The sequence below is a fragment of the Lepisma saccharinum genome, chromosome 16 (genome assembly GCF_977018435.1).
Source record: "Lepisma saccharinum chromosome 16, izLepSacc3.1, whole genome shotgun sequence".
NCBI lineage: Eukaryota > Metazoa > Arthropoda > Insecta > Zygentoma > Lepismatidae > Lepisma > Lepisma saccharinum.
Window position 1 is genome coordinate 14,855,519 of NC_139244.1, and position 56,541 is coordinate 14,912,059.

At 37.7% G+C, this 56,541-nt stretch overlaps 2 protein-coding genes across 2 annotated transcripts; one reads left to right on the top strand and one right to left on the bottom strand.

Moving 5' to 3' along the window:
* Window positions 1-6,335: 6,335 nt before the first annotated feature.
* LOC146000164 (uncharacterized) lies at window positions 6,336-6,722 on the top strand. Its single transcript, XM_083137504.1, has one exon. It carries the CDS (start codon window positions 6,336-6,338, stop codon window positions 6,720-6,722), a length of 387 nt encoding a protein of 128 aa, XP_082993630.1.
* Window positions 6,723-17,718: 10,996 nt separating this feature from the next.
* LOC146000273 (adipocyte plasma membrane-associated protein Hemomucin-like) lies at window positions 17,719-53,727 on the bottom strand. The gene is made up of 9 exons (XM_083137747.1): window positions 53,672-53,727; window positions 48,187-48,317; window positions 43,083-43,288; window positions 39,999-40,115; window positions 38,493-38,661; window positions 32,802-32,936; window positions 29,821-30,094; window positions 26,427-26,699; window positions 17,719-23,007 (listed from the first exon to the last, which is right to left on the bottom strand). The coding sequence occupies exons 2-8, from the start codon at window positions 48,294-48,296 to the stop codon at window positions 26,442-26,444; spliced, it is 1,269 nt and encodes a 422-aa protein (XP_082993873.1). The 5' UTR covers window positions 48,297-48,317; window positions 53,672-53,727; the 3' UTR covers window positions 17,719-23,007; window positions 26,427-26,441.
* Between the last annotated feature and the right edge of the window lie 2,814 nt (window positions 53,728-56,541).

The window sequence follows — 56,541 nt, forward strand, 5'->3', positions numbered from 1 at the left end:
ATGTAAAATAAAAATACCACGAATATAGCAGAATAAATATGTCCAATACTACCTATGTAATTTCATTCCTTCATCAATATGCTACACATATTGAAAGTTTTTCTTTCTCTCAAATACATGAGGTTATAGATTAAATCACAGTCTACGAGGAGAGTAAACTTCTTTTATGGGTGGTACCGAGACAAGGCCGATAGACGGTCGGTCTTGTTTGAGAAAGCTAGGTTGATCAGTTTCGGGGCGCAAACGTAAGATTTTTTCTATCAAACTATTATAAATTAACAAACTATTTATATTGTCATTCAGGGACATCTCGACACTTGGGAGATCACGACACTTTTAAGAAAAAACCGTCTCAAGCATGTGCTGCCACCCAGTTAACGGCCGAAAAGCACAACTAAGAACAAAGAGAATAAAGCCCCTATCACACGGAACTGGATTTCTAGTTGGAATGCTCTAGTTGACGCTGGACTGGCTACCCATTTGCTAGTTTTCGCCTCACACGGTACTTGTTATACCGTACTTGTCGATAGTCTTTCGTTCCCATAATGGCGGCCGCGCGAGATGTAAACAACGTATCACTTCACACTTTTAAAATACGATAACTATCCAACCGAGAGGAATATCGCATCGCATTAAATGGTTTTAGGTAGAGAAGAACGGCGCTGATAAAATACATACTTTACAACGTTTACTATACATGTATGGAAGAATATTTTAGCTTTTTCAATTGTAAACATGCCTTTCGTGTTGTATGCACTCGGAAGCCACAGACAAAAAAAGGCTACTTTACAAACTCACAGAATATCTTCACATGGCCAAACTTTGCTCTGATTGGCTGTTCCACAGAATCTAGTCGAAGAAGTTAGTGGCAATTAGAACATGTCCTATTCCTCAAAACCAGTCAAGCAGTCAGCCAGGCGGCCATGATTACTACCCAGAAAGTCAGTTCATCGCCAACTAGGGCATTCCAACTAGAAATCCAGTTCCGTGTGATAGGGGCTTAAGATTAGGGGATACTTTTTGACAAGAAGTGCTTCAAGGTCTGTGTGTACAATTGTTTGTCGACGGTTGGAATACCTGATTTTTTTGTGGAAGAAATACCATCCGAAACTCTTTCTGGTGAGTATAATAATAATAATAATAATAATAATAAATTCTTTATTTCCGTAGACCCATATCCATGGGTGTGGAAAACGTCATACAATACTAAATATTACAAATGGAGTAAGATTACAATAAAAAGAACAAAATGCAAACACAAAAATACAAATAAATCATATGGGTTAAACATAAACAGTTATAAGTGTTACATACTAAACTTGTAAAACAGATAATCCAAATATAGAAGACATACAATATCAAAAGAATTTAAATGCTTCAATTTACTAATCCAGTTTAACTATTGAAATTCATTGAGATTATATAGAGGTATATCTGTTAAATACTGTTTAATTGATTTCAGTTTCTTGTGAGTTTCTGTAATTTCTTTGATGTTTGTGGGAAGTTTGTTATGGTATTTTATTCCTGCAACATGAGGTGATTTGTCTGAGAGAACAAGTCTGTGTGCTTGCATGTGGAAGTTCTCTTTTTGACGTGTGTTGTGCTGATGGACGGTCGAATTCTTATCTAATTTACGGTGTTTTAGTACATATTCAATTACTTTGTAAATATATAAGGAATATATGGTCATAATTTTATTTTCTCTAAATAATTCTCTACATGAGTTTCTAATTGGTATTTTGAACATATACCTTATTGCTCTTTTCTGTAGAGTAAGCAATCTTTGAGTGTATGTAAGTCATAGTGTCTAAAGACCGTACTATAAGAATAGCATTGAAAACTGATGTATATTTTACCGATGTGTGTTATTTCATTAGATTTACAAAGTGAACGGTGGAAGGGCTAAACACTGGTGAATATCGCTGTTTGCTCCAAAGAAGCAATCTTATTCTCTTTGCAAAGAAGCGTGCACGTTCATAAGGGGCAGTGCTGCCATCTAGTTGGAAAAAATGTAACTCTGGGAGATTCCGACACCATGCTATGAGGAGATCTCGACATGTCGAAATGTCCCGAATCTTACAATTTTCGACAATGTCTCGTCTACAAAAGTTTTTGTTTCTCTTTCAGGTGTCGGAAATGCCTCGAACATACCAATATAGAGGAATTCATGGCAAGTGGAAGCCATTGGATATGGCGGCTGTGATAAAGGAAGCAGGGGCGCCGACTTGTCAAAATTATTGGAGGGGCTCTGATCACTGAAATAAATGAATGAATGACTCACTCCCTCCCTTTTTTAAAAATAAAAATTACGTCTTCGTATAGCAGTTTTTAAGCAGCTATTATATTTCTCATGCAAATGAAATGTAACATGAAAAACGTTTAGAAAATGTTTCAAAGTCTCTTTGTTTTTGTGTCTGCTCATTTGTTTTTTAGATAACAATTAACATTTTTTATTGAAAAGTATGTATTTGCATTAAGAGGCCAACCTAACAGTGTTATGCCGGCCTCGGTAGCCGGCCGTGTTGGGTGGTCGACTCAACTCGCTTTGATCCGGAGGTCTCGGGCTCGAGTCCCAGTGAGGGTATGGGTGTGTTTTAATGTCTCCAACAGACCTGTAATGAAAGGACATGTGACGGGTGCAAATAACCTTAGTGTTGACGTACCCATAAAAATATCGAATATTTACAATATTTAACAGTTTTATTTAATTACTTACATAAATGCTAACACAAATCGCAGGAAAATAGTTTTACTTTTTTGTTCTTGCTACAATATTTTACTTTTTAAATGTAATCTTACAATAATAACAAAACGCATAGCATGTACACTAAGATATAAAGTGACATACACAAGAAAGACATATGTACATGATTTCAAAATAAAGCAAAAGTTGCTCTACGCACTGGGTTATTCTTTATGAACTCATTAACGAGCGGTCTCAGGTCCAAATTATCAAGCACAGTTTGATGTATGTGGAGTACCGCTAAGCTGCTTAGTCTCTTCTGCCCCATTGTAGATCTTAAATATGTCTTCAGTCGGCGAAGAGCACTGAATGACCTTTCGGCTGTGGCTGTCGTCACTGGTACAGTGCGGAGGAGCATCATGCATTTGGCAACTTCAGGCAGAAGCTCCTGGAGGGTGCTGTCTTCCAAAAGAAATTTCCTTATGTCACGCATGGTAGTTAGAACAACTTTCTTCTGTTTGGCGATATCACAAAGCATGGACAGGTGTAAGGAGAGCCTATCGGCATCCAAATCTTGGCGAAAGAATTCTCGCGTTTGCTCAAAGTTTGTTGTGCAACTGTTCACAGCTGAGATGCATTCTTTCTCTAGGGCTGTTACTTTTTGTAGTCCTGTAGATTCATATCTTTGATTAACACATGATTTTACTGTGTCACACACGTCAGTGTATATTGATTTATAATACTCTTTTGGAGTGGAGAACTTGTGAGGTTTGGCAGCATCAGGATTTTCAAGTCTCTTAGGAACGTGACGTTGCCGGGGCAATTCTGGATCATCAACGAGGCTGGGTTTGCCCTCTGTGCATTTCTGCCAGAACTGCTCAAAACACATTCGCTTTTCTTGAAAGATGTCAGTCAAGTATTTTAGTTTTGATTCCACTTCTGTAGCACCAATCCGTGGAGACTGAATCTTACAGTTTATCTCTTCTATTGGACCCATCACATGGCAGTAGAGGGAGAGGAAGAAAAATGTCTTGAAGTGAAGCATTGTCTCCAGGTATCCAGCACATTTTGATGCTGCGTCAGTAGAATCTTCTTCAGAAAATTTCTCAAAAAAATTGAGAAGGTTTTCATAGTTCTTTAAGATCTGTTGGATACTGGAGGCTCTCAACGTCCACCGATGAGGGCAAAGTGGTCGCAGTCCAGTATGGCCAGTCTTCTCGTTCACATCAATAATATTCCTAAATATTTGCATTCTTTTAGGGGATTCCCTAACAGTCTTTAACAAGTCGTTGGCTAAATTCATTATGTCTCTGATACAGGAAATGTGACGCAAGCTGTCCTCAACTGCCAAGTTCAAGCAATGAGCTGCACAATGTACATAAATAGCCTGTGGCTGCAGATCTGTAACTAACTTTTGCAGCCCTTTAAATCTTCCCCTCATACAAGAGGCACCATCGTAACACTGTCCCCTCAGATTCTGTATGGGCAAGTCCAGACGCACCAGAATGTCTTTTACAACGTCAAAAAGAGTTTTGGCCTCAGTGTTCGGAATCTCGTAAAAGCCCATGAATTCCTCAAAAATATCAAAATTTTCATTCACAGTTCGAATGCAGAATGTTAATTGTTCACGGATGGATATGTCACAAGTTTCGTCAACCATAATAGCAAAATATTCCCGACTTTTAATATCTGCTACCACGGAGCGCAAAACATATCTCCCTAATATATCAATGATCTCGTTCTGAATGTCATGTGAGAGCCATCTGTAGCCCGAACGTCCCATCCACTCCCCTAGTTCATGCACATCGTCTTTTCGTAAGTGCAGCAGCTGCTGAAAATTTGAACTTAGGTCTTCATGTCCGCGGATTGCTAATCCCTGGCGAAAAAGGAATCTCAACGTTGTGAAAATAGCCATAAGGGCCGAGCGTGCATTCTTCATGTCACTGTTCAACTGCTCGTTTAACTGTACTGCTACACTTGGTTTGGAGAAAGTTGCCAGCTTCATTAAACCTTCCTTATGGGCTTTGGTATTTTCATGCGCCCGAAATTTTTCAAGGGCCTTTTTCCAGTTACAAAACCCAACAGAAATAAAAACATCCTCCTTCTTAGTGCTAAATCGTAGTAGTCCATTGGCGTCTGCTTCTTTGCATGTCTTGCAAAATACCTTGTCAATGGAGGCATCCCATTGCATCCAGGCGAATGACGCCATCCATGATTTTTGAAACGTCCTACCCTTACTAGTAAACGTCTTCTTACCTGATTCTGAGCCGCTCGCAGTGGAGGTCGAAGCTGACAACGCCTTCTTATCCTCAGGCAATACCAAGCGTGGCTTTTTCACAATATATTTATCCATCACGAAAGTTTTCAGTTAACACATAAGCAAGAAACACGTAAGAAGACCAACGCATGAAAATGCTCTGTGCGTTCTAAACTAGAGAACGATCAGTCAGTTGTGCCAGTACGTTCTCGTAGATATCATCCAATGCACAAAAGTCGGTCCTCAGTCGGCATGGGATGAATGGTGGAAGCGATTTAATTATTGAAACACTAGCTTTGCAACCGGCGGCATACTTTTTAGATTGAAACAATGAACCCCACCCCGCCTACTAAGTGTTGCGGTTCTCTGTCGATAAGCACAACAAATAGCGGCAAATTGTTTTTCATTCAAATGTGTTCGCCGTGCTTTAGCAATAATGCCTTTGATCATAGCCGTTTCCGCTTTCTCAATACAGACTTTTCATAAGCTTTGATTGCGTACTTTACTACAAGCCAGTGTTAAATAAATTCAAAGACTAGAATTATTTTCCCCTTATTCTTTGGACTAGAGGAAGAGATTTCGAGGATAACTAAATATCGTACATATCAATATTGCCTGAAAGTCGTGTTTATGACCTCAAATTGTTCAGAATTCACTAAACAACATACTGGTATAATTGTCATATCACCTCGTTATTTTGAAACTCTTTATAGTAAAAATGTTAACAATACTCATAATTATATACTTAGTATATAGTAATAAGTTATGTGTTTTGCTGTCTCCGGTCATAGCCCCCCCAAAGTTGATGGTTTAGCAGTCTCAGCCCTCCAAAGTTAATGGTCTAGAACATTTCTAATGTGTATTTAAAGTTAAGTTCATGTGGCACAAGTCAGAGTAAACTTTAGAAGAGAAGCAAAATAATACATTAGATCTTCTTAATTTTTCGACAATTTAAGGAAGATGTACGACAACCTTGAACTATGGGAAGATCCGGGAAGAATATTCAACGCATATGAAACTGGGCTACAGTTGATATTCAAGCCAGGAAAAACTATTTCTCTCAAGGGGAAAAAAGACGTTCATCACGCCACGACGGGGGAAAAGGGTTCTACCGTCACTGCAATGGCTTGTAGCAGGGCAACGGGAAGTGCAATTCCACCTTTTGTGATCATGAAGGGCGTCCGACATAAACCTTCCTAAGTACAAGGGTTGCCGGATGGGTAATGTGTCCAGTTGTCTGAGTCTGGGTACATGACTAGTGAAGTCTTTCGTCACTTTCTTGACCATTTAAATAAATACAAGCCTCAAGGGAAAATTCTGCTTATTATAGATGGGCATGCCTCTCATTGCAAGGACCCAGATGTCCTTGAGAAAGCTACAATATTGGGGATCGAAATGCTCTGTCTTCCTCCTCATAGCACCCACAAGTGCCAACCATTAGACGTGTCTCACTTCAGAAGTCTCAAACACTTCTACAATGAGGCATGTAGAAATTTCGTTCGTCATCATCCTGGGAAGGGGATCACAAAGGACGATTTTGAAGAGATTTTTAAGCAAGCTTGGGATAAATCAGCAACATCAGGTAATCTTGCAAGTGGATTCCGAAAATGTGGGATTCATCCATATAATCCTGACATACGGAAGACGATGTCTTCGAGTATCAACTGGTCCCTAGTGAAAATGGTGCAGTTCCAATCATACAGGAGGAAGAAATTGCTCGTGGTCAAGCTGAACCATCTTCTTCAGGTAGTTCGTTTGCAGAGCTGTCTCCAGTACCAGTGACAGAGAAGGTTTCTGGACGGAACAGAAGGAAGACCCAGGAATCTGTCATTGTAACATCCGCCGAATACATTCAGAAACTTCGTGCAAAACCAGCCACTCCTCCATCCAAAAGGCGTCAAGGAAGGGCTGCACCCAGTACATGTAAGGATCTCAAGAACAATGAAAATTATTGTGGTGGTCGTGGTGGGTACTACTTGGACGACACTGAAGGAGAGAAATGGGTGGTCTGTGTCGTGTTTCCCACGAGACGCGACACATCTTCTGAAACTAGCGACAAGACTAGACACGCCATCTTTAGTCTTTGCCTTCCGAGACGAGACGAGACAACAAGAGAAGAGACATGTTTTTCAGGCGAGACAAGACACTCATTATAGCAATAGCAATGTGTTTGAGTGAATAACTCTTGATATTTACATCTGTTTTGAAAATGTTTTCTTTACTGTCGAGATCTCCCATAGCTTAGGGAGAAATGGACATTTTGCATACTTTTATTTTTATTGTATTTGTAACTTTTATTACATTCATGTCTCTTCCAAACTTTTCAAATAAGTCAATGGCATATTCATATACATGTATACAAAATGTAGTCATTAAATGTGCAAAAATGAGTCGGTTATTCCAAGATTTCTCATAAGTTGTTGAGATGTCCCTGAATGACCCTACACCATATAGGCCTATACTGTATACATACATTATATACAGGGAGGTTATTTCAGTCGTTCACCGCCAGCGATACGGCCGTTCGGCGGACTCTTCATGCAACAGGTCCCGGCAAATTGCGTTCAGGAAGTCCGTAACAGAAACCGCTTGTTTTGTAATGTTTCCACTTTTCACAATTACAGTTACAATTACAATTGAAATAAGCACGTACCTTGTCGCAAGGATGCTGGAAAAGGTGTCCTCCCAAATACAAATATTTCTGGCACATTATTTCTGACATCTAATCTTAGATTAGTCATCGCTACTTTATCCTCAGTTGTCGCGACAGAGCCGGCAGCTTATCGGGGGTTGGGTGAGTTGTCTGTCAGCCGCGAGAGGGCGCTTCATACTGCACGTGTCGGCAGTGATGCCAACCGTAGGGACATGTCCCTAAGCATAGGGACTTTTCACTAAATTTCGCCCGCGTAGGAACGTAGGGACAGATTTTGCCAAATGAGGGAAAACGTAGGTACTTTTTTCAATCTTGGTAAATGACATTTTATGAATTAGTTTATCTGGATACTTTAGCGAAGAGGAGAAAAAAAGAACTAACTAACAAATCTCCATCAGAATTTTGAAACATGTTATCGGTTACCAAAAACTTTCAAGGCAAGTTCCTTTTTGAAAACATTTCCACTCTCGCGAAAATAGTGCTAACATTGCCACATTCTAAAGCGGAAACGGAAAGAATATTTTCAATGTTAAGTGATACAAAAACAAAAAAAGGGAAATAAAATGGGACCAGAATTGTTAAAGACTGCAGGAAATACAGCATCACCAACCAACATCTATCTCTGCACAGCAGCAGCATGTATGACTTCAAATAACATAATCAACAGTAAACGACTCAACGTTATTCATTAGGGGTGTGCGGGATCCTTTACTTTAAAAAGTCGTTAATTCTCGACGTTTTCTGCCTTGTAAGTTTCTGGAACTTATCGAAAATTGTAAGTTTTTATTCTAGAAATGCAAAAACAATCACTTAAAGTGAAAATGACTTGTAAAATTCGAGATTTCCAGTGCTTCGGGAAATTTCGAACATTTCCCGTCCCGAAAATTTTCCGACTTGGTCGGGAAATTGCAAATTTTTCAGTACCGAATGTCGGGATTTAAAAAAATTACCGTCCCGATCCAGTCCCGACCCAAAAAATTCTGTCCCGCACACCCCTATTATTCATTAAGGCAAGAATTTCCAATACCGGACCCTTCTGTAATTTCTATGCTACGTCTTATACTCACGAAATAATTATTCGTGATGATTTATCTCAAGTTAACATGTTGGGGTGAGGGGGAAAAAATGTTAATTAACGTGTAAAAGTTGTAAAATAAGCATTTCAATTCTCGCAATGATTCTCCGTATACAAGTATGGTAGCCATATTTGTTGATATGAACAAATTACAATTAGTTACGCTGTCTACAGCGTTGCCACACTGTTGATTTCATACTTGGAGAGCATGGATTGTGTAAGAATAGCTGAAGAGAACAGTAAAAAAGTTGTTAATGTTATACAGATTGTTAGGTGGAGTGTGCAGGAGGGCTAATTAATAAACTTATTCATTTCAGTATATTGCCCAAAGAACATGCTTACATGTGACAGCGACAATCACGATGTAGAAGAACTGATTTGATTACAGGTAAATTTGGCAACATTACATCAATCATAAAATTGCAGGATACGAAAATGGCGTCTTCGATGATGTTAAAGTGCTACGAAAAAAATATTTTTTATCGGTTCGTAATCACAATTACCGCAAAACCATTCAGGAATAGCCCCACTGAGCATTCTCGGTAAGGTTAGGTTAAGTTAGGTTAGGCAAGGCAAACATAGTTAAAATTTGGGCTCGAAAAACGGGTAGCCCAACAAACCATTGACGGATAGCCCCACGAACCATTCAGGTACAAAAAAGGTAAAGTGTTCCCCTGTGCATAGCACCACGCCATGAAGGCGTATAGGGGGTGTGAGGGTAACGCCCCACACTTTCTTGATCCGGTCGTGAGTGGGGGTGATGTGATCAGCATCACGCCCCTGACCGCCTTTACCCCCCAGGGTTTCCCCCAGGTACCCATGTTATTCGACGCTGGGTAGGCGCCGGGGCCGCTTCCAGGTACGGTTAGGTTAAGTTAGGATAGGCAAATGTAAATTCGCTCCTTCATTAATTGTGGAAGCACCGAGCAGAAAGATTTGGTAAGTAAATGTGTATATTTTATCTTCTGTTTTGCATGCTCATGAGGTGATAATTTTTTTAGTCGCTTTACTTGGCGTAGGGACATTTGGTCAGTTGTAGGGACATTTTGAGTACGTCTGTAGGGACATTTTGACTACGTCTGTAGGGACATTGCCGAAAAATGGTTAGCAACACTGTCGGCTACCAGACGTCGTGAGTGTAACGTACCCTCATGCTCACTTCTGTTTGCGTTTATCAGTACGCGTCTTTTTTATACTGTGTTATTGAGTTGGTGTGCTAGTGCTTTATTGTGTGTTAATTGTTATTCATTCATTAGTTATGTCGTTAAACAAATATAGTCTTGAACAGAGAGTTTTTATGTACGATAATTACGTGAAAACGAATTCTTGCAGAAAAGTGGTCAGGGAATTACGATAGACAGGATCTCTTGAACCTAAGAAACGTGTTGTATTGCTGTTAAAGGAGGTGATTTTCAACATCTCTTATAACACAGGAGGTTAGTGATCATCATTATTATTACTTTTAAATATCATTTTACGCTTTCGGTTTGCTTTATGCGCCGGGATGCTGTCTTCCCTTTCTGTCAACTGAAGATAAAGTAGCGACGTCTAATCTAAGATTAGATGTCAGAAATAAGGTGCCAGAAATATTTGTATTTAAGAGGACACCTTTTCCAGCATCCTTGCGACAAGGTACGTGCTTATTTCAATTGTAATTGTAACTGTAATTGTGAAAAGTGGAAACATTAGAAAACAAGCGGTTTCTGTTACGGACTTCCTGAACGCAATTTGCCGGGACCTGTTGCATGAAGAGTCCGCCGAACGGCCGAATCGCTGGCGGTGAACGACTGAAATAACCTCCCTGTATATATATATATATATATATATATATATATATATATATATATATATATATATAGAGAGAGAGAGAGAGAGAGAGAGAGAGAGAGAGAGAGTCTTGGAAAGGAGCAAGGACCTCCTCGGTGGCGCATGGTAGCATCGTGGCCTTGTAATCAAGGGGTTCCGGATTCGATACCCGGTGGATGCTCATAGTGGTTCGGATCCCACTTTACACTGTTGGACCAGTCCCGATTACCCTTACGATATATAAAGTAGACTTAAAACACCAACTCAATCAATCAATAAATTGGAAAGGAACAGCATATTCTTCTGTAGCGCCCAACAGTCTACGGATATAGACTCGCGAAATCCACAGTCATTATTCGGGAAACTAAATGCAGAATCAACTTATTAACTTAATGGCTGATACACCAAGAACAATGTTATTAGTCTTTAGATTTGTAAATTTGCTCTAAGAAAATTGAGAAGTAGATAAAACCCTTTTCCATGGTTTTAGAATGCACATAGGATGTATGCATAATGAGTTCAACCTAGGCATCGCATGTATACAGTTTATACCGGAATCGAATCCAGTATCTCGTAGTTCAAGACGACCGCGTTAAGCACGATTCTATAGGGCGGGCCCGAGTCTTCTATGGCATCTGATTGTTCACTTGGAGAATGATGGCGGTAAGAAATTTTATGCACACGTCTAATTTCTTAAAATTAATCTTATTTGTGTGTAGAAAACTGAATATATGATGGCACTGGATAAAACAAAGTTCCCACAGGCTCAAATGATTATGCTCTCGTCTTTGGTGCAGCAGGTTCAACAAGGGGTCCCGGGTTCAATACCGGGTGGAGAATCGTAGTGGTTCGGATCCCACTTTAAACTGTAGGTCCAGTACCGATTAGCCTTACTGTGCATAAAATGGACTTAAAACACCAGTTCAATTAATCAATCAATCGAAAGGTACAAGATCCGATCCCTGGTCGTCAGGCCGGTAGCCAGAATTTGATTTCGGAAGGGGCTTATCCCTTATCGGCAGCCGTCATCTAAAGGCGAAAAAGTTGGGGGGAGGGGTAAATGCGCTGAAGATGAATTTTTCGGTATATTGCAACTTACCATATACACAAGATGTTTAATCCTGTTAATGAAGTAAATTTAATGACTACTACACATTATTTAAATCAGATATTTGTTGGATTTCTGGAAAGGACTGCAGCCCCCGAGCCCCTTCCCTGGTATGTGCCTGCTTGTATGTATTAGTTCCAAAATTTCTGTGCTGTTCCAACATCGTGAGGACAATTTGGGAAATACTTGAAAGCGATATGGACGCAAATTCTGTTCTCGAAACTATGGGACTCCATGTGATGACCACGCGCAACCGAATGAAAGAACTCTTCGCAGGCCTTGTCCCTCAATATTGATTTTACTGACTAATTGTAAGTATTTCTGGGCCTCCTCGATGACGCAGTGTTAGCGTCGCCGCCTTGTAATCAAGGGGTCCGGGTTCGATACCCGGTGGAGGCACATAGTGGTTCGGATCCTACTTTAAACTGTAGGTCCAATCCCAATTAGCCTTACTGTGAATAAAGTGGACTTAAAAACACGAACTCGATAATTGTAAGGTTTTAGAAGAACTAAACATAGCTTTTTATGCATCGTACAATGTTGCTTCCTTTCACCCTACTTTTACAGTTTTTCTTCCTAAGCATTCCACTGAGTATAACACGCCACGAAACCAGAGGTCCAAGGTTCGGACCTTGGACAGGTATGGTTGTATCATAACTGTTCCATCGCCATTCCTTCGGCTCATCATTCATCCTCATCGTCGCATATAACCCAAGAGGTAGAAAAGCGGTGTAATATATAAATATATAAATGATTGATTTGGTCTATTTTACTTCGCTTTTCTGACACTTTTTGACTAATCGTGAAGATGAAGATGACAATGAGTGATGTGAAATTGATGAAAGGACCATCATAAAGAACACACACGGCCAGTCCGGGATTCGAACTCAGGACTCCTGACATCGTAGTGTACTGCACAACAAATATAAACAGAAAATGCTTGATAAGTAATTTGCTTCACCATAACTCGATTATATTATATAAACCATTATTCGCTGTATGACTAGGATTAATTATAGTTGGATGTCTAGTCAACCTTGCCACCTAAGCAGCAACAGCTTCTGCATTTGCAGGTGGAGGCTAAATGAAGAAAAATCACAAAGTCAGAAAGATATACAAATTTTGGAACATATAATACTTATACAGCATGCAGACGGTTGTAAAAAAATTGCTACATACCTAGTTTTCTTCCTTAATTGAAACGTGGTTTATTCTTCATTATACATGAGGTCAACCCCCGTGGGAGTCGAACCCAGGACCTTGTGTGGTAGTCACACTCTCTTTTAGAAAGTCATTATGTTGGACATTTGGTTGATCAGTCGATCCTGATGCATTGTTTCCAGAGGAAGACAATCTGGCAGCTTATCATTCGACATTTCACTCGCGTTGCAGGAAAACGAGATAAAACACTTCGTGATTCTATCTTCTCGCATTTACAGAAGTTAACCAACGATCAGACCACAAACCCTACTTCAAACTATCTGACAGACATAAATTGTCCACCAAATCAACAGATGAACCGACCGCTTCAATGTTTCTCCGATTTTTCAGAAAGTGGCCTTTCCCTCCAAAGAGAATCCTATTATTCTCTTTGTTTCCCTCCTTTGCAGGACAGGTCATTAGCAGGAGGGTTGAGTGCATGTGAGAAGAACCGCTATGTCATTCCCGCACCGAAAAAGGGACAAGCAATAAAATTCTGTTCTTGGAAGTTGAACGCATGGGGATATCTTTTCTGAGCCATAAAATATTTAACCAGAAAGTTCTAGCCACCCGCAGCTAAATCTTCCTCTTTGTGTCGTCCTTTCGGCGCCCATGGTGCCAGTGCAGGGCCAGATGAAGAGAAAATGCGTTTTTTGGGGGGATTCTGGATCTGGTGTGCAGCAGGGACGAAAAGTGCATCTTTAATAGGTCTCAGACTTCCCTGACCGGGGCGGACCACAAAACCATTAACTGCATCCCGTCCCAATACATCTGTTTGTGTTCAACAAGCAAGAAACAGGGAAATAAGAAAGAAAATTTCGTGCTACTGAAAATTGAAGAAGTGTTTCAAACTGCAAGCAAAATTTACTGATGAATTATTTTGCAATATTTGTCATCAAAGTAAAATTTCTAGCAAATACAGAACAGTTCGCCAGAGCCACGTGGGCGTTTGTCGGGGCCAGTGCCTCCCGTGCAACCCTAACGACGTTCCTGCATTCTTTTATTATAGCGCGCGTCATTTTCTCCATTCCTAAGCATCAGCGGCAACCTTCTTTATCTCAGCTCTGGTAAGTCCTACGACAATGAGACAAAATCTGTGATGTTAAGCATATTATAGGCTACAATTATATTTGTGTATAATATCATCAATATTATTACTTCATAATAGATTTTAAGGCCAAAGTTGTGTATCCTAATCACTCAAAATGTCATTTTTGGACATTCTTTTTAGGGGGAAGGAAGTTTGTTTAACACTTGATTTTTTTGTGCAAGTACCTGTGTACCAATAGTGCGTGTCAAAATTATTTGAAGCTTGAAACTTTAATCCTTCTTTTGCTACAGGGTCATAAACATGTGCTTTTCGTTAAAAAAAATTCCAAGTTGAGGGTTAAATATCTCTGATGAGCAGTTGTTTAAAAAACTGAAATTTGTACACAATACAGTACTCCATGATAAGCAACTTCAGTAAAAAAAAATGAGTTTGAGATTCAATTGGTTTAAGAGATACAAAACTCGCGAAAAATTCAATATTTTCCATTAAATATGATATGCATAATTTAATTTCTTATTAACATTTTGTGTTAAAATTCTGCAAACTATAATTTGGAATGTCAATCAACAACAACATTACAATCCGAAATAGCTCTGCAATAAAGTATATATACGAGGGCATGCTGAAAATTAAAGCTTCCTATGTTTTTATTGTTTTTGTTACCTTGTAAACGCATTTTGGATTTTGAGCAACCATACATTGCATTTATAAGACTTTCCTACTTCTCCATGGAAGGTTTCAAACTTCTATCACCAGGGGGTGCTGAACTATAGCAAGGAAAATGGCAGCATGTAACCATGCAACGTCGGTGGAGCACCTGAAGTAGCGTGCCGTGATAGTTTTTCTAACCGCAGAAAATATGCTACAAATTGACATTCATCCAAGAGTGAAGGCATTTTATGGGAATCAATGCGTAGACAATACTGTGCTATATTGGGCTGTTCATGTTCGTAAAGAAACCCCCAGCTGAACACGATTCCAATGACCTCCATAAGGGAGAATTTACACCGAAGAAACATGCAACATGCGACACGAGTGTTTCACACCGAAGAGACAAGATGCAAGCGACACTTGGTTTCTTTGCTCAGCTTGCATGACGGTACCGATATAATTGCATTAATCAGTTTATTAGTCACCCGAAAATAACGTAACAAGAGACATTGTTACATGTAAACTGCGTTGTAAAATTTGTGCAAGTTATCGAAACTTGGGAGAGCCATGTTGTGCACGAGAAAACTGAGAAATAATATGCACTGAAATCAAACTGTATACGCTAGACTTTTCAGCCTGAATCAAGCGAATACCTAAACACTAGAGAAATGGTTCTCAACCTTCTTGAAACCATGTCACGATAATCTTTTTAAGTCAATGCCCTTAGACGAAGAATTTTCCTCGTAAATCTTTACAGTATTGAAGATTTTATGCATGAATTAACATGTACCTATGAAATTAAATATTGATAAATTCTAGCATAATCATAAGAGTAATAATAGTTTGATTACATGTATATATTTGTTGACAAATATAAAAATATGGAAGACAAAGTGGTAACGTCGTCTCCTTGTAATTAAGTGATCCCGGGTTCGATAACCGGGGAGGCACCGGGCAGATCCAGTTCTGATTAGTCTTTTTGTGCATAAAATGGACTTAAAAAACGAAAACTCACAACTCAAATATGATATTGGGATTATGATAGTTGTCAACCAGTTTCAGCAGAACATTTCACAGCTCAGTATAGTTGATACGAGGGCACGGTATCGGGTCGCGGCCCGGTGGTTGAAAAACAATGCACTAGAGTACTTTACCATGTTAACTAATATAGTTTGGACTAAAGTGCCTCCATAAGCTGACTTTTTCAAATAAAAGCAGTCAGGTAAATGGCCAAAACAAGGCCTCTTTTCACGATGTTGAAGGCAAATTAGTCGATAGATAACTGCATCAAAAAACTTGATAAAGCTAAATGAACGTTGTGTTTAAATCTTAAAACATTGTACATATCGATACTTTATTATATCAATAAATTATAGGTTCAAACATAATGCCGGTTAGGCTCTGTTCTAGAGTCTAAATACAGCTCTTTGGAATGAAGCATTCGCTGCGCATGTGCGAACATGAAACTGAAGCAACACAATGCACGGTATTGAGAAAAAGGTACAGTCTGAGAGGCACATAAGCGACACGCGACACGTGCATCTTGCCGTGTCTCTTTGGTTCGAAATGTTGCATTGATTACTGAGTGTTGGCTTCCAAGCGACACATGTTTCGTGTTGCGTGTTTCTTCGGTGTGAATTCTCCCAAAGTTGCAGTACGCTGCCTTCTTCTCCATTCTCTCACATACGCTGAGATTTCTTCAGCTGTACAGGGATTTACAACTTGGACAAGGACGATACACTACCAAGTCTTGTCTTGATACCAGCGATTGAAGTGTAAATTCTTAGCTAGAGGGATGTTTGGTCAAGCCTTGGTGCTAGTTGAGGCGATGTGCCTAAGGTTTAACATGGTGACAATGACAGCTGGGTGGTACCAACCCATCCCCCTCATTTCGAGCACTACTTGATACTATCCCTATTCACTTTGACTAGCGATTAGGATAAAGTTTTCTATTCCATTGTTCTAGTGAATGCTGGGATGATGCCTTAAACCTTCCATCATTACATCAAGAGTTGTAAATTGGATACAACAATCATTCTATTGTGTACACCCAACGGCCAGAAAAAAAAAAGGCAAATTTATTGTGAATCGCCATTTTCATTGTGTTTTCCACACTCTGATGATATTGAAATATAAACGTCTGTAGGTAGAGGCCACAACCTGCTTCAAAGCAACATAATTCCATTCCTTTAAAAGCACAGGACGCAGAATAAAAAAATAAAAATAGCGATTGACAATTTTCCTTGGCTGTACAAAACGTTTTAAAAAGGGAGCAAATATTACACACAGTGTGTGGTGTCCCATCAAAAATTAAATCATAATTTTGTCCTGAAATTTTACTTTTGACTAAATTTTCTTGCACCTGGTAACCATGCTGGTGGACCAGATTTCTCATGACACCAATACAGTTGGGTATAGAGTAATATTATCTGCAGAATAGAGATGACAACCGTAACATACCTCACAACTCATGGCATGAGAACAGCAAGTTACTTGGTATTATATAATAAGATCTTTGCAGACAGCAGTAAAAACATGCCTCCGAATGAGGGGCCTGGGGAGGAAAATTGTAAGGTATGACTAAACGAAAGGGGGGAGCACCCTTTAACAATTTGCTGTTGAGCTGCATACTGTAAAAGAAAACAAACAAACAAATAAAATATCTTGAAAGATACATATCTTTTTATCAAAGAAAGTTTGCCTGGGATTGAAGACAGTCTTGGAAAGACCAATCGGACAAGGTCCAGAATGTAGGGTGGGTGGTCAAACACTTACCAAGGAAGCCACTGTAGCAGAGCATTTGTGCTTGCATCTACGTGGGAATGTGTCTTTTTCTTCTTCTTTTTTAATGAAACAGAATCATATTTTTCCACAGTTTACATACATTTTTGCAGTTATTGTAGTTCCTGGTCTCATAAAATGGATCAGCAGCATTCATCATCAGACAGCAAATGGTCCAAGACAAATAAAGAGCTAATTCTGATTTAATTGAAGAAGGGTTAAAAGAACTTGTCCAACGACTTGCATCACACAACAATGAGAATGAACCATAATTACATGGAACTGATGAAGGGATCTAAAACCTTGAACATTTAGTGGTAAGATCATGAGGCAACCACTCCTCTGAGTACAGAGGAAGTCAAGTAATGTTACCATATTTCATGTTTGTCTATCCAGGACAAAAATCGGGAACATGCAGGTATTCTGAACTTTTACATGAATAAAAAACACTCCTTCCAACAACCTGTATTTATTAAAGAATAAGGCAATACATACAAAAAATAGTTATGCTCGAAATTGCTATACAAAGATATATCAACAAATATAACTTTAGATTTTATTCATGGCAATTCCTTATTGATACAACAGCTTCAGTCATCACAATGTAGAAAAATAGGCTGGAAAAATGCAACAGTACCAGCTCTTTCTTAAGAAAAAGCAAAATGGGAAATATAACAATTACACACATACACACACACCAATAACAAATATATGCTTATACTGTAGTCTTGTTCAGTTCAGCTTAAGCATAACCATGAATTATCTGACAACACATTGAAGGCTCTGTACACCCAGACGTTGAAAGTTTTGGGGAAAGTTGGTATAGATATTAAGGTAATTTCTTGGAAGATGTGGCATAAAAATGTGTTGCTTCTTTTCATTGGGAGAGTTTCTGTAATGGTGTTGGCAACACTTATTGTCATTCGCATCACCAATGTATGCCATTTACAGAAATGCATCGCTAAATCAGAGCTCAACGTGCTGTAGTTGTGAGTGTGTTTAATAAAAATGGTGACTCTGTTTTTGCTGCAAGATGAGAACATCGACGTTATTTTAAATGTTTTAATCTTGAAAGGCATGATGCCATTCCATCGACCAATGCAATCAGGATGTGGGTGAAGAACTTTGAAGCTACAGGAACGGCAATGAAATGCATTGAAGCGGAAACAGACGGGTTTCAGATGTTGGAACATGCCATGAACGATTTATGTTGCTGATCGTCTTAGTGTCAACAATTAAATGGTGGTCACTTGTAGAATGTAATTTTCAAAACGCGAACTTGACTGTGCATACTTTGTGTAAGGATGTAGTTTTGTATCTTTTTAAAAATAAAACGTAGCATTAGTTTCGTTGCATTTAAAAAAGCCCATTTTTATGCCACACCCTTAACATCCAGGCAAAACTTAACCCATACTACAACACTTAAGTTGTTTATAATTTATATAATACTTAGTACAAGATACTGTATATGTATTCATGTTTTCACTAACAGCCAGCTAAATAGAAGCTGGTGCACTTAATAGCACCAGGTAGAATTTTTCTTTTACTTCTAAGACCTGATAAAAGACTTTGGGAGGACAATCCACCAAAATGATGCCTCAATGCAAGAAATATTTTTTTTTCTAATTATGAAACCATTGTTATTTACTAAAGATGGACCAATTAATCTGTGCTCTTATATGTTTATCAGATAAGTTGCTAATAATTATCCTGGTATGATACTCCCCTTTAAACCAACTGATATGTCTGTCTTCACTGCATTAGAAGAGCTGTCAAATGAAAACATATATTTTTCTCTCACAGATCTGTGCAAGGAGGATTGCACAAATTTGCTATTTTTATTCAGACAATCGTTGTTCACTATGTATCTTTTCCAGTGCAGATTAAGCATGAATGTAACATATCTAGCTTTGAGAAAATCTTTCCACCCATTTGTCCACGAAATGATGTCTCTGCGAGACATTCTCCTCCATTCTTAAACTTACTGGAATGGTAGTCATGCATAGCGATACATAATATTCATTTGTCTAAAAATTCTGTATTCTTTTCAGAGTAAGAAACACTACTCTGCACTGGTGTAAGTCATAGTGGAGCAGACATCTTTAAAATGGCAAAATTATATTTTGCAGCTCGTTTGAGCAGTGCTACAGCCTTCCAGATATTTTGTAAATAATATATGATGCCCCACGTAAAATATGAACACTGTGTGCATATTGTTATCAATTTATGTGATCATTCATTTTCACTATTATTGTATCGAACATCCGCACATCACCAAGTCCAAGTCTGTTTCACAGTGAAGCCAAACAAAGGTCATTTGCTTTGCCCCTTTTGTGCACCCATAAAAGGGGATGGCTATATTTGTCCACTTTCACTTCCGAAACCCCTAGTCCTTTGTCCTCCAATCTCAAAAATTTCCATTCTACCTGAACCTACCTTCTCCTGTCACGTCACCCAATAGGAACTGAACCTTTCACATTCCACACCGAACTGTGAATTTTGGCAGGCAGTTAATTCAGTTTGTGTCAAGAAGTTGTACCGAAAAATCTATGTTAACAAGTTGTGCAAAAAAAAAGATCAGTGTCCGTTAGTGCTCAAGAGTATTGCATTTAACATTTATGTTATGATGAACGGAATAGTTTCCGTTACGAGATAAACATACATCCTTTTACATATAAAAGTATACATGTAACAAGTTAGGTGAGAAGGAAGTGTCTCTCCACGTCACCTCCCTGCCGAGAGTGAAAAACTCAAACTTGTCCGCGGTTCGTGCCATGACTCGCAAATTGCAGAAGGGAGAGATTGATAGGTGTGAACTGAGACGTGTGCTCCCTAGGCTTGATGCATGTGTAGGGGTCGTTGCATCGTTGCAGTGCATTTGACACCCCCAAGAAGCAGCAGATTGTGTAACAGGGCCAGTGGGAGAAGCTTCCCCACCGCTGTGGTCGGTATCAAGGACACTTGCGAAAGTGCCTGCAGGGGAGAGGCAGGTTCCCTCACGGACGATAATGGATGCATTACTGACAGCACATCGAAGTAAGTGTGACCGAAATCGAAAGAAAGTGGTGGATTTGACATCCTCACACAATAGGCATATATAAATATATAAATATACCCATAATTACACTTTAACATTCAGAATTCATATATAATTTCCCACACAACCCCCTCCTTTTCTATCATTTCAGTAACATTTTACATTTGTTTATGTGTACTGTGCAGGAATGACCGGGCATCGAACCCTGGATGGCTTGGTTCCCATCTGCCTGTTTTTCAACGAATGGGCACAACTGTACAGTCTGCTCTATAAATTGTTGTCATGCTTTTAAGCTTATCATTTGACTCACCCTTGTATATAAAAAGTAAGGTGGACAATACAAACATCCTAAAAATAATTTCAGCATTTGAGCATATTTTTTTATAATCTCACAACATATCATTAAACAATAATCCTTACAAAATACTACATGTAGAAACAATATGTATAACTATAAAGGTAACATACTTTCTTTTTTGCAAAAATTGCTAACTCAATAACTCTGTACATATACCATTCACCTGGAAACATAATCATGGAAATATTCGGCAGTTCATTGTCTGTTTCTTTAAAGCTAATATGACACTAATTGAATTGTCTGCTTAATAGAAAATCAAGTCAACATTAACAATTTAAAGCTGCAGTATATGCATCAGAAACTACCAATGTAGTAACATTAGAGAGAGGGAAAATTGAATTTCTTTTCCTCCCAGCAATTAGAAGAAAATAATTAAACAAATAATTGTAAATTTATATATAAAAAAAAAATCTTTCAGAATAAACACATACTCTTTTAACATGTTAACTGTTTCTTCATGCTGCAGTTCCGATCTCCCCTGGGTATTTTATTATACAAAAATTAATATTTCTCAGAGAATATTTGCTTTGCATAGCACTATATACTACTACTAAAATGATTCAAAAGTTCTCTGACACTTACAACATTCTCATTATGTCTTATTACAGGTGTCTCGATATAACAAGAACAAGCAGCAAGATCGAGAAAGGGGTTAATAAGATTTTGGCTGTTATGGTGGATTCAACAATTATTAGAAGATAGGCCAAGATGATAGTGGCACCATTTATTCCCATGAATGAACAATTGTATGTTTTCCTTAATAAAAAAAATGATTTTCTAAGAGTCCGAGAACTTTGGAATCAGTGTAATACTTCAAGAGCTAGTGTATTATTTAAAATATGGAGTACAAAAAAAAAAGTTTACTAATTTTTTTTCATATGGTGTTCATATTAGCAAAGAAACACACACACACACACACACACAGAGCATTTTTTACAGTCTTGACACTGGTATAAGGTCTTTCACGTCATTGTCATTCAAAATGTCAGCCATGCTGAATGAATTAAATTTTCTCGCAAAAAAAAAAAGTGATACATACTTTGCTTGAAGTATTCAAGTGTTTGAAAAAAATGGACAATAGATGAACATAGTTTTCTAACATATATTCTATCCCAGTACCAACTAATTGAGAAAATATAAACTATTATGATGGAGCTATTATTAGCTTCCTATTTAAGTTGCAAAAACATTGAACATGAGATGGTCCATCCTACACATTAAAATGCCCTACCCATTTGACAACAAACCATTACAAATATATTATTTCAAAGGGAAAAAAATGCCACATGCATCATATTAAAAATGTCAAACCTGATAAAATTTAACATGGATGGCTTTCCTTCTGTGTGACTGATTAAGTACATTACATCAAAAATAACCTGAGACTAACTAATTCAGCCAAAGTATTGAGAAACATGTATACATACAAAATACAGAAGCATTTTATAATTTTTCTACGAGCAAATTTGGGAACACATTGAAAACAAAATAATATCATAACATGGAAAAAATTATATCTAAAAATAAAAAAAATAGTTATTTCAGTCTTGAAGTTACACAGAAAGAATTGTTTTTCATTTTTGAAATTTTACTCCATCCAAGGCAAACTATGACTTACGTCAAATTATACCATGAGACTAATCTTTCAACCTACAAATATTTTTGAACCCTTCTAACTGAATCGTTCAAGAAAAAACCCTGATTCCTTTAAAAATGCTATATGCATCAATCAACCGGTGTTTTGGGAGTTCATTGTATTACTGTAAAACATGTTACTGTAGAATGTTTTTTTTATGAATCAAAATAAATCTGATTTCCAAATTCAAGAACTGACTTCAATGAAAATATATTGGGATCTTATGCAGACTCTTTAACATAAAAATCAACAAACACTGGAAACAAATACATCAAATTCGTATTTTCTTTTTTCAATATTTTGCATTGTTTTTTAATGCAATATGACATTCTGAAGCGAGAGTAGATACACTACTCTTTCAATATAAATGATAATCCCAAAGACTGAGTTCTGATATAAATATTTTTAGATATGGAAATATATCCTAGGTTTTTCTAGAATTTTCTACTGAGAAGAATTTGTGAGCAAAGTAGTTCATGATCCATCAATTTTCCCTATTTCTTTCTAATCCATGTCTAATCTCTGTAATGTAACAGCTAATAAAGTATCAAACTTCAAATCATAACAAAGGAAAATGAAAAGTTGGATTTTGCTCATTTTTCATCCTAAAGAAATTTTTCCACTTCCAGCAATCTCAATGGCAAGAAAGTTCAATATTTCAGGGGATTTCATTATCTCTTGTGCCTTGTACATCCATTCTAGAAATGGTGTCTGAAACAGAAACCAATAGTAGTGAAAGTCAACACTAACCCCTTAAAACATAAACCCTTGTACATTGTGCAAGAAAAGATGTACATTTCATGACAGACATCCAAGATAATTATGTGAAAATGGTTAACACACACAGCACGTGTAGTTACAAAGTTATGAAAATTCACTTATCACTAAATACTGTCATTAGTAAGTGCTGTAGCTACCGAAGTATCCCAGATAATTCACTAGTTTACAAATAATACAAGAAAATAGCAATTACAGCACTCAATTAATTCAACTTCACTTTCTAGTAAACAAATTATAACCCATATGCTCCCCATCTAAAATTGACATTAATTTCCATTAGATCATAACTAACCTTACATTTTTTAAATATTAAAAATATGAGGTATAAAAATTCAAAATAAATCTCTATAGAAGGTTAACATTTTTATTCCCAACCATAATGTTGTTAATTACTGTAGAGCCAAGAAGCTGTAGTGTCCACGATGATTGTGGGAGATCATATCCTTCGGACATATCCTGTTATGATTTTGGCAATAAAACTATAACATTTTTTTCACCACTAATAATAATAATAATAATCTTAAAGCATTTGATTCAAGATATTGCAAAAATCTGGCTGAAAATTTTCCTCGATTTCCATGCAAAAAGAAACGGTAACTACAAACATAACTCTTCATTTTGTTACTAGTTACTTAAGCATGTATCTACTACTTCCAAAGATATTTGTTCAACTACAGTTTGCTGTTCAACAACAGTCTGCAAGCACAATAATATACAACTGGCCATGATTCACAGCTAAGTCAACTGATACAAACAAAACGATTCTATATCTGCAAAAAAAAAGTATGTGTAGAGACGACGGCTTGTTATTAGGGCTTGGGCAGACATGGACCTATTTCAGCAATTATATTTTCGTAAATGACTCCTGGACAGTGGATCCATTCTAATATTCTAAATTCTGAATAGAATTCCTCCAAGACCTATGGCTGTCTAAATATTTCCAACAGAAAATAGGTTTATGGCACTACAAGGCTAGAGAAGTTCTAAAGAGATGCAGTCACAGTATCAGCATGGTACTTCCAAACAAGACATACATGTATTTCAAGAAGGCATTGCTGGATACGCTCACGGCCATACAGCTCATTAATGGTATGCACGGACTGTGGTTGCACGGTTGATTTCTAGTTATACGAGAAAACATTTGGCAAAAGTAGTTTTAAATTAAAACCAACAATATGGCAAGGATCTGAACCAATAGGATGGGCTCCTACCAGGTACTCTGGATTACAGTGTGACAATAATAACTACTATGCTAAAGGGGAGACTAAAGCCGTCTGTACACGATTCAATTGTCATTGAAACAGAGCATTTGCGACAACAAAATCAATAATTGAAAATTTGAAAGATCTGAAATTGCACCCGTACACGAGCAAATGAAATGTTTGACAATTTCACATATTACCGAAAGGTGGTAGCAGCTATGGCAAGAAAAAGAAATAAACAGATTAGCAATTAGCTGTAACAATGATATTTTTTCCCAAAGGAAGATATATATATATATGGTATATCAGAAACTCGAAACAAGTGTATTTTCTTGGTATTATAGTATAAATGTAATCTGAGACATCAAAGAAACTATAACATAATGAACTAAAATAATTTCATAAAATCTCATTTCCACAGATATATAGGTTTTTAACATTTTTTTTATTTTTGTTTATGTAAACTGCAATTTAAGTTCTACACAGAATATTACATTTTACAGTTAGTTGTCAAATATATATTATCACATCATTCGCTGTGCAGAAATATACTTTATTTTGAGATAAAATAAATACAGACAAGAATGTTCCACTGTTACTCCTTCCCTTTCTCGCAAGCCTCAGCCACAGTTTACTAAACTTTCCACGTTGCTTTCTCTTCACCACAGAATAGAAAGCATTCTGTACCTTGATGCTTTTTTCGATAATCGATTTCAATACTACATGCTCTGATTGGTCGATAATCAGTTACAAAAAACTTTATTTAGAACAGTTTGTAATTAGAAATTCTTAGATGGTAAGCGTGGATGACATGCTCTGGTGTAATTTTCTTTAAGCATGGAATACGATGTGATTTTCAGGTTTCATTTGATCATGTACGGTGTAACGAACCTGAGAGTTTAAGATTTTATATATGTAAGAAGTTAAGATTTTTAAAATGTTTGTTACTTCAAATAATGTTCAAGTTGTCACAGATAATTATAGTTAGACTCATACAGTTGTAGTTGGAACTTTTATATATGTTTATAAATACGTCAAAATCTGTTCGTGTTGACGTCACTTTCTAATCTCAGCCGAGGAAGTGAACCCACCTAAATGTTCCTCACCTGACGACAGACTGAGTTTGAGAAACAGGTGAAGGTGAAAAATAATAAGAACTTGGAAACAGAGAGAATTGAAGTATAGATTTTGGGTTTTTCGAGTTTTCTTCTTGCCGATAAGTTGAAAGTAAACAATTAATGATATAATTTGACTTTCGTTATAATGTGAGTGAATTGATCAACGTTAGTATTGAATGTTCTAGTGTTTTATTGGTAAGTGATTAGGAAATATAAGCTATTATAAAAACTGCATTTTAACATTGACAAAAAGTGTTATTTCTTTTCTACCCAGCAAGCCCTGATGAGTGATAAAAGCGTCTCATGTTCCCGAGAAAAGTAGCAGCGGACTAACTTTGGAATGACTGGTGTACAACCGGGGGGACGTTGCAATGGATAGCTTAACCATGAACAGCAAAGAATCTGAACCAATAGATTACAATGTGACAATATTGCTAGCACTATGACACTATGCTAGCAGAAAGACTAACTCTTTTCATTAAATAAGGGTCTGACAAAGGAGGCAAGATGTTAAAAAAGTGTTAGTTGAGGATACAGGTTAAAGGTTAAGGTCAAAAACACTTACTGAAGAACCCGCATTGTAAGTAAGGAGTAACAGTGGAACATTCAGTAAGTGTTTTTTACCATAACCTTTAACCTGCATCCTCAACTAACACTTTTTTAATGTGACACCATATTTGGTGCCTAAGAAATACGCATAAACCGAAAGAAGGAGGCAGTTTAGACCTCTGAAACGTTGTTTTGACTGACCAATCGTACACACACACGTAAGTAATTGATCTTAGATCTTTTTTAAAGTTCTTCATTATTTAGCTGTAATATGCACATCACAATATGTTGTCATGGAAGAAAGTAATAACAAGTTAACAGAAATTACAATATACCCTTTAGCAAAGGCAGACAATTCTCATACGCAAAGAAAACACTACAAAAGTCATCAAGTTTAACTCTTTACACAGCAGTCTACTTTTTTGTCATTTTTAAAACATCTATCAAATTCTTGGTCTATAGAGAATGCATACATTCTTACCTGTAAGTGGAATGTTTACTGCTTTTGAGGTGGTGCAGTTTTCCCTGTATTCCCGGATTTTGTGGCTTTTGAGTCGCTCTGCTTTACCCTCGCCAGGTAGGTGTTGTAAGGCGACCCAAGGTAGTAATAACCATCGAATGCTACCATCTCACTGATCGATGATATGGAACCATCTGTACAGTGCAAAACATCGGTAACACGGCCAGATGTATCAGCCTCTATGACGGTTACCCCATGGAATAATAGGGGAGTAATTGATTCGAAATGCCCCAGCTGAAAAAAAAAGCACAAAAAAATCTTGAATAAGTCACTTATTTGCATTCAGGTGTGTGGTTTCTTTCCTCTTTTAGTCGAGGAAAGTTATACAATTTTTTGGCCATCTGAGGAACTCATTGATTGATTGATTTGTTGTTTTAAGTCCACTTTATGCACAGAAATGCTAATCGGGACTGGATCTACAGTTTAAAGTGGAATCCGAACCACTAATGTGCCTCCACCGAGGAACTAATTGCAACAGAAACTACACCAAATGCCTCTGTAGTAAAAAAAAAAAATGTGAGGAATCCGATTTTGAAGAGTCTACAGGCAGGAAACAAAAAAAAAAAAAACATCTGGAGGAAATTATGAGCTATGAATTTGATCCGGTGACTTTAGGACATAAATTACATAGTTTGTTACATACTTGCTGTTATTTGTGTCGAAGCTTTCTAATTCAATTAAGATTTACAAACAAAAATCAAAATTTAGCAAATTTTCTGCTCTTTCATTTTGGTTACCTCCACTTTTTGTGTATGATGCACAGTTTTCGAGATATTATATTTCTTATTTTCAAGGCAAATTTTTGGGCACCATTTTTTTTAATTTTTTTTCAATATGGTGGCGAACCTACATGTCAAAGAGTAGTAGACTCTTGAAAATCAGATTCCTCACATTATTGTTTTACTACAGAGGCATTTGGTTTCATTTCTGTTGCCCAGACAACCAAGGCCGTATCAAGGTTTGTGGAGGGCTCTGGGCAAAATGTTTTGTGGGGGGGGGGGGGGGGGGCACATTTTTTTAAAATATTTTCTACTAGGAGCTTTATTAGCTTAATATGTTAACCACCGATTTTCAGCAGTTGAAATGGTAGACCTTATTTTAGAATAAGTAGTCATTCTCAATCAAACATATCACAGATAGGTTTGCAGGGAAAATAGCGTAGTAAAAAAAATTACAGGATGAAAATTGTAGCGCTATAGCAGCAGTAAAATTCTGCGTCTAAATGTCTACAGTATATTATGAAGAGTGAACACCGTAACTCCAATATATAGTAAATACTAAGGGGGTTCACACGGAAACAGAGAACTGAGCAGTAGACTGTACTTACGTACATAACTTATTATAAATTATATTATTTACAATTAAGAGTAAATATGTCACTACATATGCATGGTCCATCTACTGGACAATTACCGACAAGTTCATTGTGGAAATTGTAGTAACTACACTTTAATCAAGAGAATTCCCAAAGGTTTAACATTATAGTACACACATTTTTCTTTCCTTTTTCGCCGAAATTTTTTTTGGGTGGAGGCCCTTCAGTTTCCTTTTGGTGGGGGGCCCCGGGGCAATTGCCCCAGTTGCCAATAGGTTAATCCGGCCCTGCAGACAACATTATCTTTCCTTGACTATTTAACCCTCTCAATACATACAATGTTCAGACCCAAGAGCCAGCACCTTCCTATAGCTGTTGCAATAAATTCGTTGTGGGAGAGCCAGAGGAACAAAACTTCAAAAATGCAGTGTTCAGTTTTATGTATCTACTCACTTTTAAGACCTCTATTTGGAGTCAGATCAAATTCATCTCCAAAAACAGGATCAGTAAAATGGAGACAGGTTAGACTCCAATTTACTGCACAGGAGAAGAGATATGCTTTTCAAAGCAAGTACATATGTTAAAAAACTGAACACTGTAATTTTAGTTGCATTCCTCTGGTCACACATGATGAATTGTGGCACAAATCACATTGGGATATCACCATACATTACTGAAATACTCTGATGGCAACATCTGGAGTGGAAGTTAAAGGTTCAAATTACTGACTTAACTGACAAGAAAAATGCTAATTACCGACCAAATTAATTACAGCCAGAAGATAAATTAGTATTCTAAAAGTGAAATTGGGATTTAATTTAGAAAAATGTCTGGCATTAAGCATCAACATTGTCAGTCTTGACACCTTTTTATCAGACAGTGTCGTCTCATTATTGTACTACAATGTTTTCATTTGTACATAAAAAATTAATATTAATGCACTGGTGAGTGAAAATTGGACTTCATATACTTAATGAAATCATCCATTCAAGAAACAATCTCCTATTTTTATTTCTGTATACAAGATTTCTTATGAGATTCACATACAATGAATGTTCCTGCAATACTCTTGGTCCTAATATAGTAAATTGTTAGGCTTTTTCTTGCATTTTAAGTTTTTCACCTGTCAAATATTCCACCGCATTAAATAATAACCAGAAACTTCCGTAGATTTTTCAGTCAGCCCAACAATATTTTTATGTATTGCATTTATTTTGCATCCTTCTTATACTACATTTGGTTGATTGATTTATTCTACTTCACTTTTCTGCCACTTTTGACTAATCACAAAGATGAGGATGTATGGTGATAAGATGAATGGATGAAGGAACAATCGCACATAACAGATGACACACAGAGGATTATACTGGCGGAGAGTCCAGTCACCAGAGCTTCGCTTGGGCGAATCAAAACAATGACGATCTATAATGATTAAATGAAATTGATAGAAACACCTGCAAAGGAACACCTATCCTCAGAACCTTAGGTGGCCAAATCATGAGTTGACTTACTATGCTGGGTCACCAAGGTAACTAAAGCATATGATTTCATGATGGTTGAAGTAAATGAGGTTTAAGAATTACTTACGTGAAATTTCGTCTGGAGAGGAGACACCGAACCCTTATTGAATGAAGGCAGAGAGTCTTCGAAATTAATCGGAAATAACCATTAAATTGTACAATGCGAAAATATGAATTTTCACGTAAGTAAAGCATGAATTTGTATTTTTTGTTAATTTATGTTGCTTGTTGATTGATTTACTTTATATTACTTCACTTTTTGTGCCACTTTTGGCTAATTTGCGAAGATGAGGATGAGTGATACCATGAAATTGATGAATGGACACTCACAAACACCCATGCCTATGCCGGGATTCGAACCCGGGACCCCTTGCATCGTAGCGCAATGTGCTAACTTTTATGTTGCTTGTCTCTCACTTCTGACTATCCAGTATTTGGCAGTCTAAACATAAGCTAAGCTTAAAACATATACATACTCTGAGCTAAAGTTGAAAAATTAATAAGAAATCACTGTACTTACCCAATGATTCACTCGTTTCGAAACATAGTTCGGATACAGTGAATTAACATATTTGAAAGGTATCTTCAAAGAACAAATCAGCCTGGAAATGAACTTCCTGACCAGAGGGAATGGGCCTAGTAGATCAGGCAGACTAGGTTTCTCAGTAGATCTTGGGCTAACTATGCTGATATAGAAACCCCCCTTCCCATTGTAACTCAAATTGTCTGGGAATCCTGGGAGCCCGTCCATGAACACATCCCACGTACCCTTCTTTGGCCCTTTCAGGTAGTACCTGCAACGATGGATAATAGAAACTGCAGCTCAGACACTTGCCTGATAAGAACAACCCTGAAACACAGTCTAAACTAGTAGTCCCAACAACATAACCATAAGACAAATAACCTCTTCACCATAAATAGAATAAGCAAATAAAATATAATAAAACAGTGTCAGTAAATATATGTACTTCACATGGTGATGTAATGGCAGTCGCAATCTATTATCTGCGTGTGTGTGTGCCAGAGAGAGTGAGTTAACAATATAAATTACAATTTTACTTACTTTTTTAGTGAGTATGATACGTTTTTTTCAATTACAACGTTTCGAGAGATAACTTCTCTCTTCTTCAGGTTTTGTTGTTATAAGCAATTCATAAAGTCATAGCTTCATCGAGATATTTCTTCCATAGTCAACACGATCAAGGGTTAGGTGAAATGTGAGCGGGGAAAAAGTATAGTATAGGAAAATCGATTGCACACTGACAATTTACGTGCTTTAAAGCCATCGTTTACCTAAGTTAAAACCTATTAAATAAACTTATTTGTCCCCTCCTGTATAATTTTTTAAAAAACTGTAAAAACCTTTAATCTTTATCTTGACTGTTCTCTCTCTGTTGCTTTCTTTTCCTCCTCATTGGGGGGGGGGGGGGTGAAAAATTCTAAAAACCGTTCACTATTACACAGTCAAGTTGTCTGCAACAAGCTTCCCTTGCGAATGTGAAAGCAGTCGAACCGGGGCAAAAAAACGTAAGTAAAATTGTAATTTATACTGTTAATCTTGTGAGTAATTCGCACATAGTAAATATGAACGATAGTGAGTGAGCGATAAATATGGAAATCGTGACCATCAACATTTGTGCAACAAATGATTATTATAATGGGCTGTATTTTTCACATTTTCTGTCACTTTTTAACTCATCATGAAGATATAGCCAACGAAGGTTGTCTTCACAATGTGAGGTGTGAGAAAACAGTGCCAGAATGCTCCTAACAGGTTGGTGGAAGTTCTGAATGTCCTGATTGTCACTTGTCATTGACTGAACCTGTCTCCCAGAACGTTTGTAGTAATTGAGCAACTGTCACATGTGACACTGGATCTTGCTGGAGGTGCTGCTGATAAAAATCATTCGCAATGGCACCTGAACTTCTCTCCCCAGATAGCAGTAAGATCTCTGTGTGTTCCTCATGCGTTAGGAGCATTCTGGCACTGTTTTCTCACACCTGGAAAATGAGGCATTTGTTACAATCATGAAGTCATAACTTTTTCCTTATTAAAGATAGGTTGAAAAAATCTTCTAGCCTGATTTGATATATCACATCAACCATATTCCATTTAAATATTTTGAGTTGAATTCAATATGGCGGACATCTGCTTGGAACTACCAATATGGTTCCCCCTGGGACAAACCTGTTACTTCATGGCCAATTGTACCCAACCTAACTTTTTTACATTTTATAGGGAGTGTTAAGGGACTTTTGAGTCACCCTGTAGAATGCACATGTTATTTATTTCAAGACAACATCAAGTTAAATAAGAATTTATGAAATAATGGACAGATACCTAAATCATTTCTGAAAGTATGATTAACACTTCGTGCAATGATAATTTGCAGTAAAAATAATGGCCCAAATTCCTTTTGTTTTATTGCGATTTCATCATGCTACAAATGCAATTTTTACATGGTTCGATTTCGATGTACGTCTGTTAACACATACTGCAGAGTTTTAGCAATTACTTAAGGTTCTGTTCAATATATGCTTTCGTGGTTAGGTTTGGTTCCCTTAGCATTAAAATAAAGTCCCTAAATGCATTCTACTAAGGTTCCGATTTACTTCTACATTCATTCCCACGCTTCTACGATATTTACTGTCGCTTGTCGACGGAGAATATCTTGTCCATAAAAAGTGCATAAGGTAATTTTCAAGTTGTTTTTTTCAACATAAATAACTTTTTTCGAGTACAAACAATGCTCATTACTTTAAGGAAGGTTCAAATTTCGTGTGACAATGATTTCCAAAATTCTACGATAATTAGTCTTTGTGCTAGGAGAAATCATAAAACAATCAGAACCATTACCAAAATAATTACATAAAATCATATTGCTTTACTGAAGATTGACATATGTTATACATATATAATGTTTGTGTATATATAATGGTCTTTTGTGGTATCTGGTTACTTTTGTACTTGATACAGAGTCTGAAGAAGACCTTGCTAGAAGGTTGAAACGTTACGTTAGTTTATGTTTTTTTATAAAATAAATTACTGCCTTGGTCAGCATATTTTAGTTTTTCATAATCATGGAAACAAGGCTTAATGGTGTTATAATGGTGTTATTCTCTCTTCCTTTCTTTCTCCTCTTTTCATACATTTTTTTTCTTTACTGTATCATAACGTGCCATGCATCCTTATTGGTAGTCACCTGAAGATCACTAACGCTGTCAACAATCTACACAACAATTACATGTGTTAAAACCATACAAAATACTGTAAGGACTATTATATAATTAAACTTTATTCACCAGGAATGTTTGAAGTTTGTAGTGCAGGAAATTAAATTAAAAGATGTGAAGCTCAAGTTTTTGCACTGACGTGAAAACTAAATGAATGTCTCTTTCAATACAAAGTATCAAACAAGAATAGAAAGGAATCAAGGAAAAGAGAAATTAACTGGAAAAAACTTAATCATTCTAATATGCATATCATACGCAAGATTTTACCTTAGAACTCGTCCACGAACACACTCGTTAACCAAGACAAAATCTTCCTCGGGAGACAAAATTACTCCATTGGCAAAGTGAATCCAGTTAATCAGCACCACACTTGAATTAGATTTTGGGTCGTACTTCAACAGTCTACGGAAGAGAAAATTCAACATAAAAATTGATCAAGAATTGGAAAAGATTTGAAGCCAAAATATTCCAGTTTTACAATTGGAATTACTCTGGAATCTTATTCACAACAATCTTGTGTTTCCATGTGCAATTTTATATTATCTATTTTGAAAACTTTGAATTTCATGTTTGCCTATTTTTCTTCTGCACCAAGAAAAACAGAGGAAGGTACAAATGACCTTTGAAGATTTTTCACGCCCACTGTGCTAATACTTGGAACTTTTTACACCTATTTTCTAACTCACTGAAGTACAGCCTTTGCATCAATTTTACATCTGCCTTTAGTTAAGTTACAGTATTTAGATCTTTTTACACCTGTTTATAACTCCCTAAGCTACAATTGCATCTTTTCTACGTGTGTTCAGCTCACTGACCCACAGTACTTGGATTTCTTTACACCTGTTTTATCTCATGTGGCGTTTCTCTCACCGAAAAGTATGTAATTTAGTTTCGCTGCATAAAACCGCCACAATTCAGGATGTTCCGCCCTTATGCAAGTTGCTGTCTACACCTTCAACTGTCAAGGAGAACGTTTAGTTATGCAGGCACCAGATGGCAGCATCAACTACTCCAACACATCGTGCAAGAATCAGGAAGTTTCCAGATGCGGAACTGACTTTGACTTGCGGTGTGCAATGTAAGCAGAGCAGCAGTGATTGCCGAAGAGTCTCGTGTGTTCGAGACCGAACAAGGAAGGATGGCCTAATTAGCATTTTCGTTTTTCCACGCTAAACGCACTACGTCTAAGTTTGCAGAGAACTTCATCGTCGAATTGCTTCAAGTTCCATGGAGCGAGAATTGACCGTATAGAAGAGACAGGATGCAGTAGCCATTTTTTGACTTCCCACTGCCACGAGGTTGCCGAAGTTACGTCATAGAAGCTTTCTTACATCGCAGAAATCAAGAAGTATCGAAGGAGGGCTTTTGTGAGTTTCTGCAAGTATCGTCGAAGCTTGCCCATTTGCTGACGAGGGGGTACAGTGACTGGAAAATTAGTGGCGATACGAACTTTCCATACTTCAAAAAGTCGACGTGGCAACGTGGTATCATTGGACTAAGGAAACAGGTATGTGTTGTGCATCGAACATAAAAGTTGTTTTTGACCAAGTGGCATTTTGATTGTCTTGAATATTCAGAAGGAATCTTACGGCGATTGAAGGGCAGTGTTTCTGAAACTTTGAATACCAGATTAAACGAGGTGCTCATGTATGAAAAGCGTTTAATGAAGTCTCTTGTGGAAATAACTGTTCTTGGAACGTTTAAATGAAAATTAGATCTTTCAATGTGTGTGAAGTGCCAAACACGAAAACATTGTGTAGGAATTACACTGTGAACCTTCTAATAATTAATTGCATTAGTAGAAATCACTGGGCTTGTTATATAAAAGGTCATGGCACTGCATGACGTGTGTGGATAAATGCCAGTGTTGAAATTTAATGACGTGTGATTAGGTGAAAATTGAACAATAAGAGAGATCGCTACTCCCCTTTTCTCCCGTTTAGTTTCTCTAATTAAACAAAGATATTGCTTATGCTTAAAATAAAGATTAATACAGCATCTATATTCATAGTGGGCTACATTAATGATTAATTGGATTGTTAGAAATTAAAATTGTTGATGCTTGTTATTAAAAGAGAGAATGCACCTTGCATGAAATTCATCTGCTGTTGATACACCGCTATTGCGTATTTGCACCTGTTTGAATATGTTATCAAAAATCGACGTCTAAATGAATAAATTGAATTAAGTTCAACCGAATATAACGTTGTTTCGTAATTTAACCTGCGACGTCAAAGATAAGATGCCTTTATGCTTGTGCATGTGTGTCGTGAAGGTAGTATAGAATGTAGTGTAGTACCAAAGTAATTAGATCTAAAGTGTAATACTGAATAATGCAACTGCTGATATTTCGTTGTACGCAAGTTGTTGCACGATTTCGGCAAAACCAAAGCTTAAATGTGTCCGGCTTCTGACCGTCAGAAGTGATGGTTCAATAATAGCCTTGAGGCATTCCGTAACCTCGGGCCAAAGGCCTCACAAAAAAAAAGACTACTGTGCGTTCTACCAATATTTGTGCTAACTTTCGAACCTCATGTGCACTTTCCTATTTAGCCATTGAGTAGAACATCACATTCACTAGGCCAGCCTTTGGATATTTAACTTCCTCTATTTTTCTTCATGAGGCTGGTTATAAAATCATGAAACATAGGACTCTTTAATGTTGTTTTTTTATTATAATTTTTTTTTATTGTGTACTGTTCATTTTATTTGGTTTCCAATCCTTTACAGCACATACGAATATGTTGTATCCTGCATAGAACACAAAGATATTTCACTTGAAAACTGAAAAGCAGGTGAAACCATAGGCATGCGCAGACCCTCTGATTAGGGGGGATGGGGCAACACCTCGATGAAAGTTCTGTCTGGAAAGTCAAACCTAATTTTATCTCACTGTTTAAGTTTTAATGCATTGATGGTCAAATATACATACATACATAATCAATTCATCCACCTCATAACAGACCAACAGCAAAAATCATATATATTCTCTCTCAAATGTGTGCGCTCCTTTTTCTCCAAATAATTGTTCATGCATTTAATTAAAAAACATTTAGCAACAGTACTTCTCTCCCTAGTAATTTACAATATATTACAGACAACAAAGAAAATTTTCAGATTTAATATGGCGCAAAAATTTTTTATGGAGCACCGTGGCATTCTCTTTTACAATTTTCTTTTTCATTTAGATCGTTCGGCGTCCAGGGCCAACTCCTGCCGACCCGCTAAGGTTCTGGACTTGATAAGACTGCAGAGAAAAACAGAAAATGCCAGCAAGAACATTTTACAAAATGTATTTTTATTTGTAAAAAAATTGAAATCAAGGGGACAATTGCAGCTCTATGCCCCCTCCCCTGAAGGTGCTGTTGGCCATTTGGAAGAAATAATGCAAGAAATATGTGAAAACTAATTTCATCTTGAGTATCCTTATGTCCTGCTACTCTTAGATTCTGCTAGTCTTGCTTTCCTTTACTTCCGTGTTTGCCTCCTAAAATTTATTTCCATCCAAGGTTGAAGGGAAGTGCCCCATTCCTCCGTAGTTGCTTTGAACTTTCATCGGCTTGAAAATAATTCATTTTCTTTAAGAGTATAATATCGTTTAATAACAGCGATAAGATTCCTCTATCCTAAATTTCTAGCTGGAAATATAATATAGGGGCATGGATGTCTGGAAGGGAGGGCAAGGATGGCCACATCTCTCCCTTACAAAACGAATGTTAACCTAAAAGTACATTTTCACATGTATAATTTGATTTCAGTCATAACAATTTGCATGGGCCTCCCCGATGGCAGCATCGTCGCCTTGTAATCAAGGGGTTCCAGGTTTGATTCCTGGTGGAGGCACATAGTGGTTTGGATCCCACTTCAAACTGTAGGTCCAGTCTCGATTAGCCTTACTGTGCATAAAGTGGACTTAAAACACCAAATCAATCAGTAATAATTTACATTAATTATTATAATGGGGATGCAGAAATGCGATAATTTCAAATTCAATATGTGTTTTTTGAGGGGGCAACCCTATTATCGGGTTACTATACCCCATTGTAAAAAAACTTTTCTTGTTCCTCTGTGAAAAAATCTGCAGACGTCCATGATTAGGGGGGGGGGCATTTGCACATGCCTATGGGTGAAACATACAAAGTTTTATGTTGTTTTTCAATAAACAATGAACAACAAAATCTTCCAAACAGAAGTTAATATATCCTAAACATATAAAGGGCGAGAAATATATATTATAGCTTTAAGAAAGCTACAGATCTTGGAGAACATGGCACTAGTTTATCCTAAATGCCTTTAACGTGGAGAACCATTGACAAAAATGTCAGTAATGACTAGACAAGGATTCTTCTCTAATTCAGTCAAATAACTGGTCACTTGCGAAATCCAGAATTCTTTCAATATCTCCATAAAAAGTGAGAGACTGTAAATTCAGAGACATGGCCATGCAACATCACCAACTCTGTATATAAGGCTTCCTGTAATCCAGCAATGGGTGGGTCACTGTTCTACAGTGGCGAAGCTAAGGCGTAAATACTGGGTAGGCCGAAAAATCTGCTTATATTTTTTTATACAGCAGGTTCATGCGTCGATTCTTGTTGGTCGCAAAAGTATCAATTCCTCTTTGCTTGAAGCCTTGATCAATAGAAAGTTCTTTAACCAGTTTTTTTCAATGGCTATTGTACTGAGACTGAGAGAACTTTATCTTTCATTTTTCATTGAATTACGGAGATATTTTTTTTTACTCTCTTGAGGGTGCTCATACTTCTTTCGGAGGAAGCTGGGAATGTCAAGACCAACTTGATAAGTTGTGTTACTTCTTTGTAGATTGTTTGAAGATCATTGCTAACTATGAATTTTAGAAGGTCTGCAGGAGGTAAATGCTTGTCTTCATCAGCACAGATATTCTTTAAATCATTTTTTAATCGTTCTTCGTTGAAAAATGGATATGTGGACAGAAGGTTAATTAATTTCATCACAGGAAAATGTAGTTTATATTCCCCAAAGCTATTTTGGTCTACCAATTCAACAAATTTTATCTTTTCAAGATCTCCAAAACGTATTTCCAGTTGCACAGTCAGTGTGTCCAATATTTCGTAGGTTAAGGATCTGAGAGCCACGAAGTCTTGTCCACTTACATTTATTTTACTGCAAATCATCTTAGAGTTTCCAACACAATTTCACAGTATTATATTTTTATAACATAAATACACTATGTGACACACACACAAACACACGCACGGATGCACTTGAAGTAAATTAACATTCAACAATGCAGCGAGTGAACGACGGACGCACTTTGCACGAGAAGAAGCACAACAGGTTTGGTTCTGAGGCTAGCCGCTTTTACCCAGCGAATCGGCGGTCCCCTCCCCTTACCCTCCCCTCCAAGTACACAGAGCTCACGCTGTAGCTGCCTTTTAAACGCGAGGCTTTTCATCAAAAGCCTCAGAGTTCGGCCCGAACGCGCTCTCTCTTTCTGGCCTGCCTGACGAGATATATGGAAGGATCGGCGGAACCAAACGTTCGGATTACATAGTTTAATTCGTTTTAACGAACTTTGATTGTTACAGGGTATAAGAACATTAGGCTAAGCCTCAAAAGCCTCATAGGAGCTTCGCCACTGCTGTTCTAGCAGACCTAGTTGGACCACAAGTCTGTCACAGACTGAACATATCTGATTCAATCTGTATGATAGTGTCTATTTTTTTAAGGTGCTGTACTGCCATACTGAACCAATCTCCACAGGCTTTCACTGCCTAGTTCCACTGGAAATAAACATTGTGACTGTGTTACAGTTCTTGCATACTAACCCCGCATGTGTGGTACTACCTCTCCCCACGCACCATGCAAATGCAGAACTGATAAAATAAATCCCAAACATGACCCGCCCTTTACATCCATGAAAACACAAATGTAGCCTAAGAAATAAAAGAGAATGCTACAAGAATTATACCACACCTTCCTGTTCCATCTCCAAGCATTTCTAGTAGTCCATCGTGCAAAGGTACAACACTGCTTGAATCAGTCCAGTACATAGTTCCATCTTTGGCTATGGCAACACTGTTTGGTAACATTGGAGCTTTTCCATCGATCTCAACACTCATGGAGACAAGCTTTGTGGTCTTCTCTGTTGGAAAAGAAAGGAGAGAACTTGAGGAGGAAGTAGCAATACCAAAAAGATGTAGTTACACAGAATACTGCAGATTATGACCTTACAGAAGATGCAAAACATCTAACTTCCATAAATTTTGCACCAACATTGTGTAGTACAAGTGGATTTTATGATAAAATGATAATTTTTTTTTTCAAGATAATCTATGCCACATGTGACCCTGCAAAAACTTATATGCACAATTCCAATAGATTGATATGGTATAGTTGTAATGGAATACTTAATTGTAACTATTGTTAATAACTTTAATTTTGATATAATATTCGAGCATCAGTACTGGAACAAAGGCCTAAACACTACACTATCTGGCCATTCGTCACCGGACACCTGGAACGAGTACTTTAATCCGGTTTCAGGCGTCCGTCAGTATCGTGTGGGGCCACCTTTCGCAGCAAGTACAGCCGCAACCCTCTGAGGAAGACTGTCCACCAAATTGCGATAGGTTTCGACGGGAATCCTGCTCCATTCCTCTTGCAAAGCGGCGAACAACTCTTTAGTGTTTTTTGGGCGGTGTGGCCTGCCTCTCAACCGGCGCTCCAACTCGTCCCAAAGATGCTCAATCGGGTTGAGATCAGGACTTTGGGGGGGCCAATCAAGTTTTTGCACACCCATATCCTCGAACCACGTGTTGATCACACCTGCCGTATGACATGGGGCATTGTCGTGCTGAAACAAATAAGGACCACTACCGAATTGTGCCCACAATGTCGGTAGCGCAGAATTGTCCAGGATCGTTTGGTATGCATCTGCATTCATGTTTCCACGCACTAACACAAGAGGACCAAGACCATACCAGGAGAAGCACGACCACACCATGATGCCACCTGATGGGGTGTCCGGTGACGAATGGCCAGATAGTGTATGTTAACCTTCTAATGATGGAACTGGAACAAACTACTGTTAATGAGCACGAATCTTTTCGATTTTACCTTTCTGCAACAACTTGTAGCTTGTTGATTCACAAAATGATGCAATCTGTTGGACAATATTGAATGTAAAGTGGCTATGGAAGCAATTGCAAATGTCATACATATTATTTCATACAGGATTCAAAAGGTGTGTAAAAAAATTCTATGCAATAGATTGGTGTTTTAAGTCCACTTTATGCACAGTAACGCTAATCGGGACTGAACCTACAGTTTAAAGTGGAGTCCGAACCCCTTTGTGCCTCCACCGGGTATCGAACCCGGGACCCCTTGATTACAACACAACGACGCTATCACTGCGCCATCGGGGAGGCCCTACTATGCAATAGAATATGGAACTGTAACTAACCAGTATTTCATACTTACTTGTCTTCAAATTGTACTTGTATATCCCGTAATATGCATCAGCAACATACAGATTCCCACTGGCATCAAATCTTAATCCTAGAGGTCTCCCACATTTGTCCTCCTCATAAAATCCATCTGAAAGAGAAAACTGTCCTATGATAAAAGTTTTATTTATAATGAAAATTTTAATAAGGTAAAAACTCTCCTGTGGCATGCACCACGCCATGAAGGCATAGAGGGGGGTGAGAAGTAAATTCTAACAACAATCTTACTCATGAAAGAGGTGATGTGATCAGCACCACACTCTGGTTGCCTCCCTCCCAATGGTTGGCTACGATGGTAAAATTTCTACCAGAGACCACCCAGACTAGGTGCTCTTGCTTTATCACACCTACCAACTAAGAGGCATGGTAGCTCAGTTGGTAGAGCATCTTGCTACCATATGGTCAACCCGGGTTCGAATTCCAGGGAAGGAATTTTTCCAGTCATTTCCCTGTTTCTGCGTGGCTCTGAAGCCCACACAGCCTCAAAAATAGGTACCTGGGAGGTAAAGGCACCAGAGCATGATGCTCATCACATCATGGGGTCCAACACATTCACAATCTTGGCCACTTGTTGAGCTGATGTGATCAGCACCATACTCTGACTGACCTTAACCCCATGGTTGCTACTGAAGTGAAAATCACCAACCTTGAGACCTTCTGTAAACAAACCGTCTCACCGATTCGATGTATCACTCGGCGTCAGCTGATTCATGACCGCCGACTACCGCCATGTTGAAAGTGGCACTGCTTCCTTGCTGTTCACATGATTATTTTTAGAAAATAACCAATGTTATAAAATATCATTATGTACACAAATCTCTAAGCTCATTGAAAGTTACAATGCATATTCCTACAAAATGTTCACACTTATCTTGCCTTGCCATGTCAGCAAGTTATTTTACGAAGTGCACTATATTTGGCAGAACAAAAATCGTTATTAGGATGCTTGTCAAGGTTTCCAACCACAATAAATTTACGAACTTTCTTGGTCTTGTTTTGATCACCATCATCAATATATTTACTAGACTTACAGCATTGCATATGGCTGTTTATGAACATTATATATTTTATTTATATAAGATACAATTTACATAAAATCTACAAACAAATTTCAAATACACTCGTATGTATATTTGACCTATCTCTTTAGGTGTTTTTAATTATATTTATATCATCCCCTAGTAAATCTATAGTTATATCATTTTGTCTAAAAAAAAATGCAAGTAAAATATATTCAATTCGCATGCAAGAAAGAAGCCAAATTTATGGGAAATGATTACAGGTGCAAAGAGTTAACTATAAGCAATAAGTACAAAAGAAAGAGCATTGGGTTTAAAGTGAGACGTCATTTGCGGCAGCGTATCCCACACTACAAATTGACCGTTGTTTTACCTTACGTAATGAATCCTGTAACAACACTGGATTATTTTACTTCTATGAGTTTGCAATGCTTTCTGCATGCACGTGGTATTGTTTACAGAAGGTCTCAGGGTTGGTGATTTGAACCTTAGGTACCCATTTATTAGAAACTTGGTGAACCCCAGAGCAACTACATGCAGGATCATTAGTAGAAAAAAATTCCCACACTGGGGATCGAACATACGAGGCGCATCCAGAAAGTAAGTTTCCCTATTTTTTTCCCGTGAAAGTAAACATAATGAGCCGTGTAAATTGCGCATGCGCAGCAGAGCTAAGACGTATCAATCATATGCCAGGCTGACAGATCCCGCCCGGCGCCAGTAGCGAGGCAGCAGTGGTCCGAAATGGAAGCTCGTATTCCTTCTCCCGCCGCATGCCAGGTTCGGTCGGTGATAAAGTTCCTGAATGCACAAAGCATTGCGCCAATTGACATTCATCGTCAGCTCTGTGAGGTCTATGGGCCAAACATTATGAGTAAGCAGATGGTGCGTCGCTGGTGTCGGCAGTTTTCGGAAAGTCGTCAAAGTGTCCATGATGAAGAGTGCAGTGGGCGTCCGTCCCTCATCACTGATGATCTGGTTGAGCTGGTGCGGCAGCACATCGTAGAGAACCGTCGCTTCACGATTACGGAGTTGAGTAGCCTTTTTCCGCAGATATCGCGATCCGTGTTGCATGAGATTGTCACGCAGCGCCTGCTGTTCAAAAAATTGTGTGCCAGGTGGGTGCCGAAAAACCTGACACCCGATCACAAATTGAAACGTTCAGGAGCAGCACTGACATTCCTGCAACAGTACCATGATGACAGCGATGATTTCCTCGACAGGATCGTCACGGGCGATGAGACGTGGATTTTGCACTTCACCCCGGAAACCAAGCAGCAGTCAATGCATTGGCGGCATAGTGATCTCCGGTCAAGAAGAAATTCAAACAGACGCTGTCAGTACAGAAAGTGATGTGCAGGAAGGGCATTTTGCTCATTGACTTCCTCCCCAGAGGTGAAACGCTGACCATTACTGTGAAACACTAAGGAAATTGTGACGTGCCATTCAAAACAAGAGGCGTGGCATGCTTACTGCAGGTGTTGTGCTCCTCCATGACAATGCTCGTCCACATACGGCTCGGTGCACAGCAGCTGTTTTGACGGAATTTGGCTGGGAGTTGTTTGATCATCCACCTTACAGTCCTGATCTGGCTCCCAGCGATTTTCACGTTTTCTTGTACCAAGAAATTCCTGTCCTCCGGTGAGCGTTTTGGCAACGACGAAGAGCTGAAGACGTCTGTCACACGCTGGTTCCATTCACAGACTGCAGAGTTCTACGACAGTGGGATCCAAAAGTTGATACCACGATACGACAAGTGTCTCAATTCTGGTGGTTGCTATGTTGAAAAATAGCTGAACCTTTGCTGTACCTGTTGCCAATAAATGGTTTCCTGAAACTGTGTTGGTTTTTTTAAAAAAAATAGGGAAACTTACTTTCTGGATGCACCTCGTAGTAACATATTTGTCATGTAGATGTATTTGTTTAAAAAATTGGAGAGTTTGGGAATGAAGTGGTAACATACAAAGATTCAAGTAATTTTCGACATACTACATCACTGAAAAAGTTAGAACACACACTATCTTACAAATGAATCTTACCGCACTTCTGTCCAAATTTCACAACCGGAACTATCTTTCCATTTGAAATCTTCACAACGTCCCCACCATGGATGCCTGTGTAGAGTTCCCCATTGTAAACATCAAAAGCCTCCGGTCCCTTGATCTCATTTTCAAACAATTTTTCTGCATTGTTTAACCTGTCGTTCAGCTTGTACACTCCTTGCAGGGGTTGTGGTGGGGTTATCCTGAAATAATGCAAATTATAGTTTGTGAAATTTCCATACTTATTAACGTGAAACAATATATTAAGCAAGTGCAAGTATAAAACATGCTTCACCGTTACCAAAACTTCTGGGAAAAAGACTTCAGAATAGTAATTCTTGAAGAAAACATTGGGAAAAAGTTTAAAAAAATGACTGTGGCGTAGTATAGTCCGCTCCATAGAAGTTCATATCAAACAAGAATTAACCTTGTTAAAAACCACACCAAAACATGTAACAGCACGATATGAAACACTTTAAAATTTGTCCAAGCTTTGGACTGCATCTCCGAGTTATAATCAGGGCTGGTTGAGAGACAGTGAAGAAGACACTGAGCGTCATCGGAACCTAGACTGCGTTAAAGTGTTTCATATCATACTGTTTGTGTGTTTTTATGGTTATAACAAGAATGTTGCCGGCGCATAACGTATATTAAAGTATTAACCTCTCGAAGACAGCCGGACTACAGTTGTCCCAGCCTTGCATGGTGGCATTTAAGATGTAATTTCTCAAAATCAGAGACTATATATAAGTTCTGTTTCTCCTTTATTTAATGTTAATTTATATACATACGAAAGTATGACAAACTCGAATTTCACAGCTGTATGAATATTGGAGATTTGTCAAAAGAAGGTTCTACCTTTGGTTACTTTAGAATTTTAAAGCTCAGGCTTTTTAAATGTGCAGACATATTTTTAGAAATTCACAAAATGAGAATTATTCGTCGCAGAGAGTTCAGGTTTGTTTCATTTTGGATAGGATGGCTAGGGTGTTCACATGAAGTACAAAGTTACCTTCTATCTTGATACAGGCACACACACACACACACAAGAAGAATAAGAAGAAAGGGTAATTCAAAGTGAACAGAAAAATTCGAAAATGTAGCACGGATGCTATAGTTAAAATTGTCCCCTGGTTTATAGTAAATAATTATATGTATTATCTACCGCCAACTATCCCTGAGTACTCTATTGGTTCTTACGAAGACACGTATCTTAGTCTCTGCCAAAAATATTTTAAACTGAAATTTCCAAAAAAAATATGCATTTTTTTAAAAAACTTTAATGGCCTCTGTTTGACCCCAATTTAGCACATGGCTCCAAACATGGTTTCTGACAGTAGGTCACCTGTATCTATATATGGTACATAACAGTAATGTACTTATCAGCACATACCATGAAGGATCACTCAGATAGCATAGTGATAGTTTTGTCTCCTTTTAAACAAGGTGCTAGGTTCAATACCTAGACGAGGCACGTAATAGTTCAGATCCCACTTAAACTGTAGGTTCATTTCCGATTAGCTTATCTGTGCATAAAGTTGACAAACACAAAACTGTTTATATTGCTTATTTCATGCCATGAATTACTAAACAATTATCAACACAGCTTTGAACACTTATAGGTCCTCAAGAAATAAATAGTTTTCCTTCTATGAACTTTGAACTTGAGAACCTTCTATACTTTAAGGGTTATGTAAAGGTATTTACTTGTATGTAGGAAAAGCTAATTTTTGTCATTCAAAGAAGAAAATTACCATTGATAGGGATATGATGTGTCACTCAATGTAACGATGCTTGGCAAGCCCTGGCAATCAGAGGCTGATCCATCATGGAGATTTAGTTTAGTAAGTGTCATGAAAAGTGTAATTTTTCTTGTATGTACACATTGCTTGCATTGTAGACTTATTTCTCTTGTAGCCTACGTTGTTACAAGCATAAACATACAGATTTTTATTGTGACATTTCAGGAGAACACATGCTCCCTTCATCAGACATTTTTTTAAATTTGATTAAAGATGCAGTTAGTTATAACAATGGTTAAAAATTCTTAACAAAAAAGAATCAATTATACAATGGATCTTGTCAATGTTACATTGTTGTAACATAGCAACTTAACTGTGAAACAAGCAGTCTGTTTTCACATCTATTTTAAAATTATAAATCCCAATTATCATCAGGCAATTCAAAATCATCATCTCCTTTACAGAGATTCTTGATGTCTTCCAATACATTAAATCTTAAACATAGACCCACTATTGAGTTTTCTTTTCCACAAGTGAGGTAGGCCACCATCTTTAAAATTTAATGTAATGGAAGACATAAATAGTCTCTGTAAAAGAGATGATAATTTTGAATTGCATGATGATATTTGGGATTTATAATTAAAAAAAAGTGATAAAAATGTTCATCTAAAATAATAATAAAAACAGTTGTTTCACAGTTAAGTTGCCATGTTACAACAATGTAACATTGACAAGATCCATTGTATAACTCATTCTTCTATGTTAATTATTTCTAACCATTGTTATAACTGTATCTTTAGTCAAACTAAAAATAAATGTGTGATGAAGGGAACGTGTGTTCCCCTGAAATTTCAACAAAAAAAAACTATTTTTATGCTTGTAAAAACTGTAGACTACAAGAGAAGTAGTTATGAAAAGTGTTGATATTGTTAAAAAAAAACATGTTCAATCCCTTTGATAACTTTTATCAGTAATCTACAGTACAACTGTTGATTCACAAAAAAAAAATAACACTGCAAGTAATTAGGTAGTTTCTTATAATTAAGAGTGTAGAGGTACACACTTAGCGGCGCTTCAATTCACTTCTTTATAAAATAACCCATGCCAACAGCCTGTGAGGGCCAGGGCATAACTACAGACCAGTGTTGCCACATGAAGGGAAATTAGGGAAATTCGTACCAAAATTTTAGCCAAAAGGGAATTTCGATGAAAAATACCACAATTTCAGGGAAATTTTAAGGTCATTTGACTACATTACTACTGTTTATGCTAATTTCCGATCCACGGTTTTATGTTATTTTATTTATTTATTTTGCTATTCCTACTTGTTTCTGCTCCTTTAAGTTTATTGTACGTTGCTTTTATGCATCTTTGGATAAATAGTAACGATGAGGATTAACGATTTTTAAATGGATTCCTGACCAGGATTCAAACCTGGGACATCTGGCCAGGAAGTGATTTTTTTTTAAAAAAAAAAAAGTATTTTTTATTCATCGAACATAGACCAACAGAGAACTTAAGTACGTACTACTACTGATTCTACCACCCCCGCTAATAATGCTGCTGCTACTACTACTACTAATTATTATTATTATTATTATATAATTTGCTTAGGTGAAGGGGAAAAATTGGTCCAAAAAGGGAAATTGTGCCCTCAGATTGTGGCAACACTGCTACAGACTGCCAGCCTCACTCCCACCTGCCGAGTTGTGCAATCATCCAACCAGTTATGTGGTGACGTGTGGTCACGCTACTCATTTGTAGATTCCTAATTTCCTCACGATGGTGGGTGGCCACCGGTCCCATACACTGGGCAAAATCTAAGGAGGAAAGTTGTTGTGCTTCCCCCAGGAGATTTGAACCAGCATGCACTCCATAGCCCAAGCCTAAAGTCTTAGACAGAGAGCCTACAATTCTGTGAAAATGAAATTTCCTGACTTTTCCAGACAAAGAACCAACATTTTTTTAGACAAGTGATTAGGGCAATTCATGTATTTAAACATGTGTGTAGGAAAATCATTACATTCTAGCACAACATCACACTTAGAATCCCAATTAACCAAGTTATTAGAATATTCACTTCACATTTTAAAAGTAATAACAAGAATGGAAATTAAACAGAATTGACTGTTGAATAGGGGCATTACCGGTGAGCTTTCATGTATTACCTAGTGGAAATGAAGTCTGGAACATTTGCTATGAGGGCACACTCCATTTCTATGAAAAAGGGGTAAAAACATCAGCCAAAGTGTACCAGCAGACAGTGCTTGAGAGACTAATCAAGAATGTCAACAGCACTCTCTTCCATGGTCAGAACTGGAGCTTCTAGCAGGAGTCAGCCCCACCATATGGGGCCCGAACAACACAGCAGTGCTGGAGGCAAATGTACCATCCACTTCGGATTGGCCTTCTGCAAGTCTGGACCTATACCCTTTGGACTACAAATTGTGGTCCAAGCTTCAGGAGATGGCTTGCAAGAAGAGACATCCCAATATTGAAAGTTTAAAGTGGTCTCTTCTGAAGGCAGTTGCTCATTTTCCAGTCGATGTGTTGCGTAATTCAATTGATGCGTGGCCACAAAGACTTACGGAATGTGTGTGTGCTAAGGGCGGCCATTATGAATACTGATTTGTGATTTTGATTTGTCATGCATCCATTTCAGTAATGTTATTAGGATATTAAAATATATCTCAGTATTTTGTGTCAATTTACTTAAAACTTTGTGACAGTATTTATGGTAAGACCAGGTACTTGCCATGTACTGACTAATAGTAATCAAAGAATTCTCTTTTATAAAAAAATATAACAATTACAGCATAAATAATATATAATTACAGTAAAATTTTGTAATATAAGTATTAATTCTAATATCAAATAAACAACCCAAAAATTGCAACAAGAAAGTGATAAATGCAAATAGCCACCAACTAAACTATATTTGTAATTGAAAATAGTTCAAAACATGACTCCTTCTCCTAGAGAATTTAATATACTGTACTGTAATTACCGGTAATACTCAGTATACCAAACTGAAGTATAGCTTGTTCACAACAAATTTAAAACTTCTTGATTGTCTTTTTTTATTTGTTCAAAAACCTTCTTCCAGTGCATTACTCCAAGAATGTTGATTTCTAGAGAAACATAGTGAATTTCCATGATTTTCTGGAAAAATAAATTGCCTGACACCCTGCTTAGATCACATGGCCATTGTCCAGGACAATTCACTTTTTATATACCATTTTTTTCCAAGGTGTAGTTCAACAGACATTAGACAGTGGCTTGTCGTGGCAGTTTGTTCTAACATGCAAACACCACCACAAAAAAGTATATTGCAAATTTACGTAAAACGTAATACTTACGTAAAACCTTCAAACTCCATGACTGGTGGCAAACCGGGTAAGTATGCAATAAGCAAGAAAACAAGTCCCGCCTCCACTATCCTCCGCGCAAACCATACTAGTACTTGCATTGTTGGAACTAGGTCTATTTACTGCAAAATAAAAAAAAAAGGAAAATAAATCTACTAAATCAACATATACAGAGCAATCCATTGAAGTGTAGACCACCACGTCAGTGTTTGCGCTATCGGAAAGCGAGGCACTCATGGCTGTTTATCGGCATCGTAGAGTGTCGATGAAGCAAGCGCACAACAGTTTCCTTAATTCTTTTAAAAAATGCTTTACTTACCATGTTTATAGATGTTGAAACTAGTTGCTTTCAATGTGCACACATTTTTGATACATCTTTATAAAGGCTTTTTATAGCGGTTCTGAAAGTAGGCACGAGACTAAGGGTCATTGTTTTGTATTGTCTGGCCTGCTTATCAGTCCAGAGACTGTGAAGTGATGTGCTTGTTACATATTGTGTTTGTTCTAGTGTATTCAACCGCAAAGTGTGTTAAGGCTCAGCAAATGTCTTCTACTGCACAGTGTGTATTTATTTATGATTCATATGTGTTAACTCAATCGGCAAATGAAGTTCAAAGGCGATTTGAAACAGGATTCGTGGGTGTAAAATTTCAATGTCGTAAATAAATCACTCTTTAAACTAGTTACGGAAACTTGCATGCATGGTTCACAGACAGTCTATACTGCCGACATACGGCTGTGAGTGCTTCCCTTGCCAATAGCGCAATCACTAATGCAGCAGTCTATACTTCAATGGATCGCTCTCTAGTACAGTATGTACAGTGGACTCTCTTTAATTCATATTTGGATAATTCGAACAGAAGTTTATTCCTCTTGAAATCATCTTTAATGATGATATTAAATTCGAATATTTCTTTTTTTTTTTTTGTATGAATGTAGAATATAGAGAATGTCTCCAATTCCTTTCCTACTTCTTATACTCACTAAATATGCAGTCCTGATAACGTATCTGGAGTTAAGATTTAGGGGTCACGTGTAAAAATTGTACACTTACGTCTATATATGTTGCAAAATTACATTCTTCATTACTGCAGTCATTCTCGATACATAAACATAACAACTATGTTTGATGATATGAACAAGTGAAGTTCGGCCTTCATTGCGCTGTCTACAGCGTTGCCACACTGTTCCATTGTTACTTGCAGAGCATTAGTTGTTGCTTTGTTACTTGAAGATCATTAATCGTTGAAGCATGGCAGAACAGAGGAGTGATAAAATTGTTAATGTGTAACGACGAGGTAGAAGAGCATGTGGAATGCGGACTTTGATTAGAGGTAGGTTTGGCATCGGTGTTCAAGCATTCTTCTAGAAAAATGGTGTTTTGTGCAGTGATGAAGAAGCTAGTGCTACAAAACTTATATTTTGTTACAATAAGTTCTCATTGGGAAAAGATTTAACTGATATAGCCACGAACCATTTCCGGTAAGGTTAGGCAAGCTTAGTTAAAATTTTGTTCGTAAAACAATGCAATACAGCATTAAAAAAAAATCTCAACTTAATCAGCTTTTTTCAAGATTTCCAGACGTGACCCCCGCATTTTAACAACAGATTCGTGATTAGAAGGCCAAATTTAGTTAGTAAACCAAATATTAACAAAATTGGAGATATTCTCTATATTCTACATTCGCTCTTTTTTTTCCTGTCCCGTTGGAGTTCAGATTACAAAGTGTCCACTGTGTAATATGGTCTGATTTTAAGGTACTACAAGAAAAAATATAATCCTAACGATAAGAATGGTAGTTTGGTGACCGCGGTGGCTCAGTCGGTAATGCGTCTGACTACCATGCTCAAGGTCCTGGGTTTGATCCCCGGCCGGTCCAAATCTGGGAACTTTTCTAACGTTGGAAGTGGCCCTGGCGTCGAATGACATGGGTAACTGGGGGAAACCCTGGGGGGTAAAGGCAGTCAGGGGCGTGATGATGATCACATCACCCCTACTCACGACCGGATCAAGAAAGTGTGGGGCGTTACCCCCACACCCCCTATACGCCTTCATGGTGTGGTGCTAAGCACAGGGGAGCACTTTACCTTTAAGAATGGTAGTTTTCTTCATGAAGGAAAAGCTAAATGAAATAGAGGAAGGATGAAGAACTCAGTTATGAAACAACTTGTGTGCTGTTGAAGGAGTTTTCAATCTCCATAAGAAATACATCAGAGTCAAAACCAATTTATTAACAATCATTTTGGTACTACTTTACTATAGGGGTGACACCTATAAATCATTTATTTCACACTTTTTTACATTGCTAACTTACTATTCTGCATTGCGGAACATTCCTTAAGGTGAAATAATGAATTTCTAACGAAAGTAATGTCTATTTCTTACATTTAAGAGTACTTACTGTTACTCATTATTTCGATTCTGTAACGCACATTATGGTGATAGTGTACTGGTTCATCGCGTGTTGTGAGAGTTTTTTGTCGATTTATGCAGTGTTGCAACCTTGTTAAACGGAAAATATCTACTTCCGTGCCCGGATTTGAAATTATGCTAATACCTCGCAAACCATTGATGTTAGCCCCAAAAACCATTGGTGTTAGGGTAACATTATCGTATGAGGGAAACGGATTCCTTGAAATTTCCTTCAAATTTACAGGAGAAAGTACTTACGGAAATCATTTTCTTTAGCGTTGTGGAAGTTCCTGAATATATATTTGATCCATTTTAATGTGAATGCGTGTTGTTTTCTGCGAAAATCTCTGTCCGACACGCTGTTTCTGCTCCCGCCATTTGCTTTCTGCATGAGAGTGCAATGTTCCGTGTGTTAAGATGATGCAACCCCGTAGCCAGTGTTTCAGCCTTGCCGTGTTTTCACTAGAACCACGTGTCGAGTATTTTTAATTTTTTTTGGAACGTGTTTACAATACCGGACCACTCTCCAATTGCTATGAAATTTCGCCTACTCACTAATTGAGACCTCCTAATCACGAATCTGCATGTAATAATTGGCGGTCAAGTATGGAAATCGATAAAAAAACGAAATAAACTATGTTTTCTTAACGTAACGTAACCCTACCATAAGAACAGCAGCTCCACGGAACAAGCCATTTTCCCCGAATAGGTGTCACTTATCGCACAACACTGTAGCAACATTGTGTTCTGACGTCACAGGAGAGAGCTTTTTCATGTTAGGCGATACAAGGTAACGCGTCCCTTAGTAAAAATATTATTTTTTTCTTTGTATTTATGCTAATGGAACCTAACCTAACAGGCCTAACCTAACCACGTAGGCATTCATCGTCTGACGTCAATATTCAAGGTTGCAATATTGTTGTGCGTAAAGGAAGAGCATTAACGAATTGCGAAAGAAAGATGGTTCCGAATTGCTGTGTATGGACAATGAACGTGGTAAATCGCAAGGTTATTTTACAAGTTCTACACATAAATGCGACGTATTAGCATAATTTCAAATCCGGGCACGAAAGTAGATATTTTCCGGTGAACGAGATTGCAACACTGCATAAATTGACAAAACACTCTCAGAACGCCCCCTAAACCAGTACGCCATCACGGCCATAATGTGTTACAGATTCGAAACAACAAGTAACAGTAAGTACTCGTAAATAGAAGAAATAGACATTATCTTAGTTAGAAATGCATTATTTCACCTTAAGAAATGTTCCGCATTCGAAAATAACATGTTAGAAGTCCGAAATATATGATTCGTAGGTGTTTCCCTCATACGATAATAGTACCGATGTTAGCCCCAAAAACCATTCACATTAGCCACAAAAACTATTTTCCGTAAGGTAAGGTTAGGTTAGGCAAGCATAGTTAAAAAAAAAAATTAAAAAATTAAAATACTCGACACCTCATGTTATAGTGAAAACACAGCGAGTTAGAAACACTGACTATGGGGTTTACGTCACCTAACACATGGAACATTGTGCTCTCGTGCAGAAAGCAAATGGCTGCAGCAGAAACAACACGTCGGACAGATATTTTCGCAGAAAACAACATGCATTCGCATTAAAATGGATCAAAACTACATTCACGAACTTCCACAACGCTACAGAAAATTATTTGCGTAAGTACTTTCTCCTGTAAAAAGTAAAACAGAAAATTATTTGCGTAAGTACTTTCTCCTGTAAAAAGTAAGAAATCAGTCACCCCTATAGTAAAGTGTTACCACGAGTAACAGTAAGTACTCGTAAATGTAATAAATATACATTATCTTAGTTAGAAATGCATTATTTCACCTTAGGAAATGTTCCGCATTCCAAAATAGGGCTAGACTCTAGTTTACGTCCTTCTTGCCCGTTTACGTCTTTCTTGCGCACTCCTTCTTGCCAGTTTACAAAACCGTGCTAGCAGACAGCCGGCGCTCCTGCATCCGTAGGGTAAGTAAGTTTTTCTTTTTACACTTTCTGTCGCTAACCATTCACGGGAACGAGGTATGCCTACGAGGTTAGGTTAGGTTCCATTAGCATTCATTTCACCCTTAAATATGTGCTTCATCATCGAAAAATGTCCTCAGTACGTTCAATCACGCATATCCGGACAACATCGGTTTTTCTCGATTTTCTCCTCCAGGAAATTTTTCCTCGCCTTGGGATTTACTTTGTTGAATTCCTTATAAAATAACCTTTCCAACGATATATGACACGTATTCCTTAGGAAAAGGACGTAAACTAGAGTCTTACCCAAAATAGTACGTTAACAATGTAAAAAAGTGTGAAATAAATGATTTATAGGTGTCACCCCCATAGTAAACTAGTACCTAGTGTATTACTTAAAGAGAAAGAGGGGTGGGGGTGGTACCAAGAAGCAGAACATCCACAAGGCTATGCAAGTGAATATAGCACTCAAAACGACTTTCCACAACAGCAGCTTTACAATTGTTAGATTTGGTACTGAAAGCCATTTTCGACGTGTTCTCTCGTTATTTTAGTGTGCATACAAACAGTTTTCTAACAAAAAGTAGCGAAAATACTCCGAAATTGCAGGTTTTAACTTAAGTTGGCCATACTTTGTGATCAAATACCTCCGTTATTTGTGCTTTCATAACGCTGGAACCAGTTTTACATCACATAAAATATTGAAATCTGCAGATTAAAAAAAAAATCGACGTAATTCTCGAGGGGGTACAGTGGGTATACAGCCCCCTGGAACACACTTCACATTGTTACACAAAACAAATAATTATATGAAAATTGCGAAAGGCGAGTCGACTGGGGGCTGTGTAATTTTCACTTACAAAACTGACTGCAATGAACAGTTTATCGAAGAGTGGAATTACCAATGTTCCTTGTACTCACTATCTTGCACAACTGAGCTCGACAATAAATGTTTTAAATTCGAAATTTTCGCTACATATCTTAAGACGTCTGTGAGGGAACGACAATTGCTTGAAAAATAGAAAAAAATATCGTATTCAAGATTATCCAATAAAAAAAATAGACGCATCATCTTTACCTAGATTCCCAACAAGCCGGCCTGATTCTGAAGATCGATGGAATTATCAGACGATAGTTCGCGCACGAAATAAGTGTTTATGCCCTTTCTAGGGCCACGCTCCTGGAATGAAGTCTGTGAATCTTCGCCGCAATTTCTCATGGAGGGAGGCCTCTCCACTCATGATTGGGTCCTCAGACCACTACAGACGATCGTGAGTCCGGTTCACAAGATATTAATAATAAAATACAACATTCACTGACCGATTTTCTAAAACGCGACTGTATGAAGCTAGGCCCTGGAAAGAGCAAATTCAATCTAATTTTCTGCGATGATGTTTAGAACTGCCAGGTCGATAGGTTTTCCTTTGTGCACAATGACTATCTACTTTTGAAATTAAAAATCCATTGGTACAATAATAATTTCCATCTTCGCTCGCATCTCATGAATGAGGATTATGAACAACAGATGAAATGGCCGTCTTTTCCATCTTGTCTTCTTTTCTGTATCTTTCATTTCATATCTATTTATTTTAAGTTGGTCAACTCGCTTCGGATAAAAACCCAGAGAGAGCGAGGGGCAGGGGTTCGAGCCGTGGCCAGAGCGTTGTGCTGATCGCATCGCCTTCACAATGTCGAAAGCCGAAGATCGTGATTGAGTGGGACCTACCTCCACTGTTCTCTCTTGTGGCAAGGAGAAGCTTTACTTTTTTTTTACCATCTCTCACTCTCCTCCTCTCTCATCGCCTATATTTTTGTCATTGCTTTTTGATCGTTTATCTCTCTTCTTTTTATCTGCCTCTTTCTGTTTCTCTCTCCCTCTCTCTCTCTTTCCTCTCTTGTAACATCTTTCTTTGTCTTCCCTCTCGTTCCTCTTTCTCTCTTTTCCTTCAAGTTTCTCTCTTCTCGTCCTTGTCTCCCTTCTTTGTGTGTCGTGTCTACCTGCTTGCACATTCCCGTTAACTTTATGTGAAGTTTTAAAACTATTTAAGAGTATATTTAATTATATTTTAATAAAATTTTAATCAACCCTTTCCATCATAATATAAAGGCTCAACAGATAATTTTAGTGCTCGGGTCATTTCAACTGGCACGTAGAACTGTATATAGTTTTATGGCTGTAACTGTAACCAAGATTTTAAAGATGTCTGAAATTTTGTTCCTTAGACTGAAGTACATGTTCTACACAATCACAATATCAACGTTATTCAAATTAATAAAGAATTAATTTATGGATTTTGTATTAGGCCTATTACCGAAGGACAACGATTCATGAATTACCAGGGACGTAGCTAGGTTGTTCAAGAAAATTAACATTATGTTTAACTATTTAGATTCCTGCATAATTTTTTAAACACTCTGTATATATGTATTCATATATGGAGGGTGGAGGGCAGGGCCGTATCAAGGTTTGTTAAGGTCCCCCTTTTTTTATTATTTTCAACTAGGAGCTTTATTAGCTCAATATGTTAACCACAAATTTTCAGCAGTTGAATAGTAGACCTGATTTTAGGATCATTAGATTTTTGATGACATATATTGCAAAATAATTCATCAGTAAATTTTGCTTGCAGTTTGAAACACTTCTTCAATTTTCAGTAGCACGAACCCAAGCAAGGCATTTCTTTCTTATTTCCCTCTTTCTTGCTTGTTGAACACAAACAGATGTATTAGCAGATAGCAGAGGATGCAGTTAATGGTTTTGTGATCCGCCCCGGTCAGGGAAGTCTGACACCTATTGAAAATGCACGTTTCCTCCCTGCTGCACACCAGATCAAGGACCCCCCCCCCCAAAAAAACCCGCAATTTCTCTTCATCTGGCTCTGCACTGGCACCATGGGCGCCGAAAGAACGACACAAACTGGAAGATTTTGCTGCGGGTGGCTAGAACTTTCTGGTCTTATTATTTTTGGTTCAGAAAAGATATTCTAATTCAAACTCCAAGAACAGAATTCTATTGCTTGTCCCTTTTTCGGTGCGGGAATGAATGATATAGCGGTTCTTCTCGCATACACTCAACCCTCCTGCTAATAACCTGCCCTGCAAAGGAGGGAAAGGCCACTTTCTGAAAATTCGGAGAAACATCGAAGCGGTCGGTTCATCTGTTGATTTGGTGGACAATTGATATCTGTCAGATAGTTTGAAGTAGGGTTTGTGGTCTGATCGGTGGTTAACTTCTGTAAACGCGAGAAGATAGAGTCACTAAGTGTTTGTGATCTCGTTTTCCTACTTCGCGAGTGAAATGTCGAATGATAAGCTGCCAGATTGTCTTCCTCTGTAAACAATGGATCAGGATCGACTGTTCGGCCAAATGTCCAACATATTGACGTTCTAAAAGAATCTGACTACCACACAAGATCCTGGGTTCGACTTCCAAGGTGGTTGATCTCATGTATAATGAAGAATAAACCACGTTTCAATTAAGGAAGAAAACTACGTACGTAGCAATTTTATTTACAGCCGTCTGCATGCTCTATAGGTATTATGTTACAAAAGTTGTAGGACCAAGAAATTCATCTTCAGCGCATTTACCCCTCCCCCCAACCTTTTCGCCTTTAGATGATGGCTGCCGATAAGAGATAAGCCCCTTCCGAAATCAAATTCTGGCTACCGGCCTGACCACCAGGTATTGAACTTTGAACCTTTCAAATTATTGATTGATTGAGTTGGTGTTTTAAGTCCACTTTATACACAGTAAGGCTAATCGGGACTGGTTCTACAGTATAAAGTGGGATCCGAACCACTATGAGCATCCACCGGGTATCGAACCCGGAACCCCTTGATTACAAGGCGATGATGCTACCATGCGCCACCGAGGAGGCCCTTGCTCCTTTCCTTTCCAAGACTATAGATATATATAATGTATGTATACAGCATAGGCTTAGCCTATAT

Coding starts and splice junctions, on each gene's coding strand:
- LOC146000164 (XM_083137504.1), top strand. CDS start 6,336: ATGCTCTGTCTTCCTCCTCATAGCACCCACAAGTGCCAACCATTAGAC.
- LOC146000273 (XM_083137747.1), bottom strand. CDS start 48,296: ATGCAAGTACTAGTATGGTTTGCGCGGAGGATAGTGGAGGCGGGACTT. Junction 40,116..43,082: donor GAAATTTGGACAGAAGTGCG/GTAAGATTCATT, acceptor TTTCTCTTTCAG/ATGGATTTTATGAGGAGGAC. Junction 38,662..39,998: donor CAAGTACAATTTGAAGACAA/GTAAGTATGAAA, acceptor CTTTTCCAACAG/AGAAGACCACAAAGCTTGTC.